Consider the following 72089-nt stretch of genomic DNA (forward strand, 5'->3'; position numbering starts at 1 on the left):
TGAGCTCTTTGTAAGATACTTAACCCTACAGACCCAAATAAGGTCATAAGTCATAATCGTCATGTATGATCCCTCCAGCTGTGTTATCCTTTTCTTGCATTAAGATTCATCATATTAATTAATTCTATATAAATTTTGACCTCATTATATAAAATTTGTAAATACCATATCATCAAGATAAATGTCTATATTTAGTTAGAAAACTAACTTTGAACTATTTCTTTTAAAAATGAATGTTTATATGTGAAAACAAATTATACAAAATGAATATTGATTTTAATGAATATTATAGACATGAATAACACACACATGACCGTCATCTACTTTTTTGTCGAATAAAATAAATATTCATTTTGATGTCTTACCTTCTTTGATGTTGAACGGGATTCCTAGAGAGATACATCGCACTGACAAATCTATAATCACTTTATTAGAAGAGACTAAACATTATCTCACTTAAAGAATTACTAGTTAGAAGGAATCGGTGAATAAGTATGTTGTAGAAATTGGCCATAGGATTCAATCAGTACTTGAAAAAAACAAGAAAGATGCATAAGGATAGACTTCTACACGAGTGATGATGAATGGGCCATTTTTGGAGTAACATGGCATTGAAATCCATTGTGTCAATTTGAAACAAGAAACTTGTGCATGTAGAAAATGTGACTTGTTTGGGATCCCTGACACGCCGCAAGTGCGCGGTTGTGTGAAGTAGTAAAATATTATCAAACCACAAGGACTAATAGATTGAGTACCAAACTCTATTCTATCGATGTATATCTAGAGAGATAAAAAATTAAGAGTTTGTAAAAATAACTTAAATAAAAAGCACATATAGAAAAACAACTTAATTAAAAATCACTTAAATCACAATGGAGACAAATAGGACTTAGGGTCATAGTTTCACTCTGACACATCCGTACGATCCGACTCACTTCTATTACGAGAGTTTTGTCACAATGATAAATTGTCACTAAATTTCAGCATTTAGCTATTCTGGTTTTTCAAGAGATCCATGAAATGGACCCAAGAATGTACGAACAATACCTGATATAGAGAAAGAGATAAATACCTGAGAAGTCCACGTAATGGCTTTTTCCTCCTCCATTGGTGGTTCAAGAATGTAGGTGGGATTACCAAGAAACGTAGGAGCAATGACTTCAGAGTCAAGCGGGATTGGAAGTTGTTGCGTTGAAGTAGAAGTAGAAGCCATTGTTCTGAAACTTGGAAAATGTTGAAATTTGGGTTGAAGATGAAGGTTGAGATGAAGGAAACTCTTAGGGTTCTAAAGAAGAAGAGGTTGTGGAAAAGGAGAAATGAGAGCGTGAAGATGTATATATAGTGGAAGGAAATGTTTCAAAGTATCTCTTAAAACTTGACAAATGGCGGTTGATTTTTTCCAATTTAAAAATTATTTAAATGTTTTCTTTATTGTAGTTTAATCTCGTGGCCCACGATGCCCTAGGAAATAGGAGTAATGACGACCTAGCGTGTAACACCCCATTTTCAATTATTCGTTTTTATCAAATTATTTGTGAATTATGTGGGTTATTATTTAGAATTCTTTTAGTGATTAAATAATAAGAATATTGATTTAATTAGGTGAATATATTGGTGTATCCAAATGACGTGTCGATTGGTGTATCCACATTTGGACTGATGGTGTATCCAAACGATATGTAAACACCATCATGCAAACCATAACAATATATTCACCTAATATATCCAAATGTTATGGTTTGCATGATGGTGTTTACATATCGTTTAGCGAAACATTGGGTTTCCGTTAATGATGAATTGTTGTTGTAAATTGCTAATATAATTCTAGGTTGTTTACTTGTCGTGTTTTTATGACATGTTAAGTTGAGATACATGGTTTAGATGTGAAACTATCATGTTGATGTTGTACAGGAAATTATGTGGTTCTATATGATACCGTTGGTGTTGTTTAGTTGTTATGATGATGTATACATTCATTCATGCATCATGAGTTATTGTTGGTGAAAGAAGAGGGCTATAGGTATCAATGATGAGACTTGTTACTGTCTCAAGCTTGATGTTGAGGCTTGGAGTTCAGTGTGGGGCTCATGGGTTTGACATATAGGAAACATTCACACATGCATATGAGTCTATAATGTTGTTGAGAATCACATTGCATATTGATTGTGTACTATGGTGAAGTGGGTGAAACTTGAATACATGTGTTCTGGTGCATAGTGGATTATGTTTGAACTGTATTATATTTAATCTACTCTAATTGTTTATGCGTCATTTATTATTTGAATGTATTTCTCACCCCTTCTGTTTGAATGTTTCCTTTACATGGACATCATGTGGATACTCAAGAGTAGACCTCGTTGAAGTAAGTGGAAGTTAACTATTGGAGTACTTCCTTAGTTTATCATTTTGATTAGTGGTGTCCTGCTCTGATTATATAACATCGAGTTGAAAATCTTGGTTTTACTTATTACGTTGCTTATGTAGAAGTAAAAACCATATTTGTTTCATGTTGGTTCCAACAGATGCGTCCGAGTTGATTGATATAACTCCTTTTATTTATGTTATGAAAGTTGAAGTTTGATACTAAATGTTATGAGATGTTATACCTTTAATAATTGTTTAATGGTGATTCCGTTGTGATGATACCCTAAGTAAAGGTGAGCACGCAATGACAGGTTTTATGTGAATTAACGTAACCCATGTTACGAAGCAAAATATGTTTGATGTGAGTGACACCCTATGTGGTTGTACTTTTTATTAAATTATGCGATATATTGTATGTGGGACTTTAGGGTGTTACATAGCGCACACACGTTCAGTGACGTAACGATTTGGTAAAATGGTCATGAGGACTATGACGTATGCATACCACTTTAAACAGTGTCAAATAGTTACCAAAAACGCCACCTTTATTCCATTTTGTATATATGATCGAAAGTGCCATTTTTGGGGGCATTTGTTAGCCTGTGACTTTCGAAACTGCATTAAAATCCATTAAACCTTGTTTGGAAGAGTCTCAGGAACAGATCCACAAGATTAAGATTGCTCTCTCTTCAAAGCATGTCCAGAATCTCGAAAAGGCTTGCACAAATCAGCTTATCAACGTGGAAATATGGTGTAGAACTGCCGAGTTCGATGCACCCATCATATGTCAAGAACTTGGAGTGTTCTTGAATCCAGAGGCCAGTTGGACTAAGGATGCTTTGACAACACTATAGGAGTCGACTGAAGAGTCTCAACATAAGTAGTTACGAAATGTAAAGGTCGTTATCAGCTTGAGCAGTTATTTGCAATAATTCAAACATTGAAGACAAATGGAAGTAGGCTAGAAGGCTGAAGCCCACATAAGGGAGTACATGTCAATTTCTGTGAAGATAACCCTTATCAAAGGTTAACATTGTAATAATATATAAGATAGATTTAGTCATGTGAAGAAGGGGTTACAATTTTCATTTATTCATCATAGAACTAAAGTATCCAAGTCATAGAGAGAAATAGTTTATGAGAAGATGTATGGGCCTACGTCCTTTCTTTAAGTTTTTCAAATTCAAACATTTACTTAGTGACATTTATTATGTTTTTAGTATAATTTCTTTGTCTAAAACAATTATGCATTGCTTCGATCACATTCTTTATGCAAATTCTTACTATCCAAACATTTAAGCTCCAAACACAAGCAATTTTCATCATACTTTTCTACACAAATTGCTCTTAGGGTTTTTTCAATTTTAATCCCTTAATTGAACTACAACTTTTTATTTTATTTACTGAAAATTCTACTAAACACCGAGAAAATTTCTTTTTCTTCCCGTGTCCATTGCGGGAAAAAGAATTATGCAACTAATAGATCCTTTGACGTATCTTAGAATCGTCTTGACTCCAACCAAGTGAGACACCTTCGGTTTTTCCATGAATTTACTCGCAATACATACACTAAACGCTAAATATGGTCGCATATTGCACAAGTAACGCAAGGATCCAATCAGCCTCATATACTGAGTTGGATTAACATCTTACTCATCATCATTCTTCGACAACTACAACCTCGGTTCATCCAGAGTAATGACAACATTTACAATGCTCCATTTCAAATTTATTTAAAATTTCAAGCACATGTATTCTTTGGTGCATGAGCAGTCCCTTATTGGACTTGTGGAACTCAATGCCAAGGAAGTGTGTCATGAGGCCTAGGTCGGCCGACCATTTCAAACTCCTTCATAAGCTCACCATTGAAGTTAGAAATGCACTCTTCGTCGCTTCCCGTAATCAAGAAATCGTATATGTATAGTTAAAGGATTATCACCCCTTCATTTGTATCCTTCTTCACATAAACACTTCCTGAGCCAATCTCCTTTAAGAAATTAATTATCCTCTTGTTCCAAGTTCTTGGAGCTTGTTTCAAATTATACAACACTTTCTTCAACTTGTAGAACTTTGACTCTTGGTTTCTCAAAACAAAACCAGGGGGTTTTTATACATAAACTTCCTCTTTGAGTGATCCGTTCAAAAACTCCGATTGAACATCCATTTGGTAGATGGACTAATGGTTCGTTCAAAAACCTAGCTCTGATATCAAATGTTAGAACTTGAAACCACAAGGTTGGTAAAAATGGAGTAATTAAGTGTGGATATACATATATATCGTTTCAAATATTTCCTTAGAAAAAATTATGGTGCGGAAGCAAGTTTCAAATATTTCCCAGATAAAAAATCGTTTAACCGAACCTACTATTGAATAGCTCGGATATGCGTAAAAGTGTCAATGTTATTATAATAATCCACAAGTCAATCAACAACAATTAAGCACAACTAATTGAATACTCTACAATAGTAAAAGTCTATCTCCAATGATATCCACACACACAAAACCAAGTCAAATAATTTGTCGAACACTTCGTGTGTGAAAAACAAAGTTTGAAATTTCATATGTTGTTTGTTGTTCTAAGAAATCCAACCACAATGAAATGGTTAGTGATTAATACAACAAACAGAAGATTCAAAATGTAATCAAAATTATGATGCAAACTATGTTGATCCGGTGATCAAAATAATCAAAAATTTGCGAATCAAAATTATGATGCAAACTATATAGATAGATAGATAGATAAATAGATAGAGATAGAGATAGAGATACATAGATAGATAGATACATAGATAGATAGAGAGAGAGTATTTTCATTCAACATTCAACTTTCATTACAATGATACCTCAAAGGTATATATACAAATACAATGGATTGGGGCATAAGTAACAAACTGAAATAACATAAAATTTGAAATCAATCTTCTCTAACCAGTTGCGCCAACCTGTAATCGGTTACAACTACTTCAACAATTAGTTTTAACTCAGTTGTAATCGGTTACCAAAATCCTGTAATCGATTACTAAAACGCAATTACCAATTACAACATTTGCATTATAGATTTTTTCACAACAAAAATGACATAAAAACAATATACTTAATTAACTCAATGTAACATAGTTTTGGTATTAAGTTTAAATATTGAGATGATATAGTAAGTGACCAATTAATTGGTGATTGCTTATAAATGAGTCAATCATATTTCATAAATCTATGTCTAATAATTGCAAATATGTTAATTAATTACTACTGTTTGAATGAAATGAAGTTGAAAGGATATATAGGTAAGGATATTCCAAAAATTGAAATAAAGAACTAGTGTTGTTTTGTTAATGGCATCATCCTATATTTCTTCTTTGAGTCAAAAGCGTGTGGTTGTAATGTGGGGTAAGTAGGTCAGAATATCACTAAAGAATTTAAACTGCTTTTCAATCTTTTCAATATATCATTTTCATCAATGCTCACTTCATTAAAAAAATCGTTAACTTCTCTCCCCAAAATCCCCACACGCTTTCGAATCTTAAATGCCCTAATCATATGCTTCTTCTTCTTACCGCAAACCAAATTTTGAAGTTGCTCCTGTAATTAAAGTCATAGGAACACACAACATCAAAATTCCTTCATTCTGAGTACTACTCATCAACCACTTTATATTAACAACATTATAATGCAGTAAACCATGTATATAAAATAATTATACATATAACAAAAATTTGTATATTCTAAACAAGAACTAATCCATTCAACTATAATCTGGAAGAAAAATCGAGCCCTCTTAACACCAACCATATATTTTCCGCGTGATCTGGCAATATACAGTTGTCACATGCATGCAGTCAACATCAGATTAATATGAATAACAATAATAATTGAATCTTTTTATTTTTCCCGTAGTACGGTACTTTAATGTGTACTCTCAATGTCTATATATAGAGCTCACTTTTCTTTCCCAGTATCAATTCAATTCAATCAATCAGCTCTCTATCTATATATCTACTTTCTCTCTTCCATAACATTCTTTCTTTCTTCTCTTACTAACAGAATCCAATTCATAACTAATATGGGTCTTGAAATACAACAAACTTGTGCTCAGCTTTCAAATATTGCAGTTTCTGATACTCATGGAGAAAACTCACCTTACTTTGCTGGATGGAAAGCCTATGATGAAAACCCTTATCATGAGTTTACCAACTCTTCTGGTGTTATACAAATGGGATTAGCAGAGAATCAAGTATGTCTATGTTAACATAATATCATTCTTTTCAACTTAATATTTATAGTTATATTCAAGTAAATCTAATTAATAATGTAATTTTTCCAGGTTTCATTTGATTTGGTAGAAAAATACTTGAAAGATCACCCTGAGGATTATAATGGTTTTAGAGAGAATGCATTGTTTCAAGACTATCATGGTCTTATATCCTTCAGAAGTGCAATGGCAACCTTCATGGAACAAATAAGAGGCGGTAGAGCCATATTTGATCCACAAAGAATTGTCATTACTGCTGGTGCAACTGCTGCCAATGAGCTCTTAACCTTCATTCTTGCTAATCCTGGAGATGCTTTGCTTGTTCCTACTCCTTACTATCCAGGGTAACAATCTACACCATGCAACCATGCAATTTCTTGAACTATATAATATATGATGAATAATTTGTATACTTATCTTTTTGTTGCACTTTTATAGGTTTGATAGAGATTTAAGGTGGAGAACTGGTGTAAACATAGTGCCAATTCATTGCAACAGTTCTAACAATTTCCAAATTACACCACAAGCTTTACAAGCTGCTTACGACGAAGCTCAATCAATGAACATGAAAGTGAGTGGAGTACTCATAACAAACCCTTCAAACCCTTTAGGTGTAACAATTCAACGTTCAATTCTAGAAGAGATTCTTGACTTTGTGACAGAAAAAAACATCCACCTCATCTCCGACGAAATCTACTCAGGCTCAGTCTTTTCTTCCAATGAGTTCATAAGCGTAGCTGAAATTCTCGAAGCTCGTAGTTACAAAGGTGCCGAAAGAGTTCATATTGTTTACAGTCTTTCTAAAGACCTTGGTCTACCTGGTTTCAGAGTTGGAACAGTGTATTCATACAATGATAAGGTTGTAACAACAGCAAGAAGAATGTCAAGTTTTACCTTAATATCCTCACAAACACAACAGTTTTTGGCTAATATGTTATCAGACAAGGAGTTTACACAAAAGTACATTAAGATTAATAGAGAGAGATTGAAGAAGAGATATGAAATGATAGTTAAGGGTTTGAAAAGTGTTGGAATAGAGTGTTTGAAAGGGAATGCAGGGTTGTTTTGTTGGATGAATATGAGTCCACTCTTGAAGGAGACAAGTAAGGAAGGTGAATTAGAACTTTGGAAAGAGATATTGAATGAAGTGAGATTGAATATATCACCAGGGTGTTCTTGTCATTGTTCAGAAGCAGGTTGGTTTAGAGTGTGTTTTGCAAATATGAGTGAAGAAACTCTGGAAATTGCATTGGAGAGAATACGTAAATTCATGGCGAAAAGAATAAGGACAAAGAAAGAATAATGGCATGCTATATTTGACAATTATTTCATTAGTTTTCATATATTATTTGTATTTTTTAAAATGGTTAATTGATGATCATTTTGATAAGTTCTTTGTCGGTGATATGAGGAAACTGTAAGCTGTTAAAAACAGACTCACCTGAAATGTATGTAGTAGTTCTTGTTTGCTTGCTTTAATACTGAGCAAGTTCCTTGGAAATTCATTTTGTTATAACATCTTAATTAAAGTGAAATTAAGCTTGTTAAGTTTGTATTTAGAATGAGTCAGTAGTGACTTATTCTCCGATATGTTTCAAGTCAAGATCGAATGTTGGATCTTAAGATCTTACGAGTTGAGGTTGTTTATGATTGAAGAATGATTTTTTTCGTGCACAATATGCTCAAGATCGAACTTTCTAAAGCAAGTTCGTAAAAAATAGTGTTGGTCCTTTTTTTTTTGAATTGTCTAACCGGGTTGGATTTTTTTAAAGTGAAAAGTCGATTATTATTTCAATTAGGTTCTCCCTCCTGACTCTAAAACAAAAATGATGGCATCTTTCAAGATAGGTGCTAGTACCTATCTATTTTTCAAATTTCATCTTTCCATCCCCATTCGTTTTTCCCTTTTTCACCTATGTTATCGTCGTTGTTAATCTTCTCCACAGTGACGAATGCAGCTAGTTCTCCCTCTACAATCAATATACGTGCTCATCTTCTCCCTAATCATGTTTGCGTTCTTCTTCTTCCATTATTTTTCTTAACATTATTCCACTACTACAAATATTACATTTTATGACAGCTTTTTCACCTCATGTAACAGAACATCGAGGTATAATACCTTAATGCACCATATTTTTTTTCTTTTTAAAATGAACAAACTATTCCCTCGATTTTCTAAAAAACTCGAGGGGTAAAATAATTCGGGTTATCTCGGCAACTTCAGTTTATTCTTCGAATTAGTTTACCCATCGATTTTTCTAGAAACTGAGGGGTAAACTAATTCAAACTACATGCTTCGAATCTCAGCAAGTCCAATTTATGTTTTTGATCCAAAAATAATTCACTTTTCATCTCGGTTTTTGTTGGGTGTGAATATGGAAATAAAGTGTTTTCAAAAAACGAGTTGCGATCAGAAAGTTTGAACAAAAAATGAAAATTATACAATTGAATATGAACAAGCTAACACAGTTCATTTCATAAATATCCAAGATTACAATAATGAAATGTTTGGTATGAATTGATTCAATTTGTGTAGTCACAAGAATTGTACGCAATTGATTCAACGTGCGAAATCCTAAAATTCAATTCGTTTTCATATTTATCAATCACAATACTAGCTTGACTAGTTATCCAAATCTAACAAAACCTAAAGCTTTACGTAATTAATAGTTATCTAGAACAAAAAGATAGAATACGAAGGAATTGAAAAACCTAGCATGTAATCACTACAAATATAAATGCAAGAGTAAGAGTTACAGTGCCCGAGATTTACAGTGCTTCGACGTTCCTCCTCGCTTGACCTACGTGCACTATTCAATGGTTTTCCATTAGAACCCGCATAGTTCCTTGCTATTTGACAAATACTTCCAAGAGTTCATACAATCATCAATCCACAATTACAGTTTGGAAAATAAATCTCCTTTGGATCTTGACTTGTATACAACAAACTTACGCTAACTCTTCTACGTAATCTTTACTCAAACATGTTTCTTGAACCTTTCAATAACATCAATTATGCTCTAAGCCTTCACGTGTAGCTATCAACCTCTTGATCCTCTCGATTTCTTGAGCGGTGAAATTGTCTGAATATCTGAGAAGAACTCTGTCTTATCTGTAGCCTTCCACATAGTTATTACTAAGATAATATTGGAAAGAAAAACCTACTTCTTTTCAATGGAATTTGTCACCATCATTGACAATCCCTCAATCTTGCTAACAACCTGAAAAACTCAATAAGATCTCCAATAACGGTTAGTTTCAAGTACGCGACTCCTTCAATCAATCTCAGAACTCTCGTTATCAAGATCTGAACTCAATTGAAGTTGAAGATGTGAGTAATTCATAGCAAGACTTAGAACATTCAAAATAGAGGAAATTTATTTTCACACAAAATCACACTGAAAAATCTTAACATGATGATTGATGTTATGTGAAGAATGACGATAAAAATGAGTTATATGTGCTTGATATAAAGCACAAAAAATGGTTGAATCAAATGAGAAAAATAAGGTGGAATGAAAGAAATAACCAATTTTTGAAAAAGATACCAGTTGATTCAGATAAGAGAAAACGTGATTCAAATCAAATGCATTGTCATTCAAATCAAGCACAAAATTTGATTTGAATCAAATGACACATAATTGACAAGTTTTTTAGAAAAAATGATTTGATTCGAATCATGTTCAAAGTTTGATTTGGATCAAATCAAACCAAACCAAACATGAATTTTGAGAAATGGAATTGATTCGAATCATGTACAAATTTTGATTCGAATCAAACTAGACAAAATCTGTTCCAAGGAAAATCATCAGGATCACGTGTAAAATTTGATCAGGGTCAAATTGCTAAGTTTAGCTACTGTCTAATTTGATCAGGATCAAAAATTCAGTGTAAAGCTGAATGATTCGAATCAATCTTGTAAAATCTCAAATTTTCAAATATTCAAAAGCTTTTTTAGATTTTACCTTTGATCAATTTTGACCAAAAACACCAAATGATTTCATTCAACTAACATATTCAATAACTTACTAAGGTATAAGCACTTCCTTAAGTATACCAAATACTATTATCGGAGGTTCCGTTAAGATACCTCAAAATACATTTAATGATCTTAAAGTGGGAATCCCTAGGTGATGCTTTATATCCAGCACACATGCACACACTAAACATGATATCATACCTACTTACGATTAAATAGAGTAAGGACCTGATTATACCTCAATACATGGTTATGTTAAAATTCACTCCTCTTTCATCTTTATCGATAAGTACATTTGAAGCCATTGGAGTTGAGATAGTCTTTGAATCTTTCATCTCGAACTTCTTGAGAAGATCTAGATAATACTTCATTTGACTTATGAAAGTCCCTTCTTCACCTTGCTTAATTTGTAAACCTAAGAAGTATGTTAACTCTCCCATAAGTGACATCCCAAACCCCATACATCAAACTAGCAAATTCTCGACAAAGAGATTCATTAGAAGACCAAAATATAATATCATCTTCATAAATTTGTACTAAAAGAATATGTTTTTCCTTATGTCTTACAAATAAAATGGTGTCTACTTTCTCACGATTGAATCCTTGTTTGATAAAGAAATCCACTCAATATCTCATACCAAGCTCTAAGAGCTTGTTTGATACCATAGAGGGATTTTTTCAACTTAAAGACATGATTAGGGTTATCATGATCCTCAAAACCTATAGGTTGTGAGACATTCACCTCTTTATTTATATTCCCATTTAGAAAAGCAGACTTAACGTCCATCTGGTAAATCTTGAAGTCCGGGCAGCAGACGAGTACCAAAAGGAGATTAATGGATTCTAGGCGGGCTACAAGAGCATAAGTCTCCTCGTAGTCTTTCCCGTTAGCTTGATTCTATCCTTTTTCCACTAACCTGGATTTATTTCTCGTGATTACTCAATTTTTATCCATCTTGTTCCTAAGTATCCATCTTGTGCATATGACAGTTTAATCAGTCGAACACGGTACAAGGTTCCAAACGCCATTTCTTTTAAATTGGATTAGTTCCTCTTGCATAGCAAGTAACCATCCCTCGTCAAGTAAGGAATCAAATATCGATTTAGGTTCAATCTGAGAAATGAAATCAGAGTACTTACAAAAATTGTTAACCTATGACCTAGTACTGACTCCCCTTTTGATGTCGTCAAGGATTTGATATAACATATGATCCTTTGTGATTATCCAATCTCGAGGTAGCTGGTTTGAGGTCTCTTGTTTATCATCATCATGTAAGCTTTCCTCTTTATCTTTCGTAATGTACTTATCCTTTATTTTCATATCAGGATCCTCTTTTGAACTTTTGTTTATAACACTTGAAACATCATAACAAATACCCTTCCTTGACTTTTAAGGTGAGGACTCATCAAAAGCAACATGAATCGACTCTTCTACATAAGAAGTTCTATGATTGTAGGCCCTATAGGCTTTACTTGTAGATGAGTACTCTAAAAAATACATTCATCATATTTTGCATCAAGTTTACCAAGGTTGTCTTTTCCGTTATTCAAGTAAAGCATTTGCAACAGAATACCCAAAAATATGAAATATTAGGTTTTCTACCCTTAAGTATCTCATAGGGTGTCTTCTCTAGGATAGATCTTACGATCACCCTATTAAGACGTGGCATGCAGTGTTAATAGCACCCGCTCATAAATACTTAGGTAGGCTCATCTCATTTATCATAGTCCGGGCAAGCACTTTCAACACATGGTCCTTGCGTTCTACAACACCATTTTGTTATGGAGTTCTAGGACATGAGAAATTATGAGCAATACCATATTTTAAGTGCAAAAGTTTTGAAAATGATGGTCCACGAATTCCCCACCATGATCACTACAGAGAGTGATGATTTTAAAACTATAAACATTTTGCACAACCTTAGAAAAGTCAACAAAAGCTTTAAAAGTATCATTCATATGTGCTAAGAAAGGCATCCATGTACATCTAGAGTAGGCTTCAACAATCACAAATTTGTAATAGTTGCCACCTGGACTTTTTGTCTGCGAAGGGCCAAACAAGTCTAAATGGATAAGCTCAATAGGTTTTGATATCGAAATAACCTTCTTCTGTTTAAACAACACTGTTGTTTTCTTTCCCATTTGGCAAGCATCACACAAATTGTCTTTTGGAACTTTATTTTTGGAAGACCAACTACTAGATTTTTGGATGATATCTTATTCAGCAAGTCAAAATGCACATGCCTTAAGCGTCTATGCCATAACCCAGAATCATCATTCTTAGCTACTAAACACTTAGTCACATGGATTGAGACATCATCTAGATCAAGCATATAAACATTTTAAATTGTAGAACCCTTCAATTATACAACCAAGAGCATCTAACGCAACCAAATACCCTTTGAGACATAGTTGGCTAATACTTAGCAAGTTGTGTTTAAGTCCTTTCACTAACAGCATATTTTTAATGGTAATTGTGGAGACATTTCTCACAACACCTTCACCAAGAATTTTACCTTTCTTATTGTCTCCATAGGTAACGTGACGACTTTCTTTCTATCAAACTTGATGAACATGGAAGTATCTCCCGTCATGTGTCTTGAACATCCGCTATCTAGAAACCATAGTATTTTTACAGAGGCAATATTTTCCTGTGACAAATCAATAAGGTAATACTTTGTTGAACTCGATATTCTTAAGATAAAGAATCAACTTGTTGAACATATCCAGTTGCTCAGCCAAGACTTTGTCTTCACTCATCTTGAATGAATACAAAGCTTGCTTTAGGTAGAAGCGATTGCCCAAAGATTTGATGATATACAGTCCCTCGAGTTTTCTCCACACACTCGTTGTCGTCTTCTCCTTCAAGGCCTGTCGGAGAACCTTATCACCAACGATTAATATGATGGCGTCGTGGGCTTTCTCGGTCATTATCATCTTATCCTTCTTTGTTAGGTTAATACGCATCTTCTCTGATCCTTTTAACACTTCTTACAAACCTTGTTGAATTAGTAGGGCTTGCATCTTCAAGCGCCACAAACTGAAATCATTCACACCGGTGAATTTCTTAATCTCATACTTTGTTGAGAACATCTTATCCACCACGCTCACCCCACCAATTTATTGTGAATTGCCTAGAAAATAGAGTATGATCAGGTTTTTTATGAACAAGAAAACTATAAGGTAAAAGAAAGGATAGAAGAAAGAGAAAGACAATTCAAAATGGTATAAAACTGGATTCTTAATTCAATTACATGTTAGTGAAAAATATTTACAATTGAATCTCAACCACACCATTTCTCCTTGTGATTAGGATTATCATGGATTGATGGAGAAGTGTGACTAGTATGCTTGTCATATCCCAATTTTACCCCAAACATTCATTCATCGAAGCATTTGCAACATAGTTCAGTCAATCATTCATTAGTTCAGTAAAAGTCGACATTCAGTTAACTTTCATTTCGTTTTAATTTAAAAAATTGAGTTAATTGCATTTCATGCATTTTCACCACCTCATGCATTGTTGTAAGTCAATCCACGATCATCAGGATAAACTTTCGCATCCACAGACGAACCGATTGAACTGATTCTCAAATGTACATAAAATTAACGGGTGAGAAATTTCAAATTTGAGTTTGCAGACACCAATTTTATTGATCTAGGATCCGTGTAGTTCAACCTGACATGCTAATTTTTTTCCGGCACTATTTACAGTCGCATTTTTCTCAGCCTGAGCCTTTTCAACCGGGCATTTTTCACTTTTAAATTCGATCAAAACCTGTCTGTTTTTTAAAAGTATATTTCGTGTAAATCATTTTGGTACATTCAATTTAATTTTTCGGACATTTTTATGCCCGGGTTTTATTCTTTTTTTATCCCTCTGTTCTTATTTTTTAGTCAAAATAATCAGTATAATTAGAGTTAATTGAGTAATTAGTGTGAGTTTATTTGCAATTTAATTATTATTATTTTTTTCAAAATACACAATAAAAAAGAATTTAAAACTGGAAAAGCTTGGAGGGATTATTTTTTACAACATTTGTACACTCTTAAACCATAACTCAATATAAACTCTCCATGTAACTTCATATGGATCGGGCCATGAAAACAAGCCTTCACGTACCCTCCCTCTTTCTCATATCAGTGCATTCAATTCACCTTCATACTCATTATTTTCTATTGTTATAAATCTCTTCTCCATGTTTCATAAGAACACACACATGTTCAACCACATGAAAATAGAAGAATACTTCAAGTGTAGAAGCATTTCTTTCATATTTCTTTTCAGGAGAAACTTACTATGCAGAATGGTATATATGCTAGTCAATTCCTATGGTAGCCATGCCAAGCTATTGAGTAGAACACATTAATCTCATTTATAAAAGCTCCATTTGGTCAACATGGTTTTGAATAATTCAATTAACTTCCTTTCCATGCTTCTTATTCTGTTCATCAACAAAATAGCTATGCATGCGAGTTGGCTAAATGATGTAATGTATTAGTTGTTGTGAATGTCATTTTATGGATGCATGTTACTTTCATTCTCTACATTGAGATGCTATGGTAAGCTTCCTTACTAGAAAATGGCAAGTTGTTAACCGTTAAGAGTGTACATTAATTTAAGAACGGTAGGACATTGTTAAATGTAAAACTCATGATGAGTAAGATTATAGTATTTAGGTTAAACTTGGAGATCTTAAATGTTAACCTATTTATTGTTTTAGTCAAAATTTTGAATACACCAAGAATCAAATTTTCTTGTAGTTTTCATCTCGTGATTACAATGAACATAATTCTTGTTCAAAAATAATTATAGTGTATTTCAATTATTTACGCCCTCACATTCATGTTTTATGTTTTGCACTCTTATTTCTCTTGTCTTATGAGATTAATTGAAATACACTGTCAGTGTAAAAGAGTTTTACACCTTCACTTAATTATAGACGTTGGATATTAAAAGAAATTTGACTTTTATTTTAAAAATCTATAAAGTAATACAAACGGGTGATGGTGATGAACCGACGGTGTAAAACTTTTTACACTGACAGTGTATAGTAATTAATCTCTTGTCTTATTATATTTCTTTTTTATTATTTTATTTTTTATTTGGTTAACTTAAATTAATAGTTAATTAATTGATTTTTTTTATTAGTTGATTATCATTTAATTAATTAATATTTGTTGTTAAATGGATTCATTTGATTATTTGTTTATTAGATCTCAATGTGTGAAGTCGATCAGTTAAATAGTTCATGTTCATGTCCCTCATTTATGTAAATAATTTCACTAACATTTCCACAATTTCAACAATCAACTTCATTTTCTAATCATTTTCAAATTTAATTTAAATTTCACTAACTTTGTAAATAATTCAAACTTTTTCCCAAATCAATTCAAAAAATTTCAAAATCGAATGAAACACTTGATCCAACGTCAAGTGCTTTTCTTCCGATTCATTCAAATTCTTTCATAATCAGTTTGAAACGCTTGATCCAACGTCAAGACGTTTCTATGCGCAAAATTATTTTTCTTAATAAAATCCGAAAGATAAAGTGACAATTGTTGCACACCTTTTGAATACCTTGATCTTTTGCCTTAAAATAATCTAATTAAACAAGGACAACAAGTGACAATTGGAAGAACATCCTTTTGAATATCTTGGATAAACAAGCGCTAGGAACACACATATGCTCAAATGTTTACTAAAAGTCCGCAAAGATTAATTTTCATAAATTTGAATAACAAGTGACAATTGGAAGCATGTCCTTTTGAATATCTTGAGTAAACAAGCGCTAGGAGCACACCTATGCTCAAATGTTTACTAAAAGTTCTATATAAAATCGACTCAATCAATCAAACTCCTTTTCTCCCGCGTGCGACCTTGAAAACCATTTTCATAAATGAGTATGCTTTATCCACTTCGGCACGAAACATGCAAAGACTTCAGCCCCCAAGAGCGAGCACCAAGTAAATGTTTAACCACTCAAGTGCGATCTAAGCATCAGTCACTAAAAGCAATTAACTAACCTGTAGGTTTTTATCATGAACTACAGAGCTCTGATTTTCTCATTGCACCATGAGAATACGTAGGCACATGATTCTAAAATCTTGGCGAGCATAATAATAAAAAATATAGGTTTAGTCCATTTCTTTCTCCTCGAATGACAAGTAGAAGATCACAAATAACTCACGCTAACACTCATTTGTATAACTAACTAAATGAGTCATGTTGAGCATAACGGATGTGAGGGGTGCTAATACATTCCCCTTGCATAACCGATTCCCAGACCTAATCTGGTTGCGATGACCATTTCCTTTAGCTTTATTGGGTTTTATTCGATATTTTCCCATTCGTTTGGAACAATTAAAGATCGATTGCTACTCTGTTGTTTACTCCGAGCATGCGACGTGTAACACCCTAAACCCCGCACCTAAATTATCACGTAAATTAAATATAAAATAAAACCATGTAGGGAGTCACACATTCATAACACACATGACATACTCCGTAACACAGGTTTCAATAGTAAATTTCAATACACACATTTGTAATAAGAATGTTTACACGACATCCCACTTATCTGAATCATACCTGGGATGTTTACACGACATCCTCCTCATCTGATCGGTATTATATATTCACAAAATAAGACATTCATAACTTGTCACTACATGCTCACTTCCATTTTAAAGTATCATCGCAGCGGAATTATCATCACAATTATGGAAGATAAAATAAGTAATAATATCTAGTCTCAACTTTAATTGTAATAACAAAATAAGAGAGTTCTAATCAACCAACTCAACATCTTAAGAATTCTCAACAACAAAATTAGTCTTATGACTTCAACATAATCAGACATAAGAAATAAAATAAGTGTTTAACCCAACCCGATATTACATGATCAGAACAAGGTACCACTAGTAAAAGCGACAAAATCAAGAAGTAATCCAAGAGCTACCTTCCACTTACTTCAGCAATACTACTCATGAGTATCTGCATGATACGCATGTAAAGGCAACATTCAAATAGAAGGGGTGAGAATTCATATCAATAATAACGATATAGAATAAAGAATAGAGTACAACATCTACACAATCATACACAATAATATATCACATTCTTACATCCAAATCATAATCAATATCATACACGACAATTTCTCAATTATCATCAACATCATACAAAACCACATCTTAATTATCAGCAACAAGAAATGCAACAACATTTCATCCAACAACACATCAATAACAACCAATACAAATGCAACGCTTATGAAATATACGCAACACCGACTCGACATGCATGTGGTACCAAATATGAACACTCAGGTTCATCTCACTCCTTGATCCCCACCATAGGATTGATTCCCTTTTGGAACCGAAGCACACCAAAATCGCTACCATCACTATAGGTAACACTTCACTAATCCTACAATATAGGAATTAGCTACTCCTACCCGATCCATCACAATGGGATCGAGGCTCACCAAAACTCGTTACCATCAACATAGGTAATGCTTCACTAATCCCTCATAATAAGAATTAGCTACTCGCACTCGATCCATCATAAAGGGACCGAGGCTTACCAAAACTCGTTACCATCAACATAGATAACGCTTCACTAATCCCTCATAATAATAAGTAGCTACTCACACCCGATCCATCACCATAGAATCGAGGCTCACTAGAATTGGACCGAAGCTTATACACTAAGATGGATGACTCTCAAATAACATGCATTAACACAATAAGGTTCAACTAAAGGATCCCCACACACATCTCATCATTTATGCATCACATCATTCATCATGCAACAACCAATTCATGTTACCACGTGAATAATATCAACAAACAGAATCAACTCTTCAACATCTTAACATCATCGACATAACAACATAATTATCGCACCATGATATTACAACAATGAAACGATTCATCAACCAAACGTATAAACCAATACATTTATTAACATAGTAGGCATGTGAGTATTATTAAAACCTCTCAACAATCACTACCATGTTATAGGTATGAGCGTTAGCTTTCTAATGCTTCAAACAAAATCAAAATCGGACTTATGAAATAAAAGTTATGACCAAAATCGTCGGGATATGTCAACAATTCATTAACCGAATGTATGAACAAAAACATCACCAATACAGTAGGCATATGAATAATACTCAATCAATTCACTTATCACCATCATGTTATATCTTTGAGAGTCGGCTTTCTAATACTTCAAACCCCAACCCAAAATGATTCATGAGTTGAAAGTTATGATCAAAATCGTGCACGAAGGTATTACTAAAATGTTGTTGTTTTCTAAAATTTCCAACATAACTTTCATCTTCTTCAACCCCAAAAACGTCCATGAAATAATCACCAAAAGTATTTTATCCTTGAAACATAGTTATAACCCTCTATTTCAGATATTCAACACTTCAAACGACACTCGATTTGAACTTACGAATCAAAAGTTATGGCCAAATTGATTTCGACCGAAAAACATAAAAAAGGGTTTCGCGTTGGGCGTGACTGTGACGGACAGAATGCATAATTTTTTAGCGTTTTTCATCGTTGGGGGTCTTCCGGACCTCCGATTTCGATTCCGTAAAAAGCAAAACATTCAAAAAATTACGACTCATACAATACTCTAATTATCTAAAGTTAATTTACAGTTTTAACACAATTAAATCATTTAATCATAGTTTGAAGATTATGTCTAAAACCTTCGGAATTGCAACAATGGTGAATATATGTTCAATCATAAAAATAGAAAAATAAACGCACATAAGGGACACGAAATTCATCATATAACAACCATCATAACATCCAAATTCAAAATTATGAATCAAGACACCCAACTCTAAGGAGGTTAAAGGTTCCTCCATTCTACCCTTCTACGATACCCTTTACTGTTGGAACAAGTTCCCACTCTTACCTGAATTTCTTGCAAAAATTCTGAATTGAAACCTTCATTCTCTTCCCTTGATCACCTTTCCTATTGCCTCTTTGCTCCTTTTTCTCAAATGTCATGTATTGTGAAAATATCCCTAAACCTAGGTTTCTCATATTCCTTATTTTTAGGGTAAACTTTTCCAAATCACCAACTTGGCTCAAACTTAATTATCTCATATTCCTTCATCCCACTAACTTTCTCAATTTTTCATATTTGGCCCAATTATTCTATCTTCACTAATTAATATAATATAAATAAATAAAACATTATTTTTAATTATCAAAATAATTCTAAATTATTCTACTTATTTATATCATCCCTTTATACCCATAACTCAAGGATACATACTCCGCCAACATCCAACCATAAAATAAATCTATAAAATCCATAATTCAAACAATTAAAATATAATAAAATATCTGATAAAAAACCGGGGTGTTACAACTCTCCCTCACTTAAAAAATTTTTGCCATCGAAAATTACATGAGGAAAACAGAGTCGGATACGACTCTCTCAGCTGTTTCTCACGCTCCCAAGTCATGCCCCAACCAGCTGGTCCACCCTAAACTACCTTCATTAAGGCAATCTCTTTACCATGCATTTGCTTCACTTCCTGATCCTCTATCTGCACGGGTGATGCATCAACAGTAAGATTATCTCCCACCCGCACATCATCCACCTGGATCATATGAGATGGATCCGAAATATATCTCCTTAACTGAGACACATGAAACATGTCATGAAGATTAGAAAGCAGCGGCGATAAATCAATTCGATAGGCCACCTCTCATATCCTATGTAAAATCTGGTACGGACCAAAAAAACACAGCGTGAGCTTTTAAGACTTCAAAGCTCGACCAACACCAGTTACATGCGTAACTCTCAAAAACACGTGATCTCCCTCCTGGAACTCAAGGGCTTTCCTCCTCTTTTCATGGTAACTTTTCTAACGAGTCTGCTACACTTTCATTATTTCTTGGATCATATTGATCTTTTCAGTCGTCAAGTGAACAATCTTAGGTCCGAGCACAACACGTTCGCCCGATTCATACTAACACAAATAAGTTCTACACCTCCTACCATACAACGCCTCATATGGTCCATTCTGATACTAGAATAGAAATTGTTGTTGTAGGTAAACTCAATCAACGAAGTACCTCCTTGTTCTAGAACACAAGCCCTTAATAAGTTCTCCAAAGACAGGATAGTCCTCTCTATTTGATCGTCCGTCTATGTAAGATAAGAAGAACTCAACTTCAGCGTAGTACCCAAAGTAGCCTACAGACTCTCCTAGAACCTCGATGTAAATATCAGATCTCTATCTGACACAATACTTGAAGGATTATCGTTTAGCTTCACAATCTCATTAATATACAATTCATCCAGCTTCTATAAAGGATAATTGATCCTCATCGGTACAAAATTAGCCGATTTGATGAATCTATACACAACCACCCAAATTGAATCGCATCCCTTTGAAGTCTTCGGTAAATCTGTTACAAAATCCATGGAAATACTATCCCATTTCCACTATGGAATATTCAATGGTTGCATCAGACCCAACGACTTCTGATGTTCGATCTTTGACTTTTGACAGGTCAAACAAGCATACACCAATTTGGCAACCTCTTTCTTCATTCTTGGCCACCAAAACATCTTCTTCAAATCTTGATACATATTCGTAGCACTAGGATGAATACTCAATCCACTTTTGTGACCCTCCTCAAGAATACTCCTCTTAAATTCGGGTACATCAGAAACACAAACTCTATCTCTGAACATTATCACACCATTTTCATCAACTCGGAAATCACATATGTTACCTTGGTTGATTAATGTGAGACGACCTATCAAACTCAAATAAGATCTATGACCTTCTCCGATCTCTTTAACGATACCACTCGTCAGATTCAACATACCCAACTTTACACTATTAGGAGTTTCTCCACCCACTAACTTATATCTTTGAATTTCTTAATCAGTTTTAACTCTCGAGCCATAAGCATCGACCTGTATAAAGACTTCTTACTCGTCACATCAACTACAACATTAGCTTTACCTGGATGGTAACTTAAATTAAAATCATAACCCTTCAGAATTTCAAGCCATCTCCCATGCCTCATTTCGACTCTTCTCATCAAATAAATATTTCAAACACTTTTGATCACTGAACACTCTGAATTTTGAGCCAAATAGGTAATGCCTCCAAATCTTCAACATGAATACCACTATTGTCAACTCAAGATCATGTGTAGGGTAATTCCTTTCATGAAATCTCAACTTTCTCTAAGCATAAGCCACAACCTGACCATTCTACATTAACACATCTCTCAGACCCATCTCCGAAGCATCACACTATACAATAAAGGACACACTTGGATTCAGCGAAATTAAAGCTGGAGTAGACATCAACTTCTTCTTGAGTTCTTTGAAACTCCTTTAACAATGCACATCACAAACATAGGCTTGACCCTTTCGAGTCAACTGGGTTAACGACAATGCTAAATTTTAAAAACCTTTAATGAACTTCCTGTAGTAACCAGTCAATCCAAGAAAAACTTCTAATCTCAATGGCGGACTTCAGAATCTCCTATAGTAACACGGCATCTATCTTCGATAGATCCACAACTATACCACCACTAGAATCACATGACCAAGGAAACTCACTTTCTTTAACCATAACTTGCATTTGGAAAAACTTTGCATACAAATGGTTCTCTTTCAATGCCTATAATATAATTCTCAGATCATTCATAGCCTTATACTACCGTCTTTCTTCTTTCACTAATAACATTGACACCTCCGCGGAGAAACACTTGGTTGAATAGACTTCTTCTCAAGTAAATCTTCTAGTTGCTTCTTTAATTTCCCCAACTCTGAAGCAGACAACCTATAAGGATTAGTCGACACCTGACTAGTATCAGGTACTAAGTCTATTGAAAAATCTAGTTCACGCTCTGGAGGAAATCATTGATGTCTTCAGGAAACAACTCAGGAAATTCATACACTCCAGAAAGATCACGAACTACTCCCTGTCCTCTAGCTTCCAACGAAGCTAACATCACAAACACTTGTGCTATATCCTTCACGGAAAATCTCACTTGCTTAGATGATACAAATGTTAACTCTTCACCTCCATCGAATTCAAATTCACGCTCTAGAGGCAAGTCGCAGATATCTTTAGGAAAACATAAGGAATCACACACCACTGACATAACACTAGTCATCACATTGCTCTTTACTCTCTGAGAAACAACATTAACAATACCTCATCGTTTTCCCTAAAAACTTCCCAAGTTGACCGGCAGACAGGAATCTTGAATCCATATCATCTTTAGTGTTAGGAACAACACAACTTTAACATCGTCTGAGCTCTTGTAATCAGTGGCACACTGCACCAACTTATAAAAAAAATTAGAAAACACTTAGTTTAACTCCAACCAATTCATTCCAAGAATAACGTCAACTTGTTCCAACAAAATACAAATCGTACACATCCTCAGGGAACACATCAGGATGCTTAACACACCACTGGCTCATATCTGGCCAAAACATCGCCTTCCCCCTCAAAAGGAAGCTCCCAACGAGAACAATTGACTGTATTCCCTCAAGGATCACACTATTTTTCTAACCAACATCATCCTCGAATCCGACCTCTCTTTGGGTTCAGGAAAAGCATAACATTCTCAAAACAGGTTAACTAGCCAACACTGCACTCTTGCATGCAGCAACATGATGTCCAAGCTCTATACAATTGAAACATCCAAGAGAAGCATATGCTTCTCCCCCACTTGTTCCATTCCCAACCTGCAAGTGGAAAACAAAACAAGCATCGATAGTGTTCTCACACACATATCGCATACTAGGGAACAAACATAATTAAACAACCTGGCCGGACGGGCCGACCTGCTCTGATACCACTAATGTAACACCCTAAATCCCGCACATAAATTATCACGTAAATTAAATATAAAATAAAACCACGTAGGGTGTCACACATTCATAACACACATGACCTGCTCCATAACACGGGATTCAACAGTAAATTTCAATACACACATTTGTAATATGGATGTTTACACAACATCCCACTTATCTGAATCATACCTGGGATGTTTCCATGACATCCTTCTCATCTGATCGGTATTATATATTCATAAAATAAGACATTCATAACATGTCACTGCATGCTCACTTTCATTTTAAAGTATCATCGCAGCGGAATTATCATCACAATTATGGATGATAAAGTAAGTAATAACATTTACTCTAAACTTTAATTGTAATAACAAAATAAGAGAGTTGTAATCAACCAACTCAACATCTTAAGAATTATCAACAACAAAATAAGTCTTATGACTTCAACATAATCAGACATAAGGAATAAAATAAGCGTTTAACCCAACCCGATGTTACATGATCAGAGCAAGGTACCACTAGTAAAAGCGACAAAATAAAAAAGTAATCCAAGAGCTACCTTCCACTTACTTCAGCAATACCACTCTTGAGTATATACACGATACCCATGTAAAGGCAACATTCAAACAGAATGGGTGAGAATTCATTTCAATAATAACGATATAGAATGAAGAATAGAGTACAACATCTACACAATCATGCACAATAATATATCATATTCTTACATCCAAATCTTAATCAATATCATACACGACGACTTCTCAATTATCATCAACATCATACAAAACCACATCTCAATTATCATTGACATCATATGCAACAACATCTCATCCAACAACACATCAATAACAACCAATACAAATGCAACACTTATGCAATGTACTTAACACCGACTTGACATGCATGTGGTACCAAATATGAACAGTCAGGTTCATCTCACTCCTTGATCCCCGCCATAGGGTCGATTCCTTCTTGGAACCGCAGTACACCAAAATCGCTACCATCACCATAGGTAACGCTTCAATAATCCCCCATAATAGGAATTAGCTACTCGCACTCGATCCATCACAATGGGATCGAGGCTCACCAAAACTCGTTACCATCAACATAGGTAATGCTTCACTAATCCCTCATAATAAGAATTATCTACTCGCACTCGATCCATCATAATAGGATCAAGGCTCACCAAAACTCGTTACCATCAACATAGGTAATGCTTCATTAATCCCTCATAATAAGAATTAGCTACTCGCTCCCAATCCCTCATCATTGAATCGAGGCTCACCAAAATTGGACTGAAGCCTGTACACCAAGAGGCGTGACTCTCAAATAACATGCATTAACACAGCAAGGTTCACCTAAAGGATCCTCACACACATCTCATCATTTATGCATGACATCATTCATCATGCAACAACCAATTCATGTTACCACGTGAATAATATCAACAAACATAATCAACTCGTCAACATCTTAACATCATCGACATAACAACATAATTATCACACCATGATATTACAACAATGAAACGATTCATCAACCAAACGTATAAACCGATACATTTATTAACATAGTAGGCATGTGAATATTATTAAAACCACTCAACAATCACTACCATGTTATAGGTCTAAGCGTTAGCTTTCTAACGATTCAAACGACATCAAAATCGGACTTATGGAATAAAAGTTATGACCAAAATCGTCGGGATGTGTCAACAATTCATTAACCGAACGTATGAACAAAAACTTCACCAACACAATAGGCATATGAATAATACTCAATCAATTCACTTATCACCATCATGTTATATCTGTGAGAGTCAGCTTTCTAATACTTCAAACCCCAACCGAAAATGATTCACGAGTTGATAGTTATGATCAAAACCGTGCACGAAGGTATTACTAAAATGTTGTTGTTTTCTAAAATTTCCAACACAATTTTCATCTTTTTCAACCCCAAAAACGTCCATGAAATAATCACAAAAATTATTTTATCCCTGAAACAAAGTTATAGCCCTCTATTTCAGATATTCAATTCTTCAAACAACACTCGATTTGGAATTACGAATAAAATTTTATGGCCAAAATGATTTCGACCGAAAAACATAAAAAAAGGCTCTCGCGCTGAGCACGGCCGTGACAGACAGAATGCAGAATTTTCTGCGTTTTTCATCGTTGGGGGCCTCCCGGACCTCCGATTTTGATTCCGTAAAAAGTAAAACATTCTGAAAATTACGATTCATACAATACTCTAATTATCTAAAGTTAATTTACAATTTTAACACAATTAAATCATTTAATCACAGTTTGAAGATTATGCTTAAAACCTTCAAAATTGCAACAATGGTGGATATATGTTCAATCATAAAAATAGAAAAATAAGCGCATATAAGGGACACTAAATTCATCATATAATTATCATATAACAACCATCATAACATGCAAATTCAAAATTATGAATCAAAACACCCAACTCTAAGGAGGTTAAAGGTTCCTCCTTTCTACCCTTCTACCATGCCTTTTACTATTGGAACAAGTTTCCATCCTTACCTGAATTCCTTACAAAAATTCTGAATTTAAACCTTCATTCTCTTCTCTTGATCACCTTTCCTATTGCCTCTTTGCTCCTTTTTCTCAAATGTCATGTATTATGAAAATCTCCCTAAACCTAGGTTTCTCATATTCCTTATTTTTAGGGTAAACTTTTCCAAATCACCAACTTGGCCCAAACTTAATTATCTCATATTCCTTCATCCCACTAACTATCTCAATTTCTCATATTTGGCCCAATTATTCTATCTTCACTAATTAATATAATATAACTAAATAAAACATTATTTTTAATTATCAAAATAGTTCTAAAGTATTCTACTTACTTCTATCATCCCTTTATACCCCTAACTCAAGGATACATACTCCACCAACACCCAGCATAAAATAAATCATTAAAATTCGTAATTCAAACAATTAAAATATAATAAAATATCTAATAAAAAAACGGGGTGTTACACGACGCGCCCGAGGGGATTTTTTTGCGCCGCAACAATGATATTTATAAGAAAACTAAACCCAATCTTTCAACTAACATACTAAACATTTGGCCCAACAAACTGGCCTAAATCAACATGATAACTTAAATAACCGTTAAAAGGAATTCATATTTTAAGCAGTATTTTGACTTAGAAGCAAAAGCTTCTGAGGTTGCTGTTCCAGAAGAGATGTGTAGGTTCTGAGTTGTAGTTGGTTTTAAGTTTTCAGAAGGTGCATTGCTCAGCTAGCATAGATTACCATTTTGCCTATGTGGCATTTTTGTTTATGTATATAACCACACGTGTAACAGAATTTTGGTGTGAATGCTATCAATAGAGTTTCTCTCAAAAGTTAGTTAGATCTATTTTCTCTCTCTTCTCTCTCTCTCCATCTTTATCGTTCATCATCTTCATCTTCAATCTTGTGCACCAATAGTTGGTATCTAGAGCTCTGATTCGATTCACAAGGGAGATTCATAGGGAAACACGAGTGTACGGTGAGGCGTGTGTGATTAATTTTGTTTCTTAAATTCGTGTTAAATTCAAGACCGGAATTGTAACAAAATCACATCTCTTTATTTTGCGGGATTGAGAAACACGAGTGTTTGGTGAGATCTATGAGTTCGAGTGCAAAAAATTGAAGATGGACAACTGAAATAGTAGTTTGAATACAAAGCTTCTAGTGTTTAATGGAAAGAATTGGAATCATTGGTCTATTCAGATGCATGTCTTGTTTGGTGCTCAAGACATTCTTGATCTCGTCAACGACAGTGATGTTCTGGTTACGACGAATGCAACAGAAGCATAGAGAAAAGTGAAAAGACAAATGAGGAAGAAAGATCAAAAGACATTGTTCTACATCCATCAGTGTGTGGATGCAAGCATGTTTGTGAAAATCGTTGATTTGACGATGGCGAAGGCTGCATGGAACACACTAGTAAGGTGATACGGCATGCATCAATGAAGAAGGTGAAGCTTTAGTCTCTATGTAAACAATATGAGAATCTCAACATGAATGAAAATCAGAAGATACCTAATTACATCTCTAGAGTGATTCTGATCACCAATGAGATGAAATCTTGTGGGTAAACTTTGTCAGAACAAGTAATCATTGAGAAGGTATTGAGATCTCTTACTCCTTAATTTGATTACATTTTTGTAGAAATTTAACATTCTAAGAACCATGAGGATTGAAGAGGTACAGAGAAGTCTAGAGGCACAAGAGTTGCGTCTAACTGAGAGAACCTCTAAAAGGGAGGTAGAAAAGGCTTTGAAGGTGTCTTATGGAAAGAAGAGTTAGAAGCAGTCTTGGTCAAAAGCCAAGAAGAAAGATGATGGTGGTTTTCAAAAGTCAGAAGCCTCCAATTCTCATGAGAAGAAACATCATAAGGGAAATAAGAAGTTTGATAAGAAAAAGGTTCAATGCCACCGTTGTAAGAAGTTTAGCCACTCTACTACTGACTGTTGGTCAAACAAGGAAAGGAAATCAGAAGAAGCAAACATAGTCATAAGAGATTTTGATGATGAACCCATGTTATTGATGACTTCTGAATCTGATGGTGCGTATTTGGTAGACTGGTGGTATATGGACATTGGCTTCTCAAATCACCTAACTGGAAACAAACAATTTGATTTTGACTCTAGAAAGAGGACAAAGATCATATGTGTTGATGATAAATACCTCAATGCTGAAGGTATGGGAAATTTCAAAGTCAAGGTGAAGAGTGGTAAAACTGTTCTGATCAAGGATGTTTGGTATGTTCCTGGCATGAAGAGAAATTTGATGAGTGGAGGTCATCTCATTGAGAAAGGTTTCTCAATTACTATGAAGAACAATCTCTTGAAGTTGTATGTTTCTAATCAGAAGTTGATTATGCAATATGTGCAGAGAAGCAACAAAATATTTAAGGTGAATGTGGAGCCAACAGAAATTAAATACCTTGGTGCAAAAGGCACTGAAGGTGAGAGTGAGTTGTGGCACAAGAGGTTGGGGCATCTTAATTTCAGAAGCTTTGGGCATTTGAATTCTAAGAAACTGGTATATGGCATTCCCAAGATTGTAAATCATGATAAGTCATGTGAGATATGCATGAAAGGCAAGCAACCTAGAATTCCATTTGCATCAGAAGTAGCCCCAAGATAAAAACATGCTTTATGAGTAGTATATTTTGACGTTTGTGGACCATTTGAAGTACATTCACTTGAAGGAAACAATTATTTTGTGTATTTTGTGGATGAGTTCACAAGAATGACATGGGTGGCACTCATCAAGTTTAAGAAAAGGTGTTTGCTGAGTTTCAGAAGTTCAAGGTGAAGGCTGGAAAACATAGTGGTTAGAAGCTGGAAGTTATCAGAAGAGATGGTGGAGGTGAGTATAATTCTACAGAGTTCATAAAGTTCTGTAAGGAGAATGAAATTGAGCATGAGGTGATTGCTCCATACACTCCTCAGCATAATGGTCTTGCTGAAATAAGAAACCAAACTTTGATTGATCTGACAAGGAGAATGCTGAAGGAGAAGAAGTTGCCTCACACCTTGTGGGGAGAAACTATTGCCACTACAATATATGTGCTCAACAGGTTTCCAACAAAGAAGTTGAAGGAAATTTTTCCTTTTGAGAAGTGTACTGGTGATAAATAAAGTGTCAGTCATTTCAGGGTATTTGGTTCAATTTGTTACAAACATGTCTCAAGTGCTACTAGAAAGAAGTTGGATGATAGAAGTAAATTAATGTTACTGATTAGGTACCATAGTAAATGTGCGTATAGGATTTATTATCCAATCACTAATAAGGTGGAATTCAACAGAGATGTTATTGTGAAAGAATCAGAAACATGGTATTGTAATGAGTCTCAATCCAACTCTGGTGCAGTGTTAACACCTGAGTTTACCTCTGAAAAGATTTCTAACTCTAAAGGAGAATCTGCCTCTGAAGGGGATTCTGCCTCTGAAGATGAGTTAGAGTATGATAGTAACTCTGAATCTAAAGAAGACTCAAAAGGTAAATCTAATGATTATTCAGATTCTGGTGGTAATCGAACCTTTGATGATCGTCATGCCTCTGAAGATGGAGCTTCTAAAGGTGGCCCAGCCTCTGAAACCAGACGACAGAGAATTTGTTAGATACCACAGAGATTAGAAGAGTTTGACATGTTGCAAGATACTGAGATAAACTCTGAAGGGTAAGTTATTCAGTGTGCCATGTTAGCCAACTCTGAAATACTGAAGAAGCTCTCAAGAAGAAAGTGTGGCTGAAGGCCATGGAAGAAGATCTTGAGGCTATAGAAAGAAGTTAGACTTGGGAGTTAACTAAGCTTCCAAAGGAGAAGAAAGATATCAGCGTTAGATGAGTTTTCAAGGTGAAGTTAAAGCCATATGGATCATTTGGTAAACACAAAGCAAGGTTAGTAGCAAGAGGATTTCTATAGAAACCTGGATTACATTACTTTAAAGTGTTTGTGCATGTATCTAGACATGAAACAATCAGATTAGTGATTACTATAGCTACAAATAGGATTTGGTGTCTGATACATCTGGATGTGAAATCTGTCTTTCTGAATGGTACATTGCAAGAAGAGGTATATGTGTCACAACCTCCTGGATTTATGAAAAAGAATCAGGAAATGATTATGTACATGTTACATAAAGCATTGTATGGACTGAAACAAGCTCCTAGAGCTTGGAATCTGAAAAAAAAAATTATTCATTTTTCAAGCTCCAAGGATTAGAAAGTGTGAGATGGAGTATGGCGTTTATGTTTAGCATACCTCTTAAGGCAATATGATTCTGGTGTGTCTCTATGTTGATGACATATTGCTGACATGAAGCTGTTCAGATGAGATAATGAAGTTCAAGAAGGTGCTGATGAATGGGTTTGAGATGATAGCTATGGAAAATATGGTATATTTTGTAGGAATGAAAATTATGTACTCTGAAAAGGATATCATTTTGCATCAGCTGAAGTATGAATTTGAACTTTTGAAGAGATTTGAGCTTACAAATTGCAAGACTGCAATCACACCTGTTGAGACGAATCACAAGCTGGATTCTGATATTAAGGGTGATGATGTAATTGCTACAACTTTTAAACAGTTGGTTGAATCATTGAGGTATCTGTGTTACACCATATCTGATATCTGTTATGCAGTTGAAATGGTGAGTAGGTTTATGAACAAACCAAAGTGGTCATATTACCAAGTTGCTGTCAGGATACTGAGGTACATTAAAGGGGCTCTGAGGTATGGAGTGTTATTCCCTTTTGGTGTTAAATATGACTCATAATTGATATGCTATTAAGATTTAGATTGGTGTGGAGACAGAGTTGACAGAAGAAGTACTTCTAGATATTTCTTCAAGTATCTGGAAAGTTCGATCTGTTGGTGCTCCAAGAAGCAACCAGTGGTTACATTGTCAACCTGTGAAGCTGAGTATATTGCAAGTGTTTTGTCTGCGTGTCAGGCTATTTGACTTATGAATTTGTTGCAGGATCTGAAGATCAATGTGAACAAGCCTCTGAAGCTGATGATTGACAACAAATAAGCCACAAGGCTTGCCAAGAATCCAGTGTTGCATGGAAGAAAAGCATATTGACACAAAGTTTCATTTTCTAAGGAATCAAGTTTTGAATGGAGTGCTAGAAGTCGTACACTATAGTACTCAGAAGCAACTTGCACATGTGCCGATTAAAGCTTTGAAGATTAAACACTTTATCCACCCGAGGGATGAAATTGATATTATAGAATTTAATTAGCTGAATATGAATTTAGGAATGATGTTAAAAGTAATTCATATTCATAAGCAATTTTCTGACTCAGTAGCAGAAGCTTCTGAGATTGCGATTTCAAAAGTAATGTTTAGCTTCTGAGTTGTAGTTGGTTTTAAGTTTTTAGAAAGGGCACTACTCAGCTAGCGTATATTAATATTTTGCCTACGTGATGTTTTTGTTTGTGTATATAAACCTATGAAGCACGGACACTCCAAAAGCGACTCTGACACTGACACAGAAACACCGTTAATAATTTTAAAAAATGAATAAATTAAACGTAATCACAAGTGTCGGTGCAGGTGTCAAACACCGACACAAACACTGACACGCATTTTTTCAAGGTGAATGCAATCAATAGGGTTTCTTTTTAAAGTTAGTTAGCTTTATTTTATCTCTCTCTCCATTTTCATTATTCATGATCTTCGTCTTCAATTTTTAGCCCCAACAACAACAAATTAACATATTTCAACAACTATAGTAACTCTTGGACTTCGACAGAGTTTACTATAACACTAACTTATAATCATAAGCTACCCACTTTAAATTAACACCATTATAATGTAGTAAGCCATATATAATAATCACACTTATAGCATCATAATTTGTATATTATAAATATGAATTAGTCCATTAATTCAACTATAACGTGGAAGAAAAATCGAGCCCGCTTAACACCAACCATATAGTTTCCTCGTGATCTAGCAATGTACAGTTGTCACATGCATGCAGTCAACATCAGATTAATATACTTCTCTAAGAATGATAATTCATTAGATAGAGGGTTGTGTAATGCACTCTCAGTCCAAGCCACCACCCTCACCATACTCACTATTACGAGAATTTTGCACTAATCATGGAAGAAGATTTATTGTTCTGCCATTTTACCAATATTACTTTTCATTTATTATTTTTTCAAATTATTATTAGTGTACGATGTGTCCCGTGTATGATAATTTAATAATATAGAGCTGGACTAAGAGTCATGAACCTTATTTTTTTTAAAAATTGTTTATATCTTTAAGGAAAGAACATAAAAGTCATTATTATAAATTAATAAAACGGGTAAATGAATAAGAATGATTTTTTTACTAGTAAATTGTAAATAAGACATTCTTAAAAATGTTTTGACCGTGAATATTTTTTTAAATAGTAAAATTTTATTGGCAATAATTTTTCAATGCTATTATTTTGATTAACTTAATATTCACCAACATATACACTCCCTCGTAATTCCGTCCAAATTCCATGGACAAACTCAAACTGATTATATAGTTGCCTATAAATGTTATTGTACGTTGAGCAGAGTCTTGGCCTCAGCAACTTACTTTCTTCATCCTAAATTTCTCTGTCTTGTCTCCAACAAACTTGTGTAAGTTCCTCTCTCTCATAACACTCTCTCACACACACAAACGCTGTCTCTTCAGAATTCAGATTCATTCTTTCTGTTTTTTGACAGACCCTTCTCTTTTTCTCTCCCCTCAATCATATTATTATTCTCAATTTTTCATTTCTTTTTGTACTATTTGCTTCCATTGACTTTTGTTGACTTTCTTTCTCTATTCAATAATAATAATATCCTTTCTTTCTCTTACTTACAGAATTCAGTTCCTAACTAAAATGGGTCTTGAAATACAACAACAATGTGTCCAGCTTTCAAATATTGCACTTTCTGATACTCATGGTGAAAACTCACCTTACTTTGCTGGATGGAAAGCCTATGATGAAAACCCTTATCATGAGTTTACCAACTCTTCTGGTGTTATACAAATGGGATTAGCAGAGAATCAAGTATGTCTATCTTAACATAATATCATTCTTTTCAACTTAATATCTATACTTCTATTCAAGTAAATCTAATTATTAATGTACTTTTTCCAGGTTTCATTTGATTTGGTAGAAAAATACTTGAAAGATCACCCTGAGGATTATAAAGGTTTTAGAGAGAATGCATTATTTCAAGACTATCATGGTCTTATATCCTTCAGAACTGCAATGGCAACCTTCATGGAACAAATAAGAGGCGGTAGAGCCATATTTGATCCACAAAGAATTGTCATTACTGCTGGTGCAACTGCTGCCAATGAGCTCTTAACCTTCATTCTTGCTAACCCCGGCGATGCTTTGCTTGTTCCTACTCCTTACTATCCTGGGTAACAATCTATACCATGCAACCAATCAATTGCTTAAACTATATAATGATGATGAATAATTTGTATACTTACCTTTTTCTTTCACTTTTGTAGGTTTGATAGAGATTTAAGGTGGAGAACTGGTGTAAACATAGTGCCAATTCACTGCAACAGTTCTAACAATTTCCAAAGTACACCACATGCTTTACAAGCTGCTTATAAAGAAGCTGAATCAATGAACATGAAAGTGAGTGGAGTACTCATAACAAACCCTTCAAACCCTTTAGGTGTAACAATTCAACGTTCCATTCTAGAAGAGATTCTGGACTTTGTGACAAAAAAGAATATCCACCTCATCTCAGACGAAATCTACTCAGGCTCAGTCTTTTCTTCCAATGAGTTCGTAAGCGTAGCTGAAATTCTCGAAGCTCGTAGTTACAAAGGTGCCGAAAGAGTTCATATTGTTTATAGTCTTTCTAAAGACCTCGGTCTACCTGGTTTCAGAGTTGGAACAGTTTATTCATACAATGATAAGGTTGTGACAACAGCAAGAAGAATGTCGAGTTTTACCTTAATATCCTCACAAACACAACAGTTTTTGGCTAATATGTTATCAGACAAGGAGTTTACAGAAAAGTACATTAAGATTAATAGAGAGAGATTGAAGAAGAGATATGAAATTATAGTTGAGGGTTTGAGAAGTGTTGGAATAGAGTGTTTGAAAGGGAATGCAGGGTTGTTTTGTTGGATGAATATGAGTGGACTGTTGAAGGAGACAAGTAAGGAAGGTGAATTAGAACTTTGGAAAGAGATATTGAATGAAGTGAGATTGAATATATCACCAGGGTGTTCTTGTCATTGTTCAGAAGCAGGTTGGTTCAGAGTGTGTTTTGCAAATATGAGTGAAGAAACTCTGGAAATTGCATTGGAGAGAATACGTAAATTCATGGCGAAAAGAACAAAGACAAAGAAAGAATAATGGCATGCTATATTTGACAATTATTTCATTAGTTTTCATATATTATTTGTATTTTTTAAAATGGTTAATTGATGATCATTTTGATAAATTCTTTGTCGGTGATATGAGGAAACTGTAAGCTGTTAAAAACAGACTCACCTGAAGTGTATGTAGTAGTTCTTGTTTGCTTGCTTTAATACTGAGCAAGTTCCTTGGAAACTCTCTTTGTTGTAACATTTTAATTAAAGTGAAATCAAGCTTCTTAATTTTATTAATTGTATGTGCCATTATTTAAGGAGTAAGTAGTCAGTTATTCTTATATCTGTGTTTTTAATGCTTACAATTCCTCTAAATTAATCAATATTTCAAAATTTTCTTATATGGGAACAAACTTATCAGGTGATAAGTTTTTTGGTTTTTTGGGATGGAATGTCTGAGTTTGAAACTTTAGGTGGATCCGACATTTCCTTGTTTGGGAGAAGGAGTTTTTTTTTCAGGAGTTGCTCAACCTTGTTACGGGTGTGGTTAGAGTTGGTCGGGACAACTCTTGGGTTTAGAAACCTAATCCAACATGGGTATTCTCGGTGAAGTCTTCATATCCTTTTTACCTTGGTTGAATTTAACATTATTTGAAAAATTACTTTTTATGACAACGATTTCACCTCAGACATAAAAAAATTGAGGTAAAATTCCTGAACACACCCTGTTTTTTTTTAAATACAACATATTCCATCGATTATTTTGAAATCTGATAGATAAACTTATGCAGTGTACATGTTTCGAATTCCAACAGCTTCAGATTAGGTTTTTATCTCATTAAAAGTGACGTTTTCTTGAATATTTTATTTTTAATCTAAAACTACGAAACTGTTCATCTCAATTTTCTTTCCAACAAAAGTGAATATGTTTCTCTGATATATATAACTTTAACTTGTAGCATTCAATTTCACTTGTCTAAACAACATAAACACAACCCTAACGAAGAGCCTTAACAAAAATGCCATAAACAACGCGAGTCATAAACACATATCATCTCCAAATCATTTTCTTTTACTTCTTCTTCAGTGATCTGGTATGTCAAACATCAATATTCATATTGTTGTTGTTGTTGTTGTTGTTGTGTTGTTTAGATCCAAAACTCTAGAAGTTTTCTCTTGTTGTTTTTGTTGTTTTAACAGATTTATATTATAGGTTTATTGATGTTGTTGTTCTTGTTGTTGAGACTCGTTATCGTTATTGAGACCCTAAATCCTAGAGGCTTAATCTTGTTGTTGTTGTTGTTGTTTTTGCTAATTAATCAGATTTATGTTATTGGTTTATTGATGTTGTTGTTCTTGTTGTTGTGACCCTAAAACCTTAGAGGTTGTTTATTGATGTTATTGTTCTTGATGTTGTTAATTGTTCTTTTGTGTTGTTGTTTAATGTAAGTTGATGTTTTTTAGTTGAGTTTATTAAATCTATATGTTGTAGTTTAGTTGTTAGTATTGCGTTTGAGTTTGGGATTGATATTGAGATTGAGATTGAGATTATGTTTTTTGTGGTTCTTTGTGCAACTCTCATCTTGTTCCGTCGAGTTGAGTTTATTATTCTAATGTCGATTTGTTTGTTTAACTAATCTCTCTTTGAACATATAACCTATTAAATTGATTTTGGAAATGATCATAAGAAAAATTATGTTGTATTAGAAATATATCTTACACTGATTAATGTTTTTCTAATATTCTGCAACTCATCATTTATCTCATACTCTTTTATGGTTAAAGTCTCTCTAATACTTCCAATTTTTGTTCAACTTTCTTTCGTATTTGTTTATTTTTCAAAGCATCAAATTTTATGCATTCAAGAATGAATTAGTAGAAAAGTAAGTGTTGAATAAATAACTTGAAACATTGAAGAGATTTTGACCATGAAAGAACGTGAGATGAGTTATTAGTTAAAGGATGCTTCAAAGTCATTAGTCAATGTGCGTTGTTCTTCAAATATAACATAATTGTTCATATAATTATTTACCTAAACCAATTTTGAGAAGTTATATGTTCAATATAAGGTTTAGTGAAATAAGAAATTCACATTAGATTTAATAAACTCAAAGTTGTGTTTACCCATCGATTTTATGAGAAACCCGGGATGAAAAAGTGGTATACCCGTCGGTGAAATGTCAAAACTGAGGGGACATGTGTTTTCTCCATTTCAAAATTCTAAAAGGGTCTCCATGGAGATCGAACCCATGACCTTTACACAATACCCGTCGATTTTTTTTTATATCCAAAGGTAAAATGTGCATTTTTCATGACGTCCTTCGTTACCTCGCTTGTGAAACCGATGTAAGACCTCTTTTTTAACAGAGGTAAAAGGCGTTTTTTATTGTAATGTAGGGAGGGTAGGTCAGACATTGTTTTGTGGAGTCTAACCAGGATGGAAGAGTTGGGTGCCTTCCAAAATTATTGTGTTATCTTCAGAATAAGTTGCTAACAAAGCAAGATCTTTTGAGGCAGAAAATCGTTTCTGGTTTATGTAATATGGGGTGTGTTGTGTATGTTAATGAGATTGAGTCCACCGAGCATCTTTTTGTCTTCTGTGAGGTAGACTTAACTATTTGGTATAGATTTCTTACGTGGTTGGGCCGTCCTAGTTCCCTTCCACAATCAATCTTAGGCGTATTCAAGTTGTTTCAGGGTCTAGGTCTCGGTAAGAACATTCTTTAGGTATGGTCTCAATTTAGCATTCGGTAGTTTGGACTATTTATAAAATGAGGAATATTGTTTTGTTTTATAGAGAAGGCTTGTCGGTTAATCATATGATGCCTATAATTATTACTTTAGTGGGGAAGTGAGTCCATTCCCACGCTCTGGGTTTTTACGGTACTTTGTTACATTGGAAGCGGGACACGCTCAATTAGCTTGCCTATTACGAGTGTGTTGATGGCCAGCTGCCCTCCTTTTATTTTGTGTAGGTGGTCGTGTTCTCACTACTACGGAGAAGTGATTTCCCCTCTCTCTGAATGTCAATTGTGCCCGAGGTTTCTAGACAGGATGAATCTTTGTTCTGGCTGGCTTGGTGTTTTTAGTGGACTTTCGCTCTTTTATTTTTGTTCTTGTTTCGTGTTGGCCTTTTAGCGTGCTTCCTGCTCTTGCACACTACTGATGCTCTCTATTCATTTGTTTCTTTTGTATTGTTATTATATGGTCCATTTGTTCCTTTTGTAACCTTTTGTATTATTATTATATGGTTCATGTTTTGCTATTAAAAAAAATTCACCAAGTTAACTTAATTTCACTCATATTTACACTATAAAATAAGAGGTTTTTTTTAGCCTTGGTCAAATGTATAAAGTTGTTGCAAAATGACTTTATCCCAAAGAAGAAAAAAAGATAAATCTAATTGCCAAAATTTGTATTCATTATAAATATATTTGCATCGACGTCATAAATTACATCGTTGCAATACATTATACGTAGCAGTATATAAGTCAACTCTTTATATTAGATTGTCACTACTACAAAATACACCTAAGTAACATGCTACTACCTCAACCATAAAGCCAACAAAAGTAAGAGCTCTTATTTAGCCGCCTGCATTTTTTTCTTCTTTTATTAAAAGACATTTCAATACCGTCCATATTAATAACTGTAGTGATAGATAAACGCATACAAGGTTCGAATCCCAGCACCACCATTTTTTCTTTTTTGTTTTGTTACAAACTAGGCGTATCACTTAAAATCTATTTTTGTATTAAAATTAAAATACCTTTCACCACTGTGTTGAATAGAAACCATTGTGAAATGAACTTACATTTAATCACGATTATTTTTATCAAACCGTAGTGAAAACTATAACTTATATTTAAGTGAAAACTATAACTTATATTTAAGTGAAAATATATTGATAGAGAATAGGGGGTACTCAATCCTACAAGCACCATTACAATTTTATAAAATCCCAATGACTTTTACACTAATCATAAAAAGTGAAACTCGCCCTATGTTTGACACCGTAAGTGATCCAAAACAAAGATATAATTTAATATTAGACACAACAATCAACTGAGGTAATAAGATTGTTGAACATGATATAGTTCCCCATCACCATAAATACAAAACGACAACCATCTCAATCAATCAGACACTCTTTTAACAAAACCATATCACTCTCTCACGCCTTATCCTTACAACTTCTACATAAAACTCTAACATATCTTCTTCGAATCTTATAGACCAAGAAAATGTGTTACACAAAACTCATTTCTTTCACTTCTTCTTCACATTTTAGGGATGTATACATTTCCCCCTTTTATGTTATGAGATGTGATATTTTTGATGATTTTTTTAGATATATTAATGTTTTCTTGAGCTATTTTTTTAATGATAAAAGTTGTAAGTTGTTGATGATTTTGTATTTGTTGAGCTATGTTGTATGTTGTGTTATAATATACCTTGTTGATGATAAAAGTTGTATGTTGTTGAGCTATGTTATATACTGTTTAAAGTATGTTGTTGTTGATCAAAGTTCTATGTTATTTAAGTTATGTTGTTCACCATAAAAGTTCAATTTTGCTTAAGGTATATTGTTGTTGATAAAAGTTCTATGTTGTTTAAGGTATGTTGTTGTTGATAAAAGTCTTATGGCATTGATGCCTTTGTTTTTGTTGAGCTATGTTGTATGTTGTTATTGATAAACGTACTATGTTGTTGATGATTTTTTTTGAGATATGTTATATGTTGTTTAAAGTATGTTGTTATTGATAAAAGTTCTCTGTCATTGATGATTTTGTTTTTGTAATCTATATTGTATGTTATTGTTGATAAAAGTTCTATGTTGTTGATGATTTTATTTTTGTTGATAATGTTATTACCCATAATTCACCCTCTCTTGTATTTGGAGTTACTTGTCCAACAATTATTGATGACTTCTCGGCAAGTGTGTCGATAGTGTCACAGTAATAAAAGATCGAATCCACAGGGACTCTGTTCGAACAAACCAACAATTGTGCAATATAAAGGGAAAAAAGTAAATTGGGGGGGGGGGGGGGGGGGGAGGGGTCATGTTTTTAGACGGAAAACAAATTATGAGTTTGAAACAGAAGTAATTAAGACAGTTAGGTTGTGTATTAGAATTCCCTTATCCTCTCTTGTTATGATGCCTTATATGAATGGTTTTATTCTTATAATCTCACAGCGAATTAACAAAACTGTTATAGCCGATCCCTCACGAAATAACTCACTAACCAATACTCAGAGCTTTATATCCCTAGTCCACCAGCGTAAGTAGGGTTAGGGGATGTACATGATGTTAATTCCTTATGCCACTACTCAGGGTCTCCTATCCATATTCAACCAGCGTAAGTAGAACAGTTGTCCAAGATCCAACACACAGGCTATAGGTCAATAATACCTATTGATCCGCTATCGCGCGCGGGTCAAAATGAGTGTTTTTCAAAAACGTAGTACAGCGACAATTTTAACTCGGATATCGTTCTCTCAAGGATTCTTGATTATTATTATTCAAAGGTAAATCTAATTAAAGGGGGGGTGTTTGATTTGGTGTTCGATTAAGAAAAAGTGATTATTAAAAGCAATTCTTGAAATAAGCTGTTATGAAAAAGTGATTATGAAATAATTCAATCTACCGATTCAGTTCCTACTATCATCGATTAATGTAATTTTAATATCCTAAGCGGATTGTCTATTCCTATTTGAATACAAACTCAACGACAAGTGCAGTGAAGTTTGTGAGATGTATGATCCTATTGTCTGAATTAAGCAAACGGGATAAGTTTTCACGGATTAAGCAACATGATTGATCAGACATAAAAACGAATTAAGCAAACGTGACATGCCTATGTTAGGATCATACAATCAACCAAATTGAATCAATATATTTTATGCAATCGAATTAAGCATACAAGAACACAAAATATCATTGAAAGGAATTAAACTAAAATTAACATTATAATAATCTCAAGTTTTGGAACCTGAATTACGACAGATCGAATAAGAGGGATTAGTTCTCCATGGAATTCGTACAAGCTTTCAAATTTTCGTGAATAGTGATACTGTCTACTGTTTTCGGCTGCTTAGGTTATAGGAAAAGTAGAATAAACCTAATTTGGTCAAAACATAACTCAGGCCCAAACTAAATAACCCAACACAAAATATAAATCTAGTCCTGAAGGCTTCAACGGATTTTTCAACCATGTTACAGTCTGAATTAGCTTCTGACTTCTTCATGAAAGTCGTGGTTTTTTCTCTTAGCTTTCCAACGACTAGTAGCACGCCTCGATCCTATACTCCTAGCTCCAGTTATGAATTTATTCGTGCAGACTGCTAATGCTGAAAATAAACTGCGAAAAACAAATAAGTGTAAAAATAAGATAAATTATAAAAACACATTAAAAGGGAAAAATAACCACACTAAAATATGGAAATGCATAAGTATAAATATAGAAGAATGTGCATCAAAATGCACTGATCAAATTCCCCCACACTTGAATTTTTGCACTCCGAGCAAAATTTAAAATAAAACAAAGAAAACACAAACACATCATTAGTTACTCATCCTAGGCTACAAGTCTTCTTCGGTTAAGTTTGCATCGATAGGTACTAATCTTGCATACTAAGGATATCATAGGAACACTAATCCACAATTGTGCAGTCATAAACCTCCTGAATGCACAAATCAACTCGAATCATGTTATTATGTTAAAGCCTAACTTACTCATCCTTCTTTTTGCTCTTTTTCATTCAGGCGCAATCACATTAAGCCTGTTATCTCCACACACCCATAGCAAGGTGACCAGTTAGTGACTCTGATCCTTTTTGCACGGGATTCTAGTACTTATGTGGCATAACCCTTTGCTTACTCAGTTGTAGTTACGGGGGATCGGACTGTAATCCGCCCTACCAAGTTCAGCACCAGAAACCGCTGAACCAACTGACAACGAGTCTTATTTTCAATTTTTTCTTAAGGTTCTACATCCGTTGGGTTAAGTAACCGGGTGAGGGTCACCAAACTTAGAAGGTGCATTCCCTTTTCTTTCTCTTTTTTTTTCTTTTTCGGAACACTCACTTATATTCATCGGCTTCCCTGCATAGAGTGTGTGTGAGATGGTGCTGACTGCTGAAATAAACTACTCAAGAGCTGTCAGAGAATGAAAATTTAAGGCTAAAACATAATAAGAATTTGAATCAATTTCCATATGCAGGAGACTTACGGTGTTAAGACGATACCGATCTTGTGAATTTTTCCCAAGTCTCCGCAAATTAATCTCAAATTAGTCAGTCTATAGCCTAAAACTTTCAAGAAGATGCATTTTTTTATTTTTTTTATGACTGAAAACAAACAAAACACTAACAAAAACAAGGAAAACAAACGAAACAAACGATTTCCCTCCCCCACACATAAAATAAGCATTGCCCTCAATGAAAAGATATTACTAATAAAGTAGAGAGAAGGAAAGAAAGACTCCCTGATCAAGTTGCAGGGTAGTTAGGTGCTTCCAAAGAAAGCTCCTCTATGCTGACATCTTCAGTCATTGAACTTTCATGGAATAGCTTCAAGCGCTGCCCATTGACTTTGTAAGTCTTGTTAGTACCTGCATTTTTTATTTCTACTGCACCATAAGGGAAAACATTAGTAATAACAAAAGCGTCAATCCATTTGGATCGAAGTTTCCCAGCCATAAGCTTAAGGCGGGAGTTAAACAGTAAAACCTGTTGGCCCACAGAAAATTCCTTCCTAGAAATCATTTTATCATGGAAGTGCTTAGTTTTCTCTTTATAAATCCTAGAGCTTTCATAAGCCTCTAGTCTAAGCTCTTTCAGCTGTTGTAATTGGAGTTTTCTTTCAATACCTGCTTGTTGCATCTCCAAATTACAACTTTTCACCGCCCAATAAGCACGGTGTTCTATCTCAACAGGAAGATGACACGCCTTACCAAAAACAATTCGATAAGGAGACATCCCAATGGGTGTCTTGAAAGTGTTCTTTGGGCCCAAAGTGCGTCTTCTAGACGACGACTCCAGTCCTTCCTGTTTGGCTGCACCATTTTCTCTAAAACCTGTTTGATCTCCCTGTTTGAGATCTCAGTTTGCCCATTAGTTTGTGGGTGATATGCAGTAGAGACTCTGTGCACGACTTCATACTTCCGGAGCAAAGCTTCCATGGTGAGGTTACAGAAATGAGTGCCTTGGTCACTTATGATAGCTCGTGGTATTCCAAACCTGCAAAAGATATTAGACCTGAAAAAATCTGCAACAACTCTAGAATCATTAGTCCTAGTGGGGATAGCTTTCACCCACTTTGAAACATAATCAACAACAAGCAAAATGTAAAGGAAACCAAATGATACAGGAAAGGGACCCATGAAGTCGATTCCCCATACATCAAATACCTCACAGAAAAGCATAGGTTGCTGAGGCATTTCACTCTTGCGAGTGATATTTGTACCTGCTATCTGGCACTCTTTACAAGTGTGGTAAGTCTCATAAGCATCCTTAAAAACAGTTGGCCAATAGAGACCTGAATCAAGGACTTTTCTTGCAGTCCTTTGCGGACCAAAGTGTCCGCCGACTTGAGATGCATGAGAAAATTTCAAAATGGATTCAATCTCATAATCGGGGACACATCTCCTAATTACCTGATCACTACCAAACTTCCAAAGATATGGATCATCCCAAACATAATATTTGGCATCACTCTTGAGTTTGTGAATCTGTGATCTAGATGCACCTGTAGGAAAAACACCAGCAACAAGAAAATTAACAATGTCAGCAAACCAAGGTGTAATCCCATGCAAAAGAAAAAGCTGTTCATCAGGAAAGTTATCCTGAATAGGAAAAAGATCTGCATCTCTCTATCCTGCTCAAGTGGTCAGCCACTAAGTTCTCAACTCCACTTTTGTCTTTAATCTCTACATTAAATTCTTGGAGCAACAACATCCACCGAATCAATCTTGGTTTTGCATCCGACTTCTTCAACAAGTACTTTAATGCTGCATGGTCAGTAAAAACAACAACCTTGGAACCTAGCAAATATGATCTGAATTTATCAAGAGCAAAAACAATAGCTAGCAGTTCTTTTTCAATGGTAGTGTAATTTGATTGTGCAGAATCTAAAGTTCTAGAAGCATAGTAAACAACATGGGAAACTTTGTCAACCCTTTGTGCAAGGACATCCCCAACAGCATAATTAGACGCATCACACATAATCTCAAAAGGGAGGGTCCAGTCCGGTGGCTGGATTATGGGAGCGGAGGTCAATGCTTTCTTCAAGAAGTCAAACGTTTGTTTGCATTTGTCATCAAAGTTGAATGTGACATCATTCTTCAACACAGTTTGACAGCGGAAGAGCTATCTTGCTGAAATCCTTGATGAAACGCCTGTAAAAACCTGCATGACCAAGAAAAGAACGAATCTCGCGAACGCAAGAAGGGTAAGGCAATGTAGAAATCACATCTATTTTAGCAGGGTCAACAGAAATTCCTTTTTCTGAAATTATGTGACCCAATACAATTCCCTGATCAACCATAAAGTGGCATTTTTCATAATTTAAAACGAGATCAGTTTCAATGCATCTTTCTAAAATCAAGCTTAAACTGCTCAAGCATGCATCAAAAGAGGAACCATAGACAGTGAAATCGTCCATAAAGACTTCCATGCAATTTTCAATGAAATCAGAAAAAATGCTAATCATGCATCGTTGGAAAGTGCCAAGAGCATTGCAAAGACCAAAAGGCATCCTCATGTGAGCAAAAGTACCGAAGGGACAAGTAAAAGTGGTCTTATCTTGATCTTCCGGTGCAATATAAATCTGAAAGTAACCTGAAAAACCATCAAGAACACAGTAATGTGATTTACCAGCAAGTCGTTCAAGCATTTGGTCAATGAACGGTAAAGGAAAGTGATCCTTTCTCGTAGCCTGGTTCAATCTCCTGTAATCAATACAAACACTCCAGCTATTCTGAACTCTAGTGGAAACAAGTTCATTCTTATCATTTTTTACCACTGTGAGTCCTGATTTCTTAGGTACAACCTGCACTGGGCTTACGCATTTACTGTCAGAGATAGGATAAATGACACCTGCTTGCAAGAGTTTGGCTACCTCCTTCTTCACAACATCAAGAATCAAAGGATTAAGCCTCCTTTGGGGTTGCCTTACTGTTTTCGCTCCGTCCTCAAGTAATATCCTGTGCATGCACATCGACGGACTAATACCTGGGAGGTCGGCTAATGTCAACCCGATTGCCTTCTTGTGCTTCTTTAAAACCTGAAAAAGCTTGTCTTCCTGATCTAAATCAAGGTTAGAAGAAATAATAACAGGGAGTTTTTCATTAGTCTCCAAATAAGCGTATTTCAGGTTTTCAGGGAGCTGTTTCAGCTCTAAAGACGGGGGTTGCTAGATGGATGGAATGCTTGGAGCAGCCGGGATGTCAAGAGCATCAACTGTAAAAACAGCTTCATCGGCAACAACTTCACCTATAGGAAATGTATCAGGCTGCAAGGCAGCATCAATCTCAGCATACACAACACAAAGATTAGTGTCAGTACAATTAACACATGAGTAAATATCATCGAAACCATATAAAGATGGAAAATCAAGCGAAAATAAATCAGAACAAGTGTCCTCAACCAGCTCAGATGTCAATTCCATATGAAAAACGGAATGCTCTTCCAAGGGGTGTTTCATGGCATCGAAAATGTTAAATTTTGCGACAGTGTCACCAAATTCCATGGACATGGTTCCATCGTCAACATCAATTTTTATCCTCACCGTTTTCATGAACGGTCTGCCTAAAATGATGGGAGCTCTGCTTGTCTTAGTCTCTCCTTCCATGTCCATAATGTAAAAATCTGTAGGAAAAATTAAATCGTTAACTTGGACAAGGACATCTTCCACTACGCTAGTCGGGCGTGCATTGCTCCTGTTCGCCAGTTGGATGATCAAACCTGTATGCTGCAAAGGACCAAGATTAAGGTTATTATAAATAGAAGTAGGCATAACATTAATGCCCGCTCCCAAATCAAGCATGTAATTCTCGAATTTACTATCCCCGATGGTACAAGGGACAGTAAAAGTTCCCGAATCCTTCTGCTGAATAAAAGCAGAAATATTTCTTCCCAAGTTAACTCTATCACTTCCTTTAATCCTCCTCTTATTTGTACACAAATCCTTCAGAAACTTTGCATACTTAGGAACCTGTTTAATTACATCAAGAAGCGGAATATTTACCGCAACTTTTCTAAAAACATTCAATATCTCTCTTTCCTTGTCTCCCTCCTTAATTCTTTTATTTTTCAGAACTCTATGTAGGAATGGGACTGGTGGCACATACTCCTTTTCTTTAATTTTTTCAGATGAAACAGGTTCAGATGGAGTAGGTTCAGGTTCAGATGTTACCTCAATAATTTTTTTATTTTTTCAGGGGCTGTTTCTGTAACCTTTCCAGATCTCAACGAAATCGCACTCACATTAGCATTAGAATCCTTTGGATTGACAACTGTTTAGGCTGGAAGCTGGTTCGACCCTTGGGCTTGCATGTTATTTATTTGAGTAGCAAGTTGTCCCATTTGCATGTTCAAGGTCTGAATGCTAGAAGCGGTCCTTTGTTGGAATTAGAGATTGTTGGCGGCCATTTGTTTGACAAGATCTTCTAAGGATGGCCCGGAAGGTGCAGAGGCAGCCACTTGAGGTGGGTTCTGTTGTGGGTTTCCATATCGAAGGTTGGGATGGTTCCTCCAATTGGGATGGTATTTGTTGGTGGACAGGTCAGGAGTATTATTGTACCTGTTTTGATTGTAAAGGTTGGCTGCATAAGCTTGAGGCAACTCAATAATGGACTCGTCGCTCAGAATAGGACAAGTATCGGTCGGGTGCTCATGAGAATTACAAATACCACGCACTGTTGTTGTTTGAAGTTTTGCTACTGCCAGCTGTTTGACTAAGGCAGTGAGCTCGTCAATTCTGGTCTCTAAAGCTTTGTTGGAAGAAACCTGAATTTGATTCACGCCTTTGCTTTGCACAGAATTGTCTCTAGTAGTGAACTGTTGGGAATTAAGGGACATATTTTCGATAAGGGCTTTGGCAGCAGCTGGAGTCTTATCAACAAGTGCTCCACCACTAGCAGCATCAAGAATGTTCCTATCCATCGGTATCAAACCCTCATAAAAGTACTGGATGACTAGTTGCTCGGTGATCTGGTGCTGAGGGCAGCTGAATACCAAGTGTTTGAATCTCTCCCAATACTCGGTCAATGACTCATTACTCTGTCTAATACCACAAATCTCCTTTCTTATTGAGGCAGCTCTGGAGGCAGGAAAATATCTCTCTAAGAACACTTTTTCAAGGCATTCCAACTTGCAATTGAATTTGGCTCGAGATAATATATCCAATCCTTTGCTGCACCCTGCAATGAAAAAGGAAAAGCTCGAAGTTTGATGTGATCTTCAGTGATCCCTTCAGGCTTCAATGGTGTAGAACACACCACCTGGAATTCTTTCAAATGTTTGTGCGGATCCTCACCTGCAAGACCACTAAGACCACTAAACTTGGGCAACAAGTATATTAAACCCGATTTTAATTCAAAAGGAACAGCAACAACATCATATTCAATACATAAGCCATTGTAATTCACATCAGGTGCAGCCAATTGCCTTAAGGTTCTATTATCAGCCATTTCAAAAACAAGTCCAGAATCAGAAGCAAACAAGTTATGCAAATAGTCGGACTCAGAATCAGACTCAATTGTGGGTGATGAACTAGCCTGGACTGCTCTACGTTGTGTGTGCAAAAGCAACAAGTTCAGAACAGTGAGACCTAGTGGCCAAGACTAACGCACAGCAATGCAACAACAATATTCAAAATGCCGACAATATCCCTAAAAGTCAAAAACAAACACAAAGAAGGGAATTGATCAAAATAAATTCAGAAAAATAAAGTGACACCGAATTTAATCTAATGACTTAAAAATATAATTTTGAGATTTTTTTTGATTTTTTTCGACTCTATGAAAACAGTAAAAAATTCATAAAAAATAGAAAAAAAAAGAATTTGGGAAATTGAAAGCAAAGTCCCATAACTACTTTGTAGTACGAGACAAATGGTCAGAGAATTGTTTTACACAAGACTGTCGGAACAGATTTTCAATCGGACGCAATTTTCCCAAATACCGTTTTTTTTTACTTTTTGGACTCTAAAACGCGAGTTGGGCAGAACCGTGAGGAAACTAGGACCTAGACACGTAGACACTAAACTTATGACTCTAAAAACGATTAATATAATCAAGAATCCCCGGCAACGGCACCAATTTGATACGTTGTCGCGCGCGGGTCAAAACGAGTGTTTTTAAAAAACGTAGTACGACGACAATTTTAACTCGGATATCGTTCTCTCAAGGATTCTTGATTATTATTATTCAAAGGTAAATCGAATTAGGGGGTTGTTTGGTTTGGTGTTCGATTAAGAAAAAGTGATTATTAAAAGCAATTCTTGAAATAAGTTGTTATGAAATAAGTGATTATGAAATAATTCAATCTACCGATTCAGTTCCTACTATCATCGATTAATATAATTTTAATACCCTAAGCGGATTGTCTATTCCTATTTGGATATAAACTCAATGACAAGCGCGGTGAAGTTTGTGAGATGTACGATTCTATTGTCCGAATTAAGCAAACGGGATAAGTTTTCATGGATTAAGCAAACATGATTGATCAGACACAAAAACGAATTAACCAAACGTGACGTGCCTATGTTAGGATCATACAATCAACCAAATTGAATCAATATATTTTATGCAATCGAATTAAGCATACAAGAACACAAAATATCATTGAAAGGAATTAAACTAAAATTAACATTATAATAATCTCAAGTTTTGGAACCTGAATTACGGCAGATCGAATCAGAGGGATTAGTTCTCCATGGAATTCGTACAAGCTTTCGAATTTTCATGAATAGTGATACCGTCTACTGTTTTCGGCTTCTTAGGTTATAGGAAAAGTAGAATAAACCTAATTTGGTAAAAACATAACCCAGAACCTAACTAAATAACCCAACACAAAATATAAATCTAGTGCTAAAGGCTTCAACGGATTTTTCAACCATTCTACATTCCGAATTAGCTTCTGACTTCTTCATGAAAGTCGTAGCTTTTTCTCTTAGCTTTCCAACGACTGGTAGCACGCCTCGATCCGATACTCCTAGCTCCAGTTATATATTTATTTGTGCAGACCGCTAATGCTGAAAATAAACTGCGAAAAACAAATAAGTGTAAAAATAAGATAAATTATAAAAACACATTAAAAGGGAAAAATAACCAAACTAAAACATGGAAATGCATAAGTATAAATATAGAAGAATGTGCATCAAAATGCACTGATCACCTATATGTCCAAAAATAGATTAGCAGAGTATCTCAAATAAAAATAATTAAGATTAAGCAACAACTGAATAAAATTACAATTCAAAGGATTCATACAAAGTCAAACCAACATATAATGCCAACAACATTGAATAAGGTTCATAATTACACAACCTAATCTAGATAAGCTTAGTTACTCATAACTAAAATTACAATACCAATTGAATAAAGAAGAATAACATATGAATTCTCTTGAAGGATTGACCTCCAATGACTTTCAATTCTCTCAAAATCACCTTTGGATGCTGTAAAATTGTGCTCCCAATGCTAAATTTCGTAACCCTTGTGAAAGTGCAGAGTTTCCTCTTGTAAAGGTGTCAGAATGGACCATAACGCGTCAGAAAAAGGTCCAGAAAAGTGACCATCGCGCGCGAGAAGAAACTCGTAATGCTTTATCGTGTGCCCGATGATGGATGTGATTATTTCCGAAGTTTCACTCTTTTTTGCTCCTTTTTCACTCAAAATTTGCATACTTAGCTATTTTTCCTTCATTCTTTGGTCATTCATTCTCATATTTGCTTGAATTTCACTTGTTTTGCTCCGATTCTCTGACTAAATACATGCAATGACGGACTGTCATCACAACCCCAAACTTGAATCATTGCTTGTCCTTAAGTAACCCGTCTACAAGTGCACATTTCAAACAGAAAAATGAATTGCAATAATAACGAATGAACATACCAATTGTGTTACCTAATCATCATTCCATTTCCCGACTTTAATCGAGAAAATTTGGAAAAGTTCTTCCAACATAACAAACATTCAACCTGTCTCTCAACTTACTAATTTTTTCCCTCGACTTGACAGGGTAATCACACAATCAACATACAAAAGTATTTTACCATAAGTTTGTAAAATTTCTAATAAAATCAATCAAAGTCATATAAACACACACTTTTGGAGGTCTTTCAAGGTTTAATTTGGGATGGTAGATTTAAACCTTTGGAGTTAGGTACCTAGTTTTCCTTTTTATATCAACTCTTGCTTAATTACTTTGGTACTAAAGATTAACATTTTATGATCCTAAACATTAATTTTCTTATTTTCGTTAAGAAGTTAGTTTGACTTCTTGATTTTTCTCATTTTTATTTTTTTATTTTTGATCAAAATCTCTAGTACATCAACCCCATACTTAAACTTTGCTCACTTCCAAGAGCAACCCCAAACTTATTCTTTTGCATATGACCAAAGAACTAAATTTTCTACCTAACTCCAAAGAGAGGGTAGAAATATTTAATCTTTCAAGTCAATTGGCTAATTATGGTGGCTATGTCATCGAAAGAAAGAGCTTAGGCTCAAAGTGGTTAGCAAAAGATATAAATATGATATACGATTTAGTTTGAAAAGGCTCAGAGTTTATCAAAAAACATGTGCCTTGGGGTGTATTTATCAAACTAATAGATTAAATCAGAAATAATGCAAATTCTAGAAAATAGCAATTGTACAGATACTCTCATAAGAAGGAAAAGTAAACAATGGAATATTTCGCTCGAACCTTACTAGTTGAGGTATCTGGAGATTGAGTATAAGATAGTTGGTTGTTCCTTTCTTCCTCAACTCTCAATCCGCAAGGAGCTTTCCTAATGATCACCTTTGTTTTTTATGATGCTTATGGTTCATATGTTCACTGCTAAAATTGCAATTTTGTAAATCTGAAAGAAACAACAACAACAAACTTGTTTATTAAAGAGAACCATGTATATTTATTGGTACAAAGGGGAACCAAGTATTGTAGCTAATACTCTAGATTGACTTGTTGGACTTAAAAGGGGATCACATAAATTAATATAAATGCAGAAAACTCCAAATTAACATGTCATTGGAGCGGAAAAAGTATTGCATGGTGTTGTTGAAGTCTTGGTTCTGTTTGGTCCACTATACCCTCATCTGATTGATGATAATGCTTGAGAGGAATGACTTCACTTTGGACCTATTCCCTGAAACAACAACAACAACAACACTAGAAAGTGCAAAGAGATTAGAAAAAAAAAGATTAGAGAGAGTTTTTAATCTTTTTTTCTTCTTTCAATCCCTTTCTCAAGTCTTTATCATACTGCTCCGAAATGTGACATGCTACAAAACAAAAATAATTAATTAAAATAAACTGAAATTTAAATTTTGTAAATGAAATAAAAACTTATCTAATGGGTTGTCTCTCATTAAGCGCTTCTTTAAGGTCCTAAGCTTGACCTTTCGATTTTTGTGTTAGGGCGGTATATATGACACGAAAAACACATCATCATTCTTCTTCCTTTTGTTTGATAGGGATTCCATCACTTTCAGGAATTTAAGGTTTTTCTTCCATATCCACTTCAGCTTGATAGTATTGAGCAAGACATAAATCTCACCCAATACTTCATCTATTTCTCCTCTTTTATCAGCCTTGTTGTTGGGTGTATGACTATTCTTTTGTTGAAATCTTGTAGTTGGATATCTACGCCTAAACGACTTATTGAACTTGTAGCTTCATCTAAAACTATATAATCTTCATATCGCATTCTTGTTCTTTTCCCACATATAATTTTCACCTCCGCTTATTCTATTCTTGCGTATATCTCTTTATCCGGTGTTGTGCACTTTTCTTCTTCTTTTTCTTTATCAATTCCTTCTTCATCGACCACCTCACATTCCTGTTTGACCTCTCTTTCAATTTATGCATCTCTAGGACTATCTACCATATTTTCATAGAAATCTCCACTAGTTCTCAGTTTTAATGCTAATTGGATGGATATTTGACCAAGTTGCATCTTTAACTTCTCGAAGGATGTTTCCATGTCACTTAGCACGGCTTCTTGATGCCTTTTGATTTTCTCGAAAGTGAGTTGAGTCATCTTTATAAATTGAGTCAAGGTTTCTTCAAGTTTAGATGATGAATCATCTTTCCATGAATAATCAGTGTTGATGTAAGATTCTGGTTCTGAGTAAATGAGCGATTTTGCTACAGGTTCCTTTGTAAAAGCTTCAAATTTTGCAAACGTAGCATAGACGTCTTCTTGCATGACTATCTTGACCTCACATACAAAATAAAAAGAAAAATACCTTAGTAGCACTATACTAGATAAAAAAATTAAACAAAAAATAAACTAAAAAGAGAAAGAATAGGAAAGAAAATTTTAGAAGAAACAAGAATAACTAATTACAAAAAATATATACAATTGAAAACAAAAATAAAATATAACCTAAACAAAACGAAATTAAATGTTGCCTTATTGAAATATCAACGGTCCTCAGCAACAACGCCAAAAACTTGAAGACTTCTCGGCAAGTGTATCAATAGTGTCGCAGTAATAAAAGATCCAGTAAATGAGGGGGTCAGGTTTTTAGATAGAAAACAAATTACGAGTTTGAAACAAAAGTAATTAAGAAGGTTAGGTTATGTATTATAATCCACTTATCATCTCTTGTTGATGTATGATATCTTGTATGAATGGTCAAATCCTTGTAATCTCACGATGAATTAACAAAATTGTTATAGTCAATCCCTCGCGAAATAACTCATTAACCACTACTCAGAGCTTTCTATCTCTAATCCGCCAGCGTAAACAGAGTTTGACGATGTACAAAATGTTAATTCCCTATGTCATTACTCGGGGTATTCTATCACTATTCAACCAGCATAAGTAGAACCTAGAGTAATAGTTAATTGGCCAAAATCAGATTGACAGAGTATCTCAAATAAAAAGCATTAAAATTTTCAAAAAAAATTTGACAAACCCTGCACTCACCACTTGGCCTTTATTTTAATTGAAAACTTATGTTCCAAAAGCTATTTAAAGAAAAATGTGAATTATAAAGTTTCAATTCTTTTTATCTTTTGCTGTGATACACCCGAACATGCTCAAACAACACCAAGTCCATGTTTTGTACCCTCACTTGTAACTTCTCTGCTGATACCATAGGCTATGATGATTTAGGGTACTGGGAACGAACTTTTCTTTTGTTATTTACTTGGACATGTAAGAACATCACGGAGGTTTGCTTTTTGTACCTTAAGATCCCCCTCATCAATTCAATTATGCCATCTAGTCTCAATTACCTCACCAATTCAATTGTCATTTTAATGACACTTAAGGACTAAAATCTTAAAAATATTAAAATGGAAGAATCAAAATGTTATGAATGCAAATAACAGAGTCTATAACACAGTGGAAAAGTGATAAAAATTGTACTAATAATCAGTGCAACAGTACAATTATCCTTGAAGGAAATAGAAAGATGAAATCTAAAGAATAGTACTAGAAAAGCATAAGCTTCAGAGAGAGAAGAGAGCCATATTCTTCCACATTCAATTCCCCCCTTCTAGTAACCAATCATTGGCCTATTTAACATAGTCAGTGGCATATTTTCTGTTAGAGCTCCTTTCTCTCATTCCACGTCTTGCCTCCGGAAAAGCAGGATCATGTGCCAAGTGTCAATCATTCTCATTGGATTCAGTTGTTGTATTGACTATTCTGCCCTCACTCATAACATTACCCCCTCCATAAAAATTAACCTTGTTCTCAAGGTTAAAGTTGGGATAGTTGGTCTTGAACTCTACCCAATTTTCCCATGTAGCATCCTGATGTGGAAAATCAGCCCATTTAACTAAGACTTGTTGCATGTCTTGCCCTTTCATAATGAGCACACGTGAGTCAAGAATAGCTTCAGGAACTAAGAGGGGACCAGTATCATTGGTGAGCAATGGTAGTGGAAAGTATTGAGTAGTGTGGTCACCTTTACACAACTTTAAGTTGACCACATGAAAAACATGATGGATCTTAGCAGAGGGTGGAAGTAAAAGTCGGTATGCCACAGGCCCAACCTTCTCAATGATAGGAAAAGGCCCGAAGTAACGCATGCTTAACTTCTGGTTGCGATGCAAAGCCACTGAATGTTGGCGGTATGGTTGCAGCTTGACCAAAACCATATCTCCCAACTGAAATTCCACAAAGCGTCGTTTCAAATCAGCATTACGCTTCATAACTTGTTGTGCCCTGTGTAAGTTGTTCTTCAACAGTTGAATGGTATTGTCGCGTTCAACTAGCATATCATGGAGAGAAGGAACCACTACAGTAGCGGTGTCATGTTTAATCAATGGAGGAGGTTCTCTACCGTAAACTGCCTTAAATGGAGTCATGCCAATACTAGTTTGAAAGGAAGAATTATACCAAAATTCTGCCCAGTCGATCAATTTGGCCCATTTCTGAGATACCTGCCTAGCAAAACAGCGTAAATACAGTTCGAGACACTTATTGACTGCCTCAGTTTGTCCATCAGACTGAGGGTGATAAGCCGAACTCATAGCCAAAGTGGTTCCACTCAGTTTGAACAAATTTTGCCAAAACGAGCTTGTGAATACTTTATCACGATCGGACACCAAACTCTTAGGAAAGCCATGTAGTTTCACCATATTGTGAAGGAAGGCTTCGGCTACCTTGAAGCTAGTAAAATCAGTCTTGAGGGGAACAAAATGGTTGTACTTAGATAAGCGATCAACCACTACCATGATCACAGTGAAGCCATGCGAAGGAGGAAGGCCGGTTATAAAGTCCATGGATAGGTCCTCCCAAATTTGGGTCGGAATCGGAAGTGGTTGGAGCAGCCCTACAGGTGCAGCAGTGGAGGACTTTGCTTGTTGACACACCAAACAATTTGAAACAAACAAGCGAATATCTTTCAACATAGAGGGCCAAATGAATTGTGACGTAATGCGAGCTTTAGTTCGAGCTATACCAGAATGACCACCCAACATAGAAGAATGAAATTCTTCCAAAATGGCTTGAATTACATGGCCTGTAGGGGGTACCATTACTCTCTGCTTCCAGTACAAAACACCATTGTGCACACTAAATAATGGGTCCACACAAGTACCTAGCTCACATTGTTGTTTAATAGAGGACAAATGCTGGTCAACATCAATTGCAGCTACAATCAAGGGCAACAACGGATTAATAGGTTCTGATATAGCAAAGAATGAACGGGATAAGGCATCTGCTGCAATATTGTCTTTGTCGGGTTTATACTCAATGGAAAAATCAAAGCCCAAAAACTTGTGTAACCACTTTTGTTGCTCTGGTGTCTGGATGGTTTGAGCAGTCAAGGATTTTAAGCTTTTTTGATCTGTGCGTATGATAAACTTGGTACCAAGAATGTAGTGTCGAAACTTGGCCATTGCCTCGGTGACTACATACATTTCTCTTACATAAGCGGACTTGCACTGCATGGTGGGGTTGAGTTTCTTGGAGAAGTATGCTATAGGGTGCTTGTCTTGGCTCAAAACTGCCCCAATGTCGGTGCTGGAAGCATCTGTTTCTAGTATATATGGCTTATGAAAATCTGGTAGAGCTAGCACTGGTGCAGTTGTGATGGCATGTTGTCGCATCCGCGAAAAACAACTGGCGGGCTAAAACAAAAACAAACAAAGCTGCCACTGTGCGTTATTTATCCCAAAATAGGGAAAGGAAACGCTCAGAGAAACCTAGAAAAAGCATGGTCTCGCGACCAAAGAGAAAGGGTAAGGGAGTCGGTTACGCAAGGGGAAGGTATTAGCACCCCTCACGTCCGTCGTACTCGACGGGATCCACGCTCTAAAAGAAAGAATAGGTTGCTAAACAAACACCACACACACACACCGAAAACAACACAGGTGGGGTTAAGAGGAAGAGGGCTCGCTAGGACATCGCATCCTATGCCTACATATCTCGTCTGGAACGAGAATCAGAGCTACTGTAGTTCGGCTCACGCACGCCAAACAACACAAACACCCAAATAGGCAAACATGGAGCCTGAATGCCAATCACTGGGCTTACATCAGCATCCGAACCAAAACAGACACACACTGGAACCCAGATGCCACTTGATGGACTTACACCGGCTTCCAAGCACACGACAAGAACAAACAAACAACAAGTTGCTAAGGAGTCGGGAACTCGAGCCTAGCAACTGTCAAACAAACACACACAAAAAGGAAAAAAAGTGCCCGGAGAGACCTCGCACGGTCTCCTGCCTACGTACCTCATCTGGTATGAGGATCAGGGCGACGTAGTTCCCCCCAAAGGGGGAGAAAGACTAGCCAGACACAGAGGGAAGACACACTACCAGAGAGCTGTACTCGAGCCTAGTGTTATCATGCATCATTGCCCTATGTTATGGTTTCTACCTACTTGCACCACAGCAAGCTAACCCTATCCAGGAAGAAAGCAAGCATGCAAGCATAAACAAAGCAAAGCAAACATTTCAGATAGCACACATTCACAAAGCACACACTATATCCAATCAAGTGGGCCCAAACAAAGGGTTAGACTGCCGAGGCAAGTCACCTGTACAAGGGTAGTGTTAGCTCTTAACCCTGACATTGAGAGTCAGGGTGAAGCCAGATGAAAGGTGAGTGAAGATTAGACTTCACAGCTCTTATCCCTGTCCAGGGAGAGCTTCAGACAAAGGAGTGTGGGTTCAGAAAGGAGGAACCCTTCTACACTCAAGACTCTGACACAACTGTACAAATGTACAAGATCTTGGGTTTATGTCCCAATGCATCTACACAGTGGTGTGAGCAGAGGGACGACTCAACAAGAATAGCGGGGGATAGATTGCATATCCCTTGGGTTCCGCCAATTGCCTTAATCAAGCACTTTACCTGCTTGGGGACAAAGTTAAACAATCACAAACATCGCCTCTTAAGGAGGACTTCAGACAGTTGCCTGGCCAAGTAACAGGCCAGGTCTTCCAGACTACATGGAGAATAGAAATCCTACCTCAATTGGTTTAAAAACCAAGCAACAGCAAGCAAGTTCTCAAGGAACTGTAAGCAACTAAATGTACCTGAAATCAATCAAGTATCATCAGTACTCAGATAAATCAACAGTAAACAGCAAATGTTAATCAGTTAATCTGTACAGTCAAACACAAGTTAATGCACACAAGTGCAAGTCATGAGCTCAAACTCAAGCATCAAACCCTACAACACAAAGTCAATGTTAGTTTACAACATCAAACAAAACTCAATTTACAACTTGCATTGTTCTCCTTAAGCCTTTTGCATTTCAAACCTGAAACACAATTCCAAAGGTGAGAAACAAGACCACTAGGCCAAGCCTAGGGTCCAAAAGAGATAAAAAAATCCAAAACAGCAAGTGAAAATTATCCAAAATCACAATCAACCAAATTAAAAGCAAATGCAATTGGTCCCATGCTCATATCAATCACCATTATCATTTCATGACCTAAAAGGTACAAACTAGGCAATGTGCAACCTCAAAAGACCAAACAGAACTATCTCAACCAAAAGTATACCAAAACATTTCAATTAATTCCACAAAAATTCACACCTAAACAGGACACATTCAATGAATAGCATGTCAATTTTTAGCTCAATTGGACAAAAGAAAGTAGGTCAATGAAAATCAAGAAGTTCAGACAAGTTTAAACAAGCCAACACAAGGTATCCAAACAATCATCAACTTCCAAAAATCATAAAACAGTGAAACAACAAGATAAATGAATGGGATCAAAACCACAATGACCTATAATGTGTCTACAATCCACATGTCAAATTCCACATCCATCCAATACACCATGAGAATTTCACAAGCAAAATACAATCATGTGTCACAAAATGTCACAACATGATCCAACAGAAAAGAAAATTCCAATCAATTAGGAAATGCCATCAAAAATTCCAGAAAAATCACATGTGATCTCAACATTCATATGTTCATTCATGCAAAATTTCAGCCCAAATCAACATCCCTAAGCATTTTAAATAAAATCATGAAGTTGACCTAGCTTGGTGTGACACAAATTGTCACACCTCTAATCAAAAATTCATAACTCATCAACCATGTATCCAAAAATTACAAACCATACATGAAAATCACCATCAATGAGTCCAAAACAAGCACAAAAATTTTCATTCATTTCTTTGAGAGTATCATCATTTTATGAAGGATATGGCATGGTATGTGCAAATGTGACAACATCAAACAATCCCTAAGCCAATTAATTTTCTACACATGCAAAACATTTACAAAAATCATGATTAAATTCTACACATCACAAGGAATACCATGGAAAAAATCTCACAAATTTTGGATAAAAAATGAACTCTCTATGAATTTTTGAAGTTGTGGCATGAAAATGAAATAAAGAATGAAAAATAAAATGAAATAATATTGATAATTATTGGACCAGTGGCACAAGCGTAATTACGCTTCAGTAACTACAAAACGGCGCCGTCTCATTTATTCAGTGGCGCGCTCCTATTGGCTGAGCTTGGCGCCAAACACAATTCAAACTTAGGCAAGGCATTACATGGATCAAACACACATTCGAGTTCGTTCTTCACCAAGAACACTCAGAAAAATTCCAGAAATGATGAACATTGAAACTCAACCAAAATCAACAAGCTTATAATCATCGTGACCGTCTCATCATGCACATCACGAATATGTATTCCATTTAACCTAACTCTAAGCATGGCAACGGGATCGATCCAAAAAAGAAACGCATATCAAACTTCAAATTCAGATTACTCTCTCAATACTTAACCAATTCGAAAACTACAAGCATCATGCTTTTCTACAATGAATGATCTACAAAAGCCATGTAATAATTGAAGTGTTCTGGACTGGGCCACGACACTTAGCACGGCACGGCCCAATGCTCGCCAAGCCCACGTCCAAACGACCGTATCCAAGCGACCACGAGGACACGTCAGGCGAACGACCGTCCGCCCGGAGAATGTCTCCCCGGCCCCTTAAATACGTGTCGGACAACGAGCGGGTCCTCCTCATATGATCTCCATCCACTCATCGTCAACCCACGCCGCGGGCACCTAAGTTGTGTCGGGCAGAGCCATAACGGCATCCCACTCACCACGTCACCCAACTCCCCTATATTGTCTCCTTAGGGATAGGGGCAGTTGGACCAGGGGGCAGACCTTGGTCTAGGTCTTAACGCTTCTTACGCGTCCCCTGGCAGCTCCTCCTTGGGCCTAGCTAATCCAGCCCATTAGGAGCCTTGGCCCAGCGCTGGGGGCTCAATATAAATACCCCTTTCATGGCAAAGGGGCAGGTATTCTAACTCACACTCTGATAATCTCATTCTGTACCTTTTCTGACTTAAGCGTTGGAGCACCTTGCAGGTACACCCCCCTCTCATTTCATTCTCCGGCCCATTCACCAAGACCTTGGAAGGCCCTCCTGATCAGGTGAGATCAGTGGCGCCGTCTGTGGGAAAGAGCTATCCCCATCTTCATCAAACGAGGATCAAAAGCTCATTTGTTTCTGTCCTTCCAACATGGCCGGAGAACAACATAGCGATCACAGCCGTCCCCTCGTCAACTACAATATGGACGACGGCCCGCCATCCCATGAAGCGGACGTTCGGGACGGTCGTCCATCCACCCCGTCTCCAGAGCCCCAAAACAACGGAGATGCCTCTCACGCCCACAATTTAGGGGCAGAGACATTTCATCCCATTCCCGTTCCCGTTGAAGGAGACGCCGTAATGATTGCCATGGTGAATGCCCTCAATCAGGCCGGTTCTATGCTCCACCGGCAGCACGAACGAATCATGGCCCTCGAAGCCGAACGACAAGAGGCCCGGCCCCAGCCGGTGAGTAGGATACAACAACGTTCGGAGCCAACGAAGAAGCGAGGACGTCGCTCTCCCGAACCCCACGCCAGCAGGGCACGCGCCCGTCGTGACGGTGGTCGAGAGAGAACATCACCAAGGCGCGGGCACAGCCCCGACAACAACGAACTGTCTCCCTTAAGGAGCGACGAGGAAGATTTGCATTGCCCCCTATCTCGGGCAATAATGGAAGCCCCGCTCCCCAAAGGCATGGAGAAACCGCCAAACCTAGCTGTGTACGACGGGACTACAGATCCCGACGATCACGTCGACAACGTCAACGCGATGCTCGACTACCGCAATGATATAACCGGGCACCTCAAATGCCGACTGTTCTCAACGACCCTCAGGAAAGGGGCCATGGCCTGGTACAAAAGCTTGGCCCCTGAGTCCATTACGTCATGGAGAGTCATGAGGTCCATGTTCACCCGGCACTTTACAGCTTCCCGTCGTCACCCCAAGACTGAGGCGACCCTTGAAGCCATAGTGCAGAAGAAGAATGAAACACTGCGCTCATACATCGAGCGATTCAACCAGGAAGCTGTCGAGGTAGATACCACCGAGCACATGAAGAAGTATCTCCTCGAGAGAGGTCTCTTACCCGGCAGTGAACTTAGCAGAGCCGTAGGGATCGAGCCTCCCCGCACCTTAAACGAGCTCCTGCATAAAGCCCAGGCCTACATCAGATACGAGGAAAAGCAGGTGGCACACAATGCCCGCAGCGGACGTAACGCTGGGGAGACCGAGCACTCAAAACGCGAGGACACGAGCATTTCCCGTCGCAACGGAGACAAACGAAGAGAAGAAAGACCTCGCGAGCTACGGGAAGGAAGAGGCCCCGCGGGCAGATATAGCGAGTACACCTTACTGACAGCTCCTCGAGAGCGTATCCTCGCAGAATGTATCAACTCTGAATTTAAGCAGGGCAGGGTCAGGTTCCCAAAACCGTCTGCACCGAAGCCCCACACCGACAAATCAAAGTACTGCCGGTTCCACAGAAGTCACGGGCACGTGACCGAAGACTGCGTCCACCTGAAAGATGCGATTGAAATTTTAATCCAAGAAGGGCACCTGAAGCAGTACACGAGGAAGAACGAAGCTCCCAGACACGACGAGCCAGAGAAGAAGAGACCCCGGGAAAACACACCCCCTGACAACTCTCCCTATCAAATGGCCCTCTGCGTGTCACGACCGGAAGATTTCTTCCTCCCCGAACCATTGCCCGAGGGCAAGATCACTGCACTCAGCCCCTGGGAAGACTTCCCTACCACACTGGTGATATCAGGAGGAGGAACTAACGGGGAATCCGCGGCCCTCTCCGTCAAACGTAAGTTCGACGAACTCCTACTGACTGCCCCCGAGCAGAAAGCGACATTGACAAAATACCGGGGAAAATCCAACCCAATATCCTTCTTCCTGGAGGAACTCCCGGGCGGATCCCCGAACTCGGCCATCCCACTATTGATAAGAGCAAAGATGGCCCGATTCGACGTACGACGCATCCTGGTCGACGAAGGCAGCTCAGTGGATATCATGTACGTCCACCTCTTCAAGACTCTGAAGCTAGACAAGACCAACTTAGCCCCCTACGTCGGATCAGATCTCCAAGGATTCAACGGAGCAACAACCAGACCGTGGGGATATGTTGAGCTCCTCGTCACCTTCGGCGAACAAGAAACGGCCAGGGAAGTCAAAATCCAATTCCTGGTCGTAGACTGCCCGTCTCTCTACAATTGCATCTTTGGACGCCCGACACTGGCCGAACTCACTGCGGTCCCATCCACCGTCCACCTGAAGATGAAATACTACACCAAATTGGGACGTGTGGTCACCATCCATGGTGACATCGAAGCAGCCCGACGATGCTACGACGCCGCAGTAAAAGGACAGGCCGTGGTCAGCACGAAGAGCAACTGCAACAACAAAAAACTCAAGACCGAGGATCTTGCCCGAGGAGTCAACGCCATCGACCTCGACTGTCGCATCGGGCTGGACGAGACCGAAGAGGGGAGGTTCCCCAAGGAACGCTCTCTCAAACACCCGGTCCGACCAATCCCCGACGGGGAGTTCGAACTCATTCCTCTTGGGGACGATCCGGAAAGGACGGTGAAGATAGGTAAGGGACTACCCGAGGAAACAAGAGAAGAGCTAGTAGCATGCCTCAAAGAGAACTCCGACCTCTTCGCGTGGAATGCCGCAGAAATGCCCGGGCTGGACCCCGAGATCGCGTGTCATAAGCTAGCTGTAGACCGGGCAGCCAAGCCCATAGCACAGCGTAGACGCAAGCAATCGCCCGAAAAGGCAGAGGCTGCCGAGCGAGCTGTAAAAGACCTCTTAGAGGCAAATTTTATTTCTGAAGCCCAGTACACAACCTGGCTCTCTAATGTAGTCCTCGTTAAGAAAAATAATGGAAAATGGCGTATGTGTGTTGATTATACTGATCTTAATAGGGCTTGCCCGAAAGACGCTTTCCCCCTCCCTAATATAGACTCGCTCGTTGACAACTCTGCAGGTTTTAAACTCTTGTCCTTCATGGACGCATATAGTGGATACAACCAGATCCCTATGTCGCCCGCAGACAAGAAACACACAGCGTTCATGACCCCAACGGGCAATTACTATTACAACGTGATGCCGTTCGGGCTCAAGAACGCTGGCGCTACATACCAACGCATGATGAACAAAGTCTTCAAAGACGAAATAGGGGACATGCTCGAAGTATACATGGACGACATGATCGTCAAATCACACGAGGAGATAACCCATGCTCGACACCTTACGAAGGTATTCGAGCAGGCGAGACGGTGTAAAATGAGGTTCAACCCCGAGAAATGCACGTTCGGAGTCCGGGCAGGCAAGTTCCTCGGTTTCTATCTCACCGAAAGAGGGATCGAGGCCAACCCCGACAAATGCCGGGCATTCTCGGAGTTTCCGACCCCGAAAACCAAAAAATCGATCCAGTCACTCAATGGAGTGCTCGCCTCACTCTCCCGTTTCATCGCCAAGTCCGCCCAGCACGCATTGCCATTCTTCAGACTCCTTCGCAAAGAGGCTACCTTCGACTGGACCGATGAATGCGAGCAAGCGCTACTCCATCTAAAGAAGGTTCTGTCCCAACCCCCGGTCTTATCACGGCCATCAGAAAAGGAAACCCTATACTTATACCTATCCGTGGCGACCGAGGCCGTCAGCGCCGTCCTAATAAGAGAAACCGACGAAGGACAAAAGCCCATCTATTTTACGAGTAAAGCACTCCAAGGTCCCGAGCTCCGATATCAGCAAATCGAAAAGGTCGCCCTGGCCCTCATCAACACAGCGAGGAGACTACGATATTACTTCCTCGCACACACGATAAAGGTGAGGACCGACCAGCCAATCAAACAGCTGCTCGGGCGCCCGGATATGGCCGGGAGGATGCTCAAGTGGTCACTAGAACTCTCCGAATTCGACATACAATACGAAGGTAGGAAAGCCTTGAAAGCTCAGGCGCTGGCCGACTTCGTCGCGGAGATGACCCACTGCCCGACTCCAGCAGAAAGCGCCCACAAATGGACGATCTTCGTCGATGGCGCCTCTAGCACATCAGGCAGCGGGGCCGGGATCATCCTCGAAAATGAAGAAGGGATCCTGATAGAGGTATCGTTAGCGCTTGCGTTCCCAACATCAAACAACCAAGCGGAATACGAAGCCTTCCTCGCAGGCCTGAGGTTAGCCGAGGACCTGGGAGCAAAAGAGGTAAAAATATCCACCGACTCCCAGCTCGTGGCCTCACAAGTGCGAGGAGAATACCAAACCAAGAACGACAACCTCCTCGGGTACTTGTCCCTCGTCAAAGAAAAACTTGATAAATTTGAAAAATGGGAAGTTCAACACATACCCCGCGAGCACAACACACGGGCAGACGTTCTCTCGAAACTAGCCAGCACGAGGAAAAAGGGTGGGAATAAATCAGTAATCCAAGAAATTCTCCCGCGGCCCAGCATCGACAAACTACCGCCTCCACTCGAGGTCAACGCTATTGGAGATGCCCACTGTTGGATGACACCCATCTACAATTACCTCACACGAGACGAACTCCCGGCTGACCCGAAAGAGGCGACCACTGTCAAACGACGCGCATGCTCGTACGTACTCCTCGAAGGCAAACTCTACCGGAGAGGATTCTCCATCCCACTACTCAAATGCGTCGAGGAAGAGAAAGTCCCCGACATCCTTGGAGAGATACACCGGGGAATTAACGCTCAACACCTCGGCGGACGATCGCTCGCACGAAAAGCCCTTCGAGCAGGTTACTACTGGCCGACCATGCAAAACGATTCGAAAGAGCACGTCAAAAGATGTGACAAATACCAACGACATGCCGACATGCACCTCGCACCCCCGAACGACCTCAAATCATTGTCTTCCCCATGGCCCTTCGCGTGGTGGGGCATGGACATCCTCGGACCCTTCGTCACCGGATCATATCAGAATAAATACCTCATCGTCGGGGTGGATTACTTCACCAAATGGATCGAGGCGGAGGCACTGGCTAAAATAACCGCGCAGAACATTCTCCGGTTCTTCAAACGCAACATCCTCGCTCGGTTCGGTATACCCCAGGCACTTGTCACAGACAACGGGACACAATTCACGGACGGAGGATTCCAGGACTTCATCGCCAGCCTGGGCACCACACAGCATTTCACGTCTGTCGAGCATCCGCAGACGAACGGGCAGGCAGAGGCGGCCAACAGGGTAATCTTACGTGGCCTCAAACGCAGACTCGGCGAGGCAAAGAGGGCATGGGTCGAGGAGCTACATAGCGTCCTATGGGCCTACCGCACGACACCACATTCTACCACCGGGGAAACCCCGTTCCGACTAACTTACGGCACCGAGGCAGTCATCCCGGTGGAGATACGGACGCCAACGAGGAGGACAGAGGAGCCCCTAGACGAGGAAATGAACGATGAAACCCTTAGAGCCGAGCTCGACCTAGTCGAGGAGATACGTTCCGAAGCAGCTCTCCGGGAAACAACCCTCAAACAAAAGATAGCACTACGCCATGACGCGAAAGTCATAAAAAGAGAGTTCCAGGTCGGCACCCTGGTCCTCAGAAGAAACCAGAAAAACCCGAGAGAGGGCAAACTGGCGGCCAACTGGGAAGGCCCTTACCGCGTTCGCGACAAAACGAGCAACGGGGCCTATTACCTAGAAAACCTACAAGGAGAACAACTCGCTCGACCATGGAACGCAGAAAAACTTAGACAATATTACAGCTAAATACACCACGGGGAGACGTGGCAGGTACGACCACGCTCTTCGTCCCCAAAACCCCAGGGAGGAACCACGAGACCCGGGAACGATCCGGGGTCACATAACAAACACAACCCTCCCCGACGGTTGGGATCTTGACCAAGGCTCAACGTCGAAGTACCAAGACTGGCAGGGCACCCAGCTCGCGATGGGAGGACCCAAGCCTCGGGACCAGGGTTCGAACAACGGACCCGGGCTTCGATACCCACGGGCACAAAGCCCGACACTTCGTCGGTTCCCTAAACCGAGGAGATTAACAAAGTCGAGTAGAGTACGAATTCATACAAACAAGTATCAAACACAAACGAGCACAATGAATGATAACGAAAATATTCATACATTAGAAACGATAAAAGCGGCCGAAGCCAAGTACGCCCGAAGGCCATATTACAACGCCCGAAGGCCAAAATACATAAGGCACGCAGGCCATGATAACTAAAACATATAAACTAAGACTCCGCTCTGAGCACCTCTTCATCCTCTTCTTCTTCTTCTCCCCCCAGCTCCTCCTCCGCTTCAAACGGGCAGATAATCTCACCATCCCGGACGCAGCAGTTATAGGCCGACCCTTCTGTCACCAACTCAGGGTTCAGAAGCCCGAGCTGCTCGACAGCATTGTCGAAACCCTCTTTGAAGCAGGCCACGAGATCTTGGTTGAGAGTCCGAATATGCCCTAGCAGCTCACCGCGCGAACCAAGGGCGCGTTCCTCCTCGGTCTCATCCGCCAGAGGACGGACCTTTCCCTCGAGAGACTCAACCTGAGCCCGTAGGTAGGCGTTGTCCTCGGTCAGCTTCTGATGATCGACCACCTGCTCTTCCAGGCTCGCCTTAGCAGCCTTCAACTGGTCCCTCTCCTTTTCCACCTCCTCCAGCTTCTGGCTCAGCCCTTCCTGCAGCTGATGCTCTTCTTTGTAGTCCGACAGATCTTGAGATAGTCTTTCGTTCTCTGTCCGAACCTGCAAAAGGGCTTCCTCCAGCGAGGCGGTGGAAACCGAAGTGTCGGTCAAAACCATGGCCGTCTCCATCACCCGGATGACGGCAGCAATATCCCTGGCCAGATCTTTCCTCCGGGCAGCAACATCCTGGTCCAGAATAGCCTTGGCCTCAGGCGCAGGCACAGCAATCGACTCCTCGGCCTTGAAGAACGACCGTTCCACATAGCAGGGAGGCAGAAGATAGCTGCCCGGTCCATGCGAACTTCCTGGAGACGACCTGGTAAGGGCCCCAGCCGGACGCTTCCGTTTATGGAGGGGAGAAGCCGCTGGCGACGGACTGCTATCAGGAATGTTGATCGGGTTAGACCGAGGAGGAGAGGAAGGAATCACGCTCGCCGCCTGCGAGGGACCGACCCCGGCATCGCCAGCAGTCTCCGAGACACGGGCCGCAGTTTTCTTCTTCTTCTTGGGCACCCGGTCAGGAGCGCCGACCTGATTCGCTAGCTTCAGCACCCGATCACGAGCATTGGGCATGGCACCTGCAAATAAATTACACACAAACATTAGCGACCGGAGTCATAAACAGAAATAAAAAGCTAAACAAAGTCTGCCTACTCAATAACGCCAGAGCTTCCTCCTCGGTATCACACTCGAGCAGAGCCTTCGTATTGATATAACGCGTCTCGGTGATTAGCTCCCCGGCCTCATCCAGGTAGGGCACGCCCTGTCGATTCGCCCAGAACGCCAAGCTGAAGCTCTGCACGTAATCGACCAGCTTCTTGTACGCGAGCCTATCCTCCTCGCCGAGCATCGCGTACTTGACCCGGTAATGCGCCGTGGAGAGATCGAAATGATCACGCTGCCACCTCAGCGGTATCTTCGACATCAGCGTCTCCTCCCCGTTGGGTTCCCGTTGATAGTAGTATAGAGAGTGAAGGGCAGCCCGGGTAATCGGCATCACCACGTACCACCGGCTTTTGAAATGGCGAACAGAGTCCTCGTACGTCTTGAACAGACGCACGGGCTGCTTGAAAGAAACCCAACTGTGGCGACCATGGGAACCGGACCTCTGGAGATGGAAAACGTGGAAGAAGAGAGCCCGGGTGCAACCAATGCCGAGGAACTGGCAAACTAACTCGAATGCCCGCATAAATGCGAGGGCATTAGGATGTAGTTGGGACGGCGCCAGCCGGAGCCACTTGAAGATCGACATCTGGAAGGAGTTGAAGGGCAGTCTAATCCCCGCCTCGCGAAAAGCAAATTCATACATGGTGAACTGCTTCCCCGGGAAATGGTGACAAATGCGGTCTTCTTCCTTGGGGGCGCAGCAATACCAGTTTGGTGGATCCTCCCGGCTTATGGTCTCGACCATAGCGTGAGCAGTGATGGCCTCGTCACAGAAGTCGGATTCCTCCTCCAAGGGCTCGTCCGCAACCCAGGAGAAGTCGACCTGCCCGGAAGAGGAGGCGTGTTCGGTACCATCTCGGACACTCCCATCCCCGACAGGGAGACGAGCGATTGTCGCGTCTTCGGTGGAGGACCCAGAATCTTCCTTCCTCGGTCGTAAGCGCCCGGTAGCACCTGAAACGCAGACAGAAAGAGTGAATTCGACGTCATATCAAATCCACCCTTCCACCGCAGGTCAAGTGAAAGGGCGTAGCGGCGACGGACACTAACCGCGCTCAACTCGGTGGCGCGCGCATTCTATGGAGACCGGGCACAAACTTCATACAGCCTATGCAAGTATTGCCCGGCATATGAAGTTTGTGCCCGGTACAGTAGGATCCCAACCCTATTTTCTACCATCTAATATACACCTACAGTCCACTACACTGTTCCCAAGTTAAACCTAACCACATTTCTACAACATTATCATGCGTTTGACAGAAAACAACAAGGAAAAAGAATGGGTCACAGTGGAAAATCATACCTGACATAGTTAAGTTGAAAAGGTACGGTGGTGTCCGAACAGAAGACGGTGGTTCAGATAGGAAGACGGGCGGAGACGGCGGTCCAGACGGTCGAGCAAGCAAACGAGAGAGAAGGTGGAGATCTCCGGTGAACGTATGAGCGAGAAAAGGGTAGAAATGAAGTTACTCAACCCCTTTTTATAGGGCTTGGCACGTGGACCAACACGCTAGGTCATCATTGCCTAGCCTGCCTACGCCGTCTTCGCGCGCGAAACGAAGCGACGCCACTAATCGTGAGACACGTCTATCAAAGACAAGAAGCTGAAACGACCCGAGCACCTGTCCGTCTCCTCGACTCACCAAGACGCCTCCTCCCCGCGCCATACCCGCGTTTACTACAAGGAAGGTGCAGATCAACCGATCACCTCCATCCCCGACATTCCCGGAGAAATGTCAGTCATGAATAGGCCTGTTACGACCTCACCTGTCTAACGATCAAGCTTCCCCATCGTCTCGGGGAACCCTTAGTTGAAACATAAGTCATCTCTCTGGCTCAGAGACTCGACTTGGGGGGCTCCTGTTCTGGACTGGGCCACGACACTTAGCACGGCACGGCCCAATGCTCGCCAAGCCCACGTCCAAACGACCGTATCCAAGCGACCACGAGGACACGTCAGGCGAACGACCGTCCGCCCGGAGAATGTCTCCCCGGCCCCTTAAATACGTGTCGGACAACGAGCGGGTCCTCCTCATATGATCTCCATCCACTCATCGTCAACCCACGCCGCGGGCACCTAAGTTGTGTCGGGCAGAGCCATAACGGCATCCCACTCACCACGTCACCCAACTCCCCTATATTGTCTCCTTAGGGATAGGGGCAGTTGGACCAGGGGGCAGACCTTGGTCTAGGTCTTAACGCTTCTTACGCGTCCCCTGGCAGCTCCTCCTTGGGCCTAGCTAATCCAGCCCATTAGGAGCCTTGGCCCAGCGCTGGGGGCTCAATATAAATACCCCTTTCATGGCAAAGGGGCAGGTATTCTAACTCACACTCTGATAATCTCATTCTGTACCTTTTCTGACTTAAGCGTTGGAGCACCTTGCAGGTACACCCCCCTCTCATTTCATTCTCCGGCCCATTCACCAAGACCTTGGAAGGCCCTCCTGATCAGGTGAGATCATGAAGCAACTAAGAATTTCGAAGAATCACCTCTTGAAGATGCAGAAATCGATTCTTGTGTTTCCAAGCTTGAAAAGGTGAAACAGATGCAGCTTGATGCTCAGGAAGATGATTGGAGTGCAGGTCCTAGCTCAAAGATGCTTCATGTGCAAGATCCATCCATTTGACATGGTTATGCTCACTTGTGACAGTTCCAATTCTTGGAGTTTTAGGCAATGATTCAGCAAAACAGTTCCTCAATGAACCTTGTGGAAGATGAATCCACGAAGAATCAGCAAGAATGATGAAGATTTGATGAAGATTGATGAAAAAAAAGTGATGAAGATTTTTGAGAATTTTGAGAGGTTTTGGTGAAAGTTTGTTGCAATTCTTGAGAAATGTGATTATGGTTATCAACTTCTGTTATGATTAATGATATATACCTCACCTTAATCCATTCCTTAATCCAAATTAGCCAAAATCATGTGATTAACATAATTGAGTTTTAATGTGAAAGTCCAAAAATGACCTTCTCCAATTATGCACCATGACAGCTCATGACAGTTCACACAAGTCACATTTTGCATTTGGAGTGTGTTGGCATTGGTCTCATGTCCAAATTCCAAGTATTTCTCAAAATCACATGTTCACACCAAAAATACACATGAATTCACTTGAAATTTGACTTTTTGCATTGACCATTTTTAATGAATTTGGACCATACACCATGAAAGTACATGTAAAATGAGGTTTGCTCATAAAAAGATCACCCAAATTGGACATTCCATGTGAAAGTTATGCCACTTTGATTATAGGCCTTTTTGGAAAATGAATAGACCATAACTTGCCAACCATACAGGGGAATTTCAAGTTCTTGGACTTTTTGGAAAGGTGAGAGCAAGATCTACAACTTTCATGTTGAACAAATTTTCATTTGAAGCTTTTTTGGACATGTAATTTTGTGGTGAAAAAATTTCCATTTTTGGAAACTTCCATTACAAGTCACTTTCTATTTTTGGCAAGTTTTCTCCTGATTTTATTTTCTTCATTCTTGAGCTTTGACATGTCAAATGAAACCTGTTTCAACATGAATGAAGTGTATCCAACTCTCTCCCACCTCCAAATCCATAAAATCAAGCACAGTTGACCACAGTTGACTTTTTCAACTGATAGATGAATTGGGCAATGCACTGATCAAGTTGAGCCCCAATTCTCTGATGAAATGGCTCAATGATGAAACCCTAGCCTCCATAAGCTCAATACAATCTCATGATGATCCCCATATCCATTGTAGACCCCATCTCCTTCACAAGCCCTGATTGGCCCAATGTAGATGATTAGGGTTGACTAGTGGTCAAAACCCTAATCTCAAGGAATATGATCAACCACTTGAACCTCTTGGATGATATCAAGACCATGATGATGATGATGTATCATTCCACCCAAGATCAAGACCAATCTCCTTGAGAAACCATGAAACCCTAATTCATAGCCCAATCCTCAGATGGCTAATGATCAGTCCATTCAACCAATGAAACCATCAGCTTGCATATATCCACCTCTTCATCTTCTGATCAAGACTTGGAAGATGATTTGCACAATGTAACAACATGATATGCAATATGCAATGCCTAATGACCTAAAAATGATATGCAATATGTTAAGCTAGTCCCAAGAGAGGAGGGCAAATTTTGAGGTGTTACAGCTGCCCCTATTCAATCCACTGTGAACCTGTCGATATGAATAGTCTCGGCTTTCAGATGATCAGGATGAAGAGTGATTGAATACCAAGAACAGACGAACAATTTGCACTCTGATGGGAAATAATTAACAACGCCTGTCAGAATCGGCAAAGAAACAGTCTTCTGAAGAAAAATCCGTCTGGTACGGAGAAAGTCGGTCTGATCACCAAAACAGCAACGTCGACCTGGATACCAAAATAAATGGTAACACAGGGATAACCATGGTCTGAACACCGCATCCACTGGGGATTATTATTTCTTTTTATTTTTATGCTTTTCTTGAACCCCGAAATTTTTCTGATAATCTCCTTTTTTATTTTCTTGAACCCCGACATTTCTTTCGCGCAAATGATCTCGGATCATTGCATTTGAACCCCGTTCTCCTGTTTGCCAACATAATGAACCCCATTCTCCAGTTTGAACCCCAGTCGCCTGACGATAACTTGCGATCGCCATTGTGAAACCCGTTCTCCAGAAAACACCTTGTGTCTCCTTTTCTCCATTTGAACCCCGCTCTCCGGAAAATGCCTCAACACTTCCTTTTCTCCATTTGAACCCCGATCTCCCAATCTCGTGATAATTCCGCTGGCAACATCGGAAATAACACCAAACCACTCTGAGGGCGACATATCAGAGGGTACACCTTCACAAAGGAAGGTAACATGTGCATCTCTTCTTCAGAAGACACCCCTAATGACTTCTGTTGGCCTCTGCCAAAGTCTAAGGTGACACATGAACAGAAGATAATCCTGAGGACCTCATCCTGGATATAATCTTCAACTCCAATCTCCATTTGAACCCCAGAAAATGCCTTAGCATTTCCTTCTCTCCGTTTGAACCCCAATCTCCAGAAAATGTATCAACATTTCCCCTTCTCCATTTGAACCCCGAAAATCGCGCTGATCGTGTAACGTCCTTTGATTTCATTTCCATCTCCGTCCGACGGAAAAGGTCCTCCAGTATCGCACTACCGGGGAATATTGCTGATCTGACCTCACAATGCTAAACTCCTCAGAGTAACATCTTCACCATCTGGCGAAACCAAAACCTTCAAGCGGTAACCACGGCTTGAGTCGCGCTGATCGCGTAATATTTCCATCTCCACTCGACAGAAAAAATTTCTCCTCCAATATCGCACTACTGGGGAAGTACTATTGATGAAAATACGGTGCCACACTCCTGGGAGTAACACCTTCACCTTTGGGCAAAACCGCCTCTCAAACAGTAACCACGGTCTGAGACTAGCTTATGCTTGTAATGATGAATGACTTTTTCTGCGTAATGCTCCATAATTATGGAAATGCTACGCGATTTATTTTTTCTATGCAATATGCTATGCTTACGCTACATGATGAATGCATAAAAGGTATCCCCCTCAAGGGATTCTGCTGGGGAGCACGAGACACTCCGTTGAGGAATTCGCCAATACTCTGATCTCCACCCTGCTGGGGAATAGCACTGCTGCTGGGAAAAGGCAACCCTTGCTGGGGAACTTTCTTTGCACCCAATCCGCTCGGGAAACTGCTGGGGATAAGAACCACCAACACACTCTGTGGGGATACAACAGTCTTCGACTTGCTGGGGATATCAATCCCGACTCTGCTTTGGGGAACCCTCACAAATACCTGGCGACTTCACTGGGGAATTGCTCACAGATAGCTCTACTGGGAAAAC

At 38.3% G+C, this 72089-nt stretch overlaps 2 protein-coding genes across 2 annotated transcripts; both read left to right on the forward strand.

Annotated features, from left to right (window-relative positions):
- The first annotated feature begins 6325 nt into the window (after positions 1-6325).
- On the forward strand, positions 6326-34368 carry LOC127101869 (1-aminocyclopropane-1-carboxylate synthase 7). The gene is made up of 4 exons (XM_051039302.1): positions 6326-6593; positions 6684-6955; positions 7050-7222; positions 33677-34368. The coding sequence occupies exons 1-4, from the start codon at positions 6423-6425 to the stop codon at positions 34366-34368; spliced, it is 1308 nt and encodes a 435-aa protein (XP_050895259.1). The 5' UTR covers positions 6326-6422.
- A 24670-nt stretch (positions 34369-59038) lies between these two features.
- LOC127101870 (uncharacterized) lies at positions 59039-64639 on the forward strand. The gene is made up of 2 exons (XM_051039303.1): positions 59039-63498; positions 64138-64639. Exons 1-2 carry the CDS (start codon positions 59039-59041, stop codon positions 64637-64639), a joined length of 4962 nt encoding a protein of 1653 aa, XP_050895260.1.
- Positions 64640-72089: the final 7450 nt, after the last annotated feature.

Source organism: Lathyrus oleraceus, chromosome 7 (genome assembly GCF_024323335.1).
Source record: "Lathyrus oleraceus cultivar Zhongwan6 chromosome 7, CAAS_Psat_ZW6_1.0, whole genome shotgun sequence".
NCBI classification, from domain to species: Eukaryota; Viridiplantae; Streptophyta; class Magnoliopsida; order Fabales; family Fabaceae; genus Lathyrus; species Lathyrus oleraceus.

Bases quoted from the DNA above. Each gene is read 5' to 3' on its own strand.
- LOC127101870 (XM_051039303.1), top strand. From the start codon at position 59,039: ATGGCCGGAGAACAACATAGCGATCACAGCCGTCCCCTCGTCAACTAC. The intron at 63,499-64,137 runs GTACGTACTCCT...CCTCAAACGCAG, and splicing joins GTCAAACGACGCGCATGCTC to ACTCGGCGAGGCAAAGAGGG.
- LOC127101869 (XM_051039302.1), top strand. From the start codon at position 6,423: ATGGGTCTTGAAATACAACAAACTTGTGCTCAGCTTTCAAATATTGCA. The intron at 6,956-7,049 runs GTAACAATCTAC...GCACTTTTATAG, and splicing joins CCTACTCCTTACTATCCAGG to GTTTGATAGAGATTTAAGGT. The intron at 7,223-33,676 runs GTGTAACAATTC...CAAACCCTTTAG, and splicing joins AAACCCTTCAAACCCTTTAG to GTGTAACAATTCAACGTTCC.